The 57,145-nt window shown below is 34.0% G+C and overlaps 2 protein-coding genes, 1 long non-coding RNA gene and 1 pseudogene across 11 annotated transcripts; 3 read left to right on the top strand and 1 right to left on the bottom strand.

The window, feature by feature from the left end:
- The first annotated feature begins 832 nt into the window (after window positions 1-832).
- On the top strand, window positions 833-8,164 carry LOC148253036 (uncharacterized). The gene is made up of 3 exons (XR_015813670.1): window positions 833-994; window positions 1,115-1,219; window positions 7,950-8,164. It is a non-coding gene; the product is annotated as an uncharacterized LOC148253036 (long non-coding RNA).
- A 4,326-nt stretch (window positions 8,165-12,490) lies between these two features.
- On the bottom strand, window positions 12,491-25,899 carry LOC110816275 (Protein kinase superfamily protein). 5 transcript variants are annotated; one of them, XM_022044400.2, is made up of 14 exons: window positions 25,633-25,899; window positions 24,959-25,085; window positions 24,220-24,466; window positions 23,721-23,762; window positions 18,370-18,441; window positions 18,125-18,260; window positions 17,841-17,998; window positions 17,403-17,475; window positions 16,800-16,987; window positions 16,530-16,691; window positions 15,522-15,671; window positions 14,605-14,865; window positions 13,200-13,475; window positions 12,491-12,839 (listed from the first exon to the last, which is right to left on the bottom strand). In XM_022044400.2, exons 1-14 carry the CDS (start codon window positions 25,688-25,690, stop codon window positions 12,594-12,596), a joined length of 2,196 nt encoding a protein of 731 aa, XP_021900092.2. In that variant the 5' UTR covers window positions 25,691-25,899; the 3' UTR covers window positions 12,491-12,593. The 5 variants fall into 5 exon arrangements, with proteins under 5 accessions (XP_021900092.2, XP_088064578.1, XP_021900091.2 ...); XM_088208452.1 differs by having other exon boundaries at window positions 16,800-17,002; window positions 17,403-17,470; window positions 17,836-17,998; window positions 24,959-25,031; window positions 25,633-25,898; XM_022044399.2 differs by having other exon boundaries at window positions 16,800-17,002; window positions 25,633-25,898.
- Window positions 25,900-31,892: 5,993 nt separating this feature from the next.
- LOC110816294 (uncharacterized) lies at window positions 31,893-36,866 on the top strand. Of its 5 annotated transcripts, none has more exons than XM_088208454.1 (3): window positions 31,893-32,228; window positions 32,318-32,392; window positions 36,570-36,866. In XM_088208454.1, the coding sequence occupies exons 1-2, from the start codon at window positions 32,133-32,135 to the stop codon at window positions 32,375-32,377; spliced, it is 156 nt and encodes a 51-aa protein (XP_088064580.1). In that variant the 5' UTR covers window positions 31,893-32,132; the 3' UTR covers window positions 32,378-32,392; window positions 36,570-36,866. The 5 variants fall into 5 exon arrangements, with proteins under 5 accessions (XP_088064580.1, XP_088064582.1, XP_088064583.1 ...); XM_088208456.1 differs by having other exon boundaries at window positions 36,623-36,866; XM_088208457.1 differs by having other exon boundaries at window positions 36,641-36,866.
- A 2,275-nt stretch (window positions 36,867-39,141) lies between these two features.
- On the top strand, window positions 39,142-40,387 carry LOC110816303 (protein ENHANCED DISEASE RESISTANCE 2-like pseudogene; annotated as a pseudogene).
- Window positions 40,388-57,145: the final 16,758 nt, after the last annotated feature.

Consider the following 57,145-nt stretch of genomic DNA (forward strand, 5'->3'; position numbering starts at 1 on the left):
AAAGAAGATTTTTTTCTAATATTGTTGAGATTTTGATGTCTCTGAAAAGATTCTTGAATTAAACATGATATGAACTTAAAATATAAAGAGATCTCTTGAAAATTTCTTAATTTAAACAAAATTTCTTACAGATCTTTTGAAGATATCTCAATTTAAAAAAAAAATTTCTTGAAGATCTCTTAATTTATAGAAGATATCTTGATTTTAAGTAAATTCGTACATAATCTTATGATAAATGCTTAGAATTCATTTATGATCTCCATTGATTTTTTTTCTATATATGAATATACTTTTTTAAAAAGATATGCTCTTGGCTTGGAAACTTATAAATATATGATTTTAATTCTGCCTTAATAGATTTCTAAAATTTCTTGATCTTTGTTTCTTTTTTGCCATTTGAGAAAAATACGGAGAGGAAAAGAAAATTGTAATACCCCTTAACCTATATGGATGACTGTGCTAAATTTTCATTTTAATTTAGCATTTTATTTTCGAATGAGTTTTGTATGTAAAATATGTTTTTAAATTTTATTTCGATTTATGAGATCTTTAAAAATGTGAAGAAAAACGGAATAGAACAAAAAAAAAGGAGGGGGGTTAACACTCGCTGGCAACCTGCGGAACTGCCTCGTGGGCAAAAAAGTCCCACTTGCGTGATAAGCCAGGACGCCTACGCATGGGGGAACAGTGACAGACGGGACTGCGAGCAGTCCAGCTCGACATGTGGCAGCTGGGCAGAAGCTGCCCACCAAACCGGTTGACCATAAGGTCGATCAATAATTGAAAGGGCTTGTGTGTGTGTGATCCAATCACACACACTGCTCTTCTCCTATAAAAAAGCAATCAACTCCACCTCTCTCTCATTTTCTTCTCATTCCTTTGTCTTCTTCATTCGACAGAGAGAGAGACCCAAGAAGGAAACCGAGAGACCACCGCTCTCTATTCTTCTCCACCCCAACAAAACCAATCATACTTTGTTTTCCACGTTTACACGGTGAGTTTTCTTCTTCCCTCTCGGTTCTTATTCTTTCCTTTAGGTGTCAAGCAACTCACTTGTGAAACTTCATTTTCTTCTCCTTTTTTCTTGTCTGCAAAACCTCCTTTTGTAACCCAGACAACTTCTGCAACACTGTCGCACTTGCTGCTGGAGCGAGCTTTTCCCTTTGAACAACCGCAAACAACTTCTTCTTTTCTTGGACTCGAGGACTCTTCAAGTAGAGTAAGGGGTTTAATATATCTCTTCATGCTTCAAATGTATGTTTTTATGATTTTAAAAACTTTAAAATGTTTAAATCAACTTTACATGTCGCTTCTGAAATGTATGATATTTCATTGATGTTTGCTTCTGATTTTGTGAATGTATGATATGAAATTTTGAATGCATGTTGATAATTTGAGTTAAAATAAAGGGAAACCCACGAGTGAAATGGCAGAAGTAGATTGGGTTGGTGAAGGCACCACTGTGCCGAGGTGCTGTGTGCAGGTGCTTGTGCGCAGAGGCACATGCACGAGGGGCTGCGCGCGCATGCAGTCTTGTTAGGCATGCTAGGATGCCGAGAGGCTTGCAGGTATGTGTCTGTGTCGCGTGACTGAGTGTCCGCACGCATGGTGGGCATGAAAGACCTATCCCAACGGGCTAAACTGTCAGGATAGCTTGCCTGTGGCACGCTACATGTGCAGTTTGCCATGCGACTAGGCCTATTTGGCATGCTCGAGTGCGGGGCATGCCATACGAGCATGGGTTTAGGCCTTCAATCTAACCCTTGAGCCGAAGATCGAGAGAGTTTTTTTCCAAATCGAGCGTCGACCCAAAGGAAAACCCGATTGCCTAGTTTAGTTTAATAAATCTTAACTGGTCTAGATAAATTTAGTGGGCCCTTATGGGCTAGATTTGTTTACTGGACCTTAACTGGTCTGGGTAAATTTAGTGGGCTCTCGATGGGGTCGGGTTTCAGTTAATGGTCTCAATCAGAGAATGGATCCTTTTTGGATCCGAGTTCAGGTCAAAAAGTCCTCATTGGACTCGATTTAGATCAATGGATCCCTCTTGGGTCTGAGTTTTGGTCAAATGGGTCCTTTTCTGATCTGGATTGATTTAAGAACTCTTATTTGGGCTAGGATAGTTTGAAGGATCATCTCCGTGTCCGATTAGATTAAAGAGGCCCTCAGTGGGTTGGGATTGTCTAAAATACCATTTTTGGGGTCTGGGTTAGGTAAAAGGTTTTACGAAACCCGAGTTGGTCGAAAATCTGATTTTTTAAAAATTGTTATTGAGCTGATGTCATATGTTCTATCGGAAAACGAAATAAACGATTGAAATCAACTAAGTAATATCACTAAGGGGTTATCTGATATGACCATTACAGAGTGTTGGTAAACCACTCTTTGTGAATGGCACTGACATTCTTTTTGATGAGAGTGGATAACAACTGATTATAGGGGCACAATGGCACCGTAATGTCATGGTCATAAAATATGGATCGACTGATCGTAATGTATTGCACTATTTTTCATTCACAGTGGTAGTCGGGAATCCCATCTGCCCTCAATTGATATAGACCCTAATGGCTTCGCTTGAAAATCTATGAAATTGAACTGAAATAAACGATTGATATATTTGGTTTAGGATGATTATCGATGTTTACTTCTTAATTACAGTATTACTTCTTAATAATATTTGTTTCTCACTGTTTTGACATTACGCATGTGAGTTTTGATATGTATTTTAAATGATCTTCATAACTAAACCAAAAAAATTTATAAAATTCTTAAACTCGTGATGTCCGATGATCTCTGAAGGTAAGGTTAATTTGATTATGGTGGTACTAGATAGCTTACTTTAAAATTAAAATACAACTCTTGAAACTTTGATAGTATGATTTAAAATATTGTCTCATTTACTGAGTTTTATGAAATTCACCCCTAATCTATCCTCCCAAATAAGGTTGATAGTGAAAATCCATCTCTCAATCTACTTTTGGATGTTTGCTTAGATCCCTTTGTGGACTAGTAGATGACGAGTGCTTCTTATTTTGTTGTACTCTAATGGACTCCTTTTTATATTTTGTAGAATTAGTTGAACCCTATTTTGTATAGTGTGTAGCTAATTCATTAACCTCAGTGATATATATTTGGTATATGTAAGGAATGATTTACTTTCGCTTGTGTATATAATTTTTCTTGCACTCGTATTTATTCATGTAATACCCTTAATTTATTTTAATGTAATTAAAATTAATTATATAAATATAATTTTTTAATTTTTTATTTAATGTAAAAATGAATAAAAATAGGTGGATGATGAAATTAAAAATAATTTTGAAAAAAAATAGGTGAAAATTTGGGTTCTTGAAAGAAAAATCAGAAATTGGGGGTCAAAAAATAATTTTAAAAAATTATGCCACATAGGATGCCCAGTCAGCAGTCTCGACGAACCGGAGCGCGCTGCATTGCAAGGCACGCTAACACGGTCCCATGCAGGATGCCATATTAGCGATCTGCGTGCCTGAGATCGGATGGTCCGAATTTATTCCTACACGCACGGACGGTTCGTATCCGTTCTCCTTTAAAATGCGATCGGACAGCCCATATCAAATTGCGATGAATGATCCAGATCTACTTCCTATTTAAACGCGATCAGACAGTCCAGATCAAACGCGATGGACGGTTCAAATTAAAAGAAGACGAATATAAATAACCATTTTCACACCAAACCCTAACCCTAACCGCCAAACCCCCCGTCGGAGAAGAAGAGCCAGTCGCCAAAAAGGGAGTCGACCGCTGCCAGCCGCCATGCTGGAGCCATTTCCAACTGCCAAAAGAGGTAAACAAATTTCATTCGCTCAAAATTCAATTTTGAACACCCCTATGCCCAAATCGGAGCAAAAAGAAGGGCGGATGAGCTGAAAATCGCGGGCAAAACTCGGTGGCGCTGCTATCACCTCCGATGAGGCCTTTCTTGATTTTCGTTTCGTGTAATTTTTCTACCATTGTAATCACCATTCATTTCTCTACAAGTTGACAGAAGAAAAATACCCAATCGTGAAGGTGAGTAAGCAGAGCCGCTGCACTGAAAAATTGCGCCGCCGGTAACTTCAGTTTTTTAACTTTTTTCGGCCAATCGAGACCCCTTAACTTGTTTTATCACAAGGATTGGTACAAAACCAGCTGAAAACGGCCAACCCGAGGCAAAATGCTGCTGCGGGCGGCGGTGCCGTCGCTGGAGCACTGCGGAGCCGCCGTGCTGAAATTTCAGAATTGGCAAAAAAAGGTTTCTAACACTAATTTTGGGCTTTTTAGAGTATTTTTAGGTACTTGAATCGTGTTTTAATCACCAAAGAAAAATTCAGGGAACTTGAGGACCGCCAATAGGCGCAGCCAAAAGTTTAAAGTTCGGATATCAATTCAAGTAAGAATTCATCGTCTTATTCCCTGTTATAGAATTGAAGTTTAATTAATAATAATACGATATTTTATGTAGTTTAGAAAATATTCATAATTAATTACAGGTCACTAATGGAGGCAGAACTGATTATTTATTGCTGTTTGTCGTGTTTAGTTGATTGATTGATTTTACAATTTTCGAATGCATGATAATACACTGGAATTAGTGTGATGATGTGATTGTGTTTCCTTGATGCATGTATTACTTGTTTTATATAATTACAACTAAACTGGAAAACTAAAAATTAAAGATAAACAGAAAATTATTTGACTAAGTAAATAGATGAACAGTAGCCTTACTGGATATCCTAGGAGATGGTGGATGGATCGGGTACATAGAGAACCCTACTGTGAATGTTGTCTCATACCGGACAGGGTATCGAGGATTTATACTTTGGTGCTCATACCGGACGGGGTATTAAGGGATTGTATTTTAACACTCATACCGAATAAGGTATGAGGACGACCCTTTAATTAGAAAAAAGAAAGAGTTCACGCGTAGTGGGGACATTCTTGTGGATCCCCATGGATACCAATTGGCTGATAAAACAGAAAGTTGTTATTGCCAACTAATTGTATATGAGTTTATGATATTGTTTATGTTATTGAATCTATTGGTTGATTTTGGAAATCTCGCTACGGTAAGTATGCGGTAAATGATTTTATTTATGATAAACGAATTTACTTAAATTAAGAGTTCCATTTGTTGTTTTCATGATTTTTACCAACCTTTATATCTGTATCGGTGAGTAACGTGATATTCTTATTGGACTAGTATAGCTCACTCTTTCATTAACCATTTTAGATCAAGATGACCAAGATCCACAGCCTGATCCACAAGGGGGTTGCAAGAAGGATTCCCAGTTGTTTATTTTTTATTTATTTCTTTAATTTTCGTTATTTCACTTAAAAAGGTCATTTTCATATCCCTATTGGGTAATTTGAATTATTGTGTAAGGAGTATAAACCCTAACTATTTATTTCGCTTCCGCATTCAATTCATAATTTATTTTCTTTCAAGTTCACGGGCCGTTACAATTTTGTTATCAGACTCTAATTTGTTACCGGGTACTTGGACATAACAAAAACTTTCCATCTTGAGAGAAAAATTTATCTTGAGTGGGCAAAAGTCTTTCATGGTTCTCCCATAGACTTAATTTCTTTAGGGTTATTTCTTTTCTTGACTTAGTGGACTTGACCTCCCCTTTCCAAAGCCCTCAAAGTTTAGGCCAATACTTCTTCTCTTATGGATCAATCCTTTAATATGAATAAGAAAGTCTTTGTTAGGTTTCTTGGCCCATGTTCTTATGTTTGGCCCACTTTTCATTATAATACTTTTTTCATGTCTTCCATGTCCATCATATGATGTGTCCAATGTAACACCCAACATTTATTTTTATTTTTATTTTTTTAATATAATTATTATTTATTTAATTTATTTTAATTTAATGAAAAAATGGGTAAAAATTTATTAAAGATTAAATTGAAAATAATTTTGAAAAAAAAGGGTGAAATTTGGGTTTTGGGGGTATTTTTGAAAGAAAAATCAAAAACTGGGGGGTCAAAATGTAATTTAGAAAAATTACTTTACGTCAGACGCCCGGTTAGCAGCCCCGACCAACCAGTACCCGTCAAGTAGCAGAGGCGCTGACGCGGGAGGCCACGCAGGGGAGAGCCACGTGCGCGATCCGCGTGCGTGCGATCGAACGGCTGAGATCCGTTCCCGCACGCATGGACAGCATAGATTCATTTTCTATTTAATCGCGATCGGACGATCCAGATCAAAAGCAGATCGGTATAAATAACTCCATTCGCACCCAAACCCAAACCCTAACCGCTAGAACCCCTCACTAGAGAAGACGACCCAGCTGCCGGGGAGCCGAACGTCGCCACCCCCCCGCCGCACCGGAACATTTTTCGACCGCCAAAAAAGGTAAAAATTTCTCCTTTTGTACGAAATTCAATTTTAAACTCACCCATGGCCAAATCAGAGTGAAAGAACCGGCCAATTAGCCGGAAAACACCGTTGAAGTCCAGCGGCACCGTCGCGGACAATTTCACAAACCGTCCCCGATGAGGTCCTTTCTGATTTTCGTTTTGTGTAATTTTTCTACCATTGCGATTATTGTTTTTCTCTCTACAGGTTGACCGAAACGAAACACCCAACCGCAACGTGAACCAAAGGAGTCACCACACCGCAGAGCCCTGCTGCCGGTGAGTTTTAGTTTTTCATATTTTTTCGGCCCACCAAGGCCCTTTAGCATGTGTGCTCGCAGGAATCGATGTAAAATTGACCGAATTCGGCCGAAAACGGTCGACACGAGGTGAACTGCCGCTGCGGGTGGCGATGCAGTCGCTGGAGCACGGTGGAGCCATCGTACTGAATTTTTGAAATTGGTCGAGTAGGCCCTGGAACTGATTTTTGGGTTTATTTGGGGCATTTATAGGTACCGTAAGTGCGTTTCAGTTCTCGAAGAAAAATTTAGGGAACTTAGGGACCGCTCGTGAGCACAGTAAACCATTTAGCTTTTCGGTATCAAATCAATTAAGAACCCCTCACCCTATTTCCTATCATGGATTTGAAGTTTGAATAGATGATAATACGGTATTTTGTACAAATTGAATAGATGTACATAATTAATTACGGATTACTAATGGAGCTCGAATCAGACATTATTCTCTGTTGATTTATTTTATAGTTTAAAAGCATGATGATATCTGGTTTATCTATTTTATGGTTTTAAATGCATGTATCACTGTCTTACTTGATCACTGTGTGATTTTGGGATTTAAGATATGATTGCATTACCGGGTGCATGTTCATTGTTTATGTGATTATGTTTGATTTGGTAACGGGGACTTAAGAAAAAACAGGAAAGGGATATGATCAAATAAACAGATAAAACGATAGCCCCACTAGATATCCTGGGAGATGGTGGACGGATCGGGTTTATAAGAAACTCTACCGTGAACGTTGTCCCATACCGGACGGGGTATGAAGACTTGGTCATTTGGCGCTCATACTGGACGGGGTATGGGAATAGCTCGCTTCACCTTCATACCGGATGGGGTATTGAGGTTTAATGTTTTAGTGCTTATATCGGACGAGGTATGGGGATGACTCTGTAATTAAGATTGTTAAGGGAAAGAGTTCACGTATAGTAGAGACACCCCTATGGATCCCCATGGATACTAGTAGGCTAGTAAAACGAGAAACGGTTATGATTTAGTTTATTATTAATGAATGTGAATTTATGATATGTTCCATGTTACTGATCGTGCATGAAGTTATAATCTGTGTGATATTATTGCTTATATAGTTTGTTTTCATAAATTCCACAATGGTAAGTAAAGGGTAAATGATTTTATGATTCATAAAAGAATTTGCTAAATTTAGTGCTCCATTAGTTGTTTTGATTTTCTACCAATCTTTACTTCTGTACCGGTGATATAGTGTGATGTCTTTACTGGGTTAGTGTAGCTCATCCTTTATTTAACCATTTCAGATCAAGAGGACCTGGTTCCAGAGCCCGATCCACAAGAAGATTGCGAGTAGATGCTATATACTTTATATTTTCCTTTACTTTTCTCATTTCTCGTGTTTCCTTCAAAGAATTCATTTTGTAATGTTTAGTACTTTTAAGTTTTTGTGTAAGGGATATTAACATTAACCTTTTATTTCGCTTCCACACTTAAATTATTATATATATTTTCTTTTGGATTTCCTGGGTCGTTACATCAAATCTTTGCTTTCCTCCGTGTTGGTGTTGTTCATTATCCAAACTACTTTTGCCTTTAATAAACAACCTAAGTTGTGACTTTTTAAACTTGATTAGTTTCTTGAATATTCCAAGTTATCCATGTTTATATCATTCGGTCCTTATTGGAAAACGATTCATCTTTGAATCGAAAACTTCTTATGTAGCAGTTTAATCATCTCTACCTTCTTGAAATCTTGCAAGAAAGATAATACACCCCTAGACAAAGTTGGGTTGGGATCAGATAGACATTCCCTTTTTTTTCTCCCACAAAGGGATCATCATCAACTTTCTGATGTGATGATGAACATAGACAATAAAGAGAATACCCAATCCAAAGGAAGAAGAAAACAATCACAATAATTCAAGGACATAATGATACTTATATATCAATATAAGTGGAATAGTGAATCAAACAAGAAAATGGAAGACTTTTAAAGAACCAAATCCCAGCTAAAAATGAAAAATTTGGGTGACCATAATATGGCTAGCCCTAAACTTCCATTTATTTCTCCTTAGTTTTTTTACAATCAATTAAAATCTTCCTTATTAAAAAATTTTTAAAAAAGGAAGATCTTATCTAACATAATTAGTCAAACTCTTCTTAATTTTTATTAATTTTTCAAGTAATGCAAGATTTAATTTCTACAATTAATTTAAGAGATTTATTTCCTTGTATTGCCTATGACCTTACTTTATAAATAAGCTTTCAATTTTTAATTATAACTATTCAAGTTTCAATCAAAAAAATTTTAAAATTTATTTCAACTAGTGAGTTGTCTTCAACTTTCTTATTGAGTAAAGAGTTAGATCAACTTATCGAGGTATCCTTTGCAACATTTTTTCCTATTTCTATTCTTTTACTTTTCAATGATCTTAGTTCCTATAACTTTATTGATAACAGGTTAAGTAGAGAAGATTTTCATAGGATTTAAGTCTTTGGTGCCTTAATAAGCATTGTGTGAGTTTTGGATTACAACATTAATCTTGGGTTCCGCATCACTTTCTTTTTTCCCACGACATCAATTTTTTTTTTCTTCCACGATATTATTTTCCTCTTCTCCCACGACATCACTTTCCTCTTCTCTCGTGGGATTTTTCTCATTCTTTCCTGCGACATTAGTCTCTTTTTCCTTTGCGACATTTTTCTCTTTATTTCTCGTGACTTTTTTTTTTCTCTCTTTAATGATTTTTTTATCCTTAGTCGATCTTCTAGTGTTTTTTCATATGATAATGAGACAAATGTATGCTTTCAACCATTCAAGCTAAAGCAATAGTGGTTCCTCAAGCCATCATGAATTGTCTGCCTCTCCTTTTGCCATGGTCACCCAAATAGGTGACTAGCTGCATGGGTACAACATCACAAATAACTTCGTCAGTGTATCACCCAATAGTAAAAGAAAATTCATATTAACTTGGATACCTTCACCTCTCAACATTTATGCGACAAATATAACTTGTAGGGATGACGATGTGTTGTGTATATCAGACTCAACTTGTCAACCACTATTGGACTAATAGCATTGGCGTAGCTACCTTCATCAATCTGTAGGTTATACACTTCCCCGCTCACAAAACAACAAGTACGTAAGCTATCTTACTTATCTTTTTTTAAATCGAATTATCTTTTCTCCATGCTATCACATGAATTGGTCTCCTTACCCTAGATTTGGCATTTGCCTCTTGATGAAGTAGAAGATCTTTTTGTTACTTTTGCCCAATTAAGCTCTTTAAGTGTTCTTTGAAACTTTTCCATATAGAGCTTCATATCAGTTAATTCATTAGGCAAATATATTGTAACATGCAAGAAAGGTATAAAAAAATAACACTTCCTTATGTGTTTCACTCTTGTGTTTCATTCACTCTCTCATTCTTCTCCCCTCAAATTGAATAGCAGAATTGAATTCTCTTGAATAAAGGTAATTAAGCTTTATTTTGAGACACTAAAGAATCTTAGAAAAAGAAAATTGCAGACAAACAACTCTAGAAGTAATGAAATTTAAACACACAAATGAAGATGACATGTGTTTTATGTATGACATGAATAACTAGGATGCAATTACCTACTTAGAGATGCAATGAAACAAAAACACAATGAAAGAAAGAATCATATAGTGCAAGAAGGACAGTATGGATATGATTGTTTTTTGTTTTTAATGTATATGAACTGATAAAAAGTATGTTCTTTTTATTGTGAAGAACAACAAATATGCTAGAATAAAATACGCAAGATTGTAAGATTTATCTCGAATCTAAGTTTTGATACCAAATTATACAGAATCCAAGATCAATGATCTGATTAAAAACTCACGTAATACTCATAAAGTATCAAAGACTTAAATCCTGATAAACCCTCCCTACATGATACCACAAGTTACCTTGATAAATAAACACTAATTTCCTACTCAACAAGAAGGTTGAAGAAATCTCTCAAGTTATCAAGCTAAAATCTTTGTATTTTATTGATTTGATATTTGAATTTTGGATACAATTCTTTAGACCTATTTGCAGTTGAAGGCTAAATGAAATATAAGGAAAAAAAATCTTTTAACTAATTACAATTGTTTTTCTAAAAAAATAAGAATTACTAAGAAAATAATACTAATTAATATAGATATAGTTGTATATCTTGAATTAAAGAAATTTTTTTTCAATATTATTGAGATGTTGCTGTCCATAGAAAGATTTTTGAATTAAATATGATATGAACTTAAAATATGAGAATTTTTTTTTGAAAATCTCTTAATTTAAAGAAGATTTTTTAAAGATTTCTTAATTTAAAAAAAATCTCTTGATTCTTTAGGAAAGTAAATCCGTTCATGATCTTCATTGATTTTTTTTCTCATATGTGAATATACTCTTTTAGGAAAATATGTCCTTTTATCTTGAAAACTTAGCAAGATATAATTTTGATTATCTCTTGATAGATTTTCAAAATTCCGTGATCTTGGTTTCTTTTTTGCCATTTGAGAAAGCTATGTAGAGAAAAATGAAACTTTCATTCTTAAGGGAAAAATTGATCTTGAGTGAGGAAAAGTCTCTCATGCCGAGGGAGAGATTTCCCATGAACTTTTAACTTCTTTTAAGGATTGCTTCCTTTCTTGACTTGGTGGACTCTACTTCCCATTTCCAAGGCCTTCAAAGTTTGGTATAATACTTTTTCTCTCATGGATCCATTCTTTAATATGAATAAGAAAGTCTTCCTTAAGTTTCTTGGCCCATTTTTCATGATGATACTTTTTCCATGTGTTTTAAGTCCATCATATTATGTGTCCAAACTTTGCTTTCCTCCGCGTGGGCATTGTTCATGGCCCAAACCACTTTGATCTTCAACAAAACAGCCTAAGCTGTAACTTACCTAAGATTGATTGGTTTCTCAGATACTCCAAGCCGTTCATGCTAACATCATTATGTGGCCTAAAACTTTATTGATGGAGCTCAGAGTTGAATTTTTTTAGGGTGAGTTAAATATTTTGAATATATAATAATAATGGTTAGAACTTCAAAAACTAAAAACATTGAATGACTAATACTAAGTGATGAATGAGGTTAAAAGGATGAGTCGTATTGAATCAATGACCCATTAAGAGAAGAGATTTGGATTAAAATCTAATTTTGTTCATTTTGGATTAAAATTTGATAATTTTATTTGTGAATTCAACTTCTAATTTTTTTATACTATTTTTTTATTAGTTCTGTTTTAGAAAACTGGATCGAAATTACAAGAATTTTCAATATTCTTATTTTTGAACTAAAAACCGGACAAAAACAATATCCAGTCTCAAAGCAGACTGGAATAAAAACACTTCTATTTTGAAGAAAATAAAGGATTAAATATATTGAATTTTAATATTAATATAATATTGTCATCTTTCTATACATAAACAATAGCTCAATGTTATCTGAGCATTACTTCTTTTTTTTAAAAAAAAAAAAAAAAAAATTTAAACCCAAAACTAGGGCCATGAAGTCCTTAGATATTACACGAACTTCCAACTCCAATCTATTATCGAATTAATTTAAATTAGTCTCAAACTTCAAATCTTAATGAAACACTGAGTTTGTGCAAGAACCACACAAGCTTAAATATCATAGAAAATTATTTACGTTTCGGCCCAAGATGTTTTTTCTTCTGCTTTTCCTTGATAGCACCAAAAATGAAAATACAGCGGTTTTGGTGATTTCCTCTTTGTGGGATCGTGAAGAAAGTTAAAAACAATGATCTTAGACCAGCCAATAAATTATATATGTATTAACGACTAGGTGCTGATTCAAGATTCTAGGTTAGATTTTCTAAAAGAAATATCCTCTTTTCTATAGTAAATGATTACCTCCAATAAAAAAGTACATTTTTGGATGAAAAATCAAAAGAATATTTTTGGATTCCCCGGATTATGTAACATCAGATCTATTTCTTTTTGTCAATTTGTGTAGCTGTCTAGAAATACAAATCCAGAAAGTCTCGGGAAACTTGTGGCTAAAATGCACGTGCAAGGCAGAAATTATGTCTAAAGTAAATCTATGAACCTCAGGCTTCAATGCCATGCGAATAAACATTGCTGTCCACATCTCAGGACCCAACTTCATCGCTTGACATAGGTACTGGAACCCTTTGATTACCCTTGCTGATGTTCGTTCCTGCCAAAATGAAAGGACAATAAGCACCAGTAATTATCAGAATCTTTTCATTTTGGCTTTGTTTTTCTCCTGTTCTTGTCATGTTCCTATTTGTGATTAGATTTTACAGTCATGAATGAAAATATTAGGATTCTATAGTATCAAATAAATATCGGACAACTTGATGCTAGTTTAGGAGGTGTTTTGGCCTTTCCACAGGAGACGTTCAATGCAATCTATCATTGCTTACTTAGACAACCATTAACCAGACATTGACTAAGTAATAGGATAGTTAATTAGCCAGTATATGTTTCTTTTAGTGGCTTCAACTAATGCATATAAACCATAGAATATTAGTTGGTAAGATAGAATGAGAGAAACCTGTGAGTTCAATGTCTCCTTTGCATCAACTTCCTCAGTTAAAGAGCAACCAAAGACTTCATCCTGTAGAAAAATATCAGCTGCTCTAATTATATCCCGAAGGAGGAAAACCTGTACTCTCTGACCCTTTTCAGAAAGAATGAATAATAAAAGATCCTCTGTGGCAGAAACAACAGTGCGCACATCAAATGATTTCCATCCTCCAACTTTTGAAGAACAATCAGCATCAGGTAGCTCTCCAGATGATTCAGAAGCCTGCTCAGATATTGCTGCTACCTGCAGAAGATAAGAAGTACGGTCTGATTATGATTTGCAGAAGGATCTGAAGATTTGTTCAAATTTTTAGATAACCATCAGGAATGACTATTGAAAGGGTAGAAGTACATAAGATTCAAAAATCACACAGGAGATATGGCAGGGAGGCTTCCAGAAACTTTCTCAACATACTAGGCTAGGATAAAAACAATCGTAGCACCAACACATCAATATTGAAATTCAAGAACAAAAAAGAAGAAAATGGTAACACACCGAGACATTGCAAACTACTTGATTTCTGTTATAATTGGAGATAACCATGTACATTTAAAACTTCTTTGAATGAAATGAAAAAGACCTACTAAAACTGCATCAGATACTCATGCATTCACTCAAGTTGAAGACCTATCAACGGGTGAAAAGAAGGGGCTTCATTTGCTTAATTTGCCTGAGCTTCTCAAACGGACTTCTGGTTTAATTACTTAGTCAAACAAACACTAACTTCGCCACTAAATCTAACCAACAATTATACTATTTTACCCAAGCAAATTTCCTAAGAGTCCTTGATATTGGAGATAATGACAAATAAATTTATTATAATTTTTTAAAATAAAAACTTACTCCTGTCATCTCACTGTAGGAGAATGTCAAAAAAAAATTTCTTAATTACCTATTTACACAATAGGTTCTCGTGCGCACATGTTATTCATATTATACTCATTTTTCTTGTTTCTTACCATCTGAACTGAAATCTTAATCCACTTTTGTCATTTTTTAGATAAAACGAATTGTTATGTAATAGTACCTACTATTGCAAGTAATGCTATAAAAAACAGGTCATAGCTATAATAAACATCACAGCTATTGTTATGTAATAATACCTACTATTATAAGTAATGCTATAAAGCACGTTATAGCTATTAATAGCAAAAGACTGTCTAAATTCAGTAAAAATTGGTATCCAAATTATACATACAATAAATTTATAATTAACATGTTTAAAACAAAAATAGATAAATTGGAAATAAACAGTAAGTAAATATAAGTAATATTTTTATCAAAAAAATTTAAGTGTTCTCCAAAGATAGCACAAATTTTAACAAGAAAAAGAACTAGTGTACAAGACAAAACAGCACCAAGAGAGACTTACAAGGCGCTCTAGCCGACTCCACCTTATGGATCCATTATTGTGGATGAGAAGCTCCCTCAAAATTTTTCTCATATCAGGGCTCGGGTCTGCTAAGAGCCTTCCAACGACAAATGGATATGCACTTTCAACTACCTTGAAATCAGGATCTAGAACTTTGGCTGTGCCTTCCAATGAACCAAGTGCCCTTATGACCAGGGCATAATCAGGGGGCAGAGACAAGTTAAATCTATACATAACATCATATAATTGGTTCATGATTCCCTGAAATTCAAAATAGTTGTGCTCAAGCTTCCAGAATTTAAGAGAAAGAACTGTTATACAAAGGAAATTTTAAAACAGAAGACACACCTGAAAATGGTAGGGCAATTAGACCTAACTACATAGATTTCAATCCAGTGCGACTCAATAGTTGAATGAATTAATAGTTCAAAGTAGATCACTATATGACAAAATGAATAACTACTAATAAATTTTCACTTGAATTATCAACTTATTTCATGCATAAACCTAACCAATCTGAATTTTGCCATGTCTATGGAGAAGTAACATTCGCCACAAATCTCTCTCAAAATGTTTTTATGTTGAGAAAATCTCAATATGGCAGATTTCTAAAAAAAAGGCCAAGTTACCCCTAAGCATAAAGCAGGGATCAAAGTTTTTGCAGTCCCATTCTACAATGGCATTCTCAAAACTTCATTACAGATCAACCATTGTTGAGTAAAACAAAAAACTCAGGCTTTCTATCTTGATCTGGAAAGAGCCAAGTTTATTATGCATTGTAGATAACAGAAGTAGACAGTTTTGACAAGATCAAATGCCTACTAGGATTTTGGTTTTAGAAAAAGGAAACCAACAGAACTATGCTAACTATGAGGCTGGCAAACAATTTTCACTGAAACGAGATCACAAGCACAAACCTGGAAATCTTGAGATTGTCTGCTCCTATCACCAAAGGATGCTTGCAGTGCATCTGAAACTGATTGTATATCAGCCCCTTCAGGAATAAATCCCAAAGAAAGAAAGTCATTTGCCAAACCCAGAGAATCACGATTAACAAAGTGCACTAGCTGAAAGAAACAAGAATTTATTAACATATACACAACGGAAGGTCAAAACAAAGCAACAGTAAGCACCATGTCGTCTGCCAAAAAGTGTAATAACTAAGCATGTTGAGAGTCGGCCAAAGATTTTTCAAATGGAAAACTAGAAAAAGTATATACTGACTTGAACATTATAATCACACATAGACATATTATATGGGCATAAGGGGATTGTTTAAAAGAACTCTCAGTAAAGGGGATTGACATGCAGACATGCAAGAACAAGAATTCCGTCTTCTGGTGTTAAGAGTCTCAACACCATCTCACAACCAATCTTCACTAAACAAAAAGGGTCAGCAATAGTCAAAACAAAAAGCGATCACCCTGCAAACTGGTGTTTTCTTTGACTTGCATAATGCATTTTATCCAAGACAAAAATGGCATCTCCGGTCGTAAATTAAATGTTAAGCATCAAGAGTACTCGCATGTGCATAGCAAGTTTCATCTGGTTTTAGTGCAACTACAAATTCATCTTGATTTCCTTTCTCTCTCTCTCTTCCCCCTTTCCCCAATCCATACTATGATTGGGTCATCTTTTGACTTTGAATGTTATTGTCTATAGGTAACTGCACAGTCAATTGATTGCTGGGGCAGTGACAAGCTTTATAGAATAAGGTTATCAACAGATGGTTGGTGAGGCTTATTTTAAATACAAAATAGAATGAAAAAGAAAGTCAGTTTTAGAAGCATAAAAGCATAAACAGCATGCCACCTAAGATTGATAAAATTGCATGATATTAATTGACATCACAAAATATGCAGAAGCCAACTTGAGTCGAACTCTAAAAAAAAGACGAAGTTGGATTAAATTCATACAACTCCTACCATTTGAATAAGTCCAACGCGATAATGACGAGGAATGTCTCCCATCATTCCAAAGTCAAAATAAGCAAGACAACCACGGCAAGTAGCAACAAGATTTCCTGGATGCGGGTCTGCATGGAAAAATCCCACCTCCAGCAGCTGTCTCAAAGAGCAGTATAAACCCTATGAAGAACATGAATGAGAATTATGAGCTTAGGATAGGTTAGACAAATTTCACCAAATCAATGAGGAACTTGCAACCAACTGGTGTAGAGGAAGTCTGCCTATTACCTGATCAATCAATTTCCTTTGGTCCAAAGAAGCCTTCTTCAGGCCCATTTCATCAGTGAGTTTGATTCCATCAACCCACTCCATTGTAAGCACAGTTTCACATGTAAGATTCCAATATATTTTTGGCACCTTAATGATGTTTGCTCTCTGATATTTGAGGTTAGGACCAGCTGCAGCTTGTTGATTATCTGTTTGATCAGTAGCTGTCAACAAAAGGGAACTTTCATTGATTTATGCTTGAAGCACAAGCACATAGATCCTTACAGAGAGACTGAGGAAAGAAAAGATAATACAGGTTTTTTAAATGCCAATACATACTTGAAGAATTTCACCGTTTTAACGAAAATCATGGGAAGAAAAAGGATCCTTAAATGTTACCCTAATAAGTAGGTATTATGCAATTCATCATTTGACATGATTTGTACGGACATAAGTTTGGCATATCCAGACTAGACATTAAAGTTCCAGTATTATAATAAAGAAGAAGGCTCCTCGACTTAGATTAACCAGCATCACCCGGGATTGATATATGATGTTTACTACAAAATATATCAATGAACTGACGAAGTAAAAGTACAGTAACTACAAATTCGGATAACTTACCATACAGAGAAGCAAATCGCTCAGCATTTTTTGCCTCTAAGATGTAATCAATTTCATCAAACATGTGCCTTATCTTTTCATCAAGAAAGATAAAAAGATGTTCATAAGCATGTATAATCTCACAGAAAGAAGATTAGATTGAAGAGAAAAACTAAATCAAAATAAAAGTAAAGGACATGGTTGCACTATATAACAATGATGGTAAAATGAAACTCATAAAGAATGTTTCTATGAGCATAACACCAATAATTTCCATACTCTGTAACACATTCCAAAAAATAAATGCATACGCTTTGAGAACCATCCACAAGATTATACTGACAGATTATATTTTTGAAGCATGTCCAAATTTCTAATTTTCTTCAAAAAGAAACAAATAGAAAATAGTAATTGAGATTAGTAATAGCATTGACAGGAACCTTGAGGCAGAAACCTCACCATCTCATTTACAGCCACCAAGAGGTCCTTATGGGCATTGGCAAATCGCTTCAATTGGCCGCTGATCATATGGAATAACATGGCATCAAGAGTCAACGTAAGCGACATACCTGGTCTCTGGACTTTAACAGCTACAAGCTCCCCAGAATGCAAATGAGCTGCAGGACTTGAAGGAACAAAAAGTAACATTTAGCTTGAGTTTTCCAATCCGGTGATCCTCTACCCACCTGGTGACTGGAAGCAAATAAAAGGGTGAAGAGATATACAGGGGACGATTCTCTAACCTTTATACACTTGGCCTAAAGACGCTGCTGCAGTTGGCTCTGGGCTGATGTCAGCAAAAATTTGTGAGACTGGAATACCCAACTGGCTTTCAATAGAATCTATTGCAACAGAAGTCGGAAATGGTGGCATTTGATCCTACAATTAACAGAAGTGTTTGAGCATAAGAATGAAAAAGAAGGGAATTACTGTTTAAGACAACTCTGATAAAGGTTAGGAAACTTTTGACAGAATAATCTAACAAAACCTGTAACTTTGCAAGCTCCTGACAATATACAGTCGGCAATATATCTGGTCTAGTGCTCAGGGCCTGTCCAAGCTGCAAATCAATAAATGTTAAGTCAAAAGGACATGTGAACTTAAAAGAATTTTCAGGAGAAATTAAGGGAAAAAAAGAATACGGGATGAATTTAGTAATTTCTGGGAGATTTAAATTAATTGATTTTGTGAGAATTTTAGGTGAAAAATTGAGTAAAAATACATTTTGGAATTAAATGTGTGAACTTGGGACATTTTTGGAAATTAAGAAAATCTAGTAATAACCTTGAAAATAACTTAAAATATTAATTTTGCACTAAATTGAAAACAAATTTGGAATTTCAGGCCTTTCTGTAATTAAGCAGGGGCCCAAATGAAAAGATTTTAGGCGCCTAGGGGTCACTCTGCAAATTTGAAGAAACATGCCACATAGACTGCTGATTCAGCAGCACAACCAATCAAATTGTGCCGCGTTGCAACCGCGTTAGTAGAGTTCAGCGCAGAGTCAACACACTGGAGGCATGCGTGTATGATGATCAAGCGGTCTGTGTTTAGGATGCCGATCCATCAGTGAAAGTGCAGATGCCGATCCAACGGCTCCTAGACACGGGAAAATGATGGTGATCATAAGGCTGACAGGTGAGACGCCGATCAAACGGATGATGCGCATGATGCGGATCGAACAGCTGATGTGCGTTAATCACACGGTCTGCTTGTGATCCAGGGATCAACGGCCACTATCAATGTAACACTCCAAAAACCTTCTTGCTTAATTTGTATTGTAAACCCCTATTTATTCAGGCTCTAAAGGTATTTAAACTCCTTAAAATTCTGTGCTTTAATTTCTGGATAAAATTTAATATTTGAATTTCGTATTTATTTAGTTTAAATAATTATTCAAATTTATTTTTATTGGTTAATTGTTAAAAATTTATTTTTGAAATCTTCTTAAAAAGGTTTTTAGGGAAAACGGAGGAGAAAACGGCAGAAAAATCTTGCGGGAAAGACCCCGCACGCGTGGGCCCCGCACACCGCACGAGCGCACAGCAGGCTGGGGCAGTGAGCGCCGCCCTCTTGGACGTCGTGGCCGCCGGTTGGGCAGAGTGCCGCCATCGTTTGGGTGGCGTGCTTCCGATTCTCGTATCACCATTACGTTGCCATCATTACATTGTCCACCCGCCAGTCACATGCGTCAGTCATCATGTCGCATCAAGTCATTTTGACTTCCTCTCTTTTCATAAAATTTTGCCACTTAGCACAAATCTAACGGTTCCCATTTTATATAAATAAGGACCTTCTCTTCACCATTTCTTCACCACTCCCACTTTATTCTTCCATCCACCAAAGAGTTTTAGAGAGAGAGAGAGAGAAAGAGTGACCTAGAGAGAGACGAAGAAGAAATAGAGGGAAGAAAGACATAGGAAAACTCCAAGATTTCGAATAAAAAATTTAGTATTTACTTTTAACATATTAAGAAGTATTTTTAGATCAAATTAACAAAGTTTTAATTAAATGGTTGCATGTTTAATTTTATATACTTAAATAGAATTATTACATGTTAATGCATGTTTATATGAATGCATATAAATCGATTATTTGCATGATTAACTAAATGCTTAATTTACATATGATAACTGTTTATGCATGATATATTGAACGATGATATAGTAACAAACATGATGTTGTACTTTAAGCATGAGAAAATGTATCAGTATTGGCATGCATGATTCATGAAATATTTTTATTAGCCTTTTTATCTCTATGGGGTTTTTTTCTTCTCCCCCATCTGGTCTGAAAAGACATGAGAGGACCACTCCTTATGGATAACAGTGTACCTTTTAACGAGAGTGATGACGCAATATGATTGTAGGGGTCACTTTTGGCGAAGTATGGCCGTGACCATAGTTTACATGTAGGACCATTGTGGTTGGCATGGCCGTAGTCATAGATTATGTCATAATTTGACAATCTGTAAATGTGTTGTTAATTTGGCAAACTGTAAATGTGTTGTTGGTTTAACAAACCGCAAATTGTTGATATGAAATGAATTGGTTATTCCATATGAATAGTCGGAAATCCGTATTACCCTTAATAGATGGAAGTCAGAACAATACGTGAAAAATAAAATGAAATAAAGAGCATGTCATGACTTGTTTGATTTTCTTTTTTTTCAGCATGATTGATCTAATTGACATAATATGACTATGATATGACGGATTTGATATTTTTTTTAATAAAGTAAATTATTTTCATAATTTATAAAGGGACTCCTGACATAACTCCTGATGGTAAGTAATGATGGTACTTTATTTCAATTTTTAATTACCTTTAAAATTTTAGTAATGTTATTTAAATATTGTTTTCCTTACTGAACATATGAAACTTATCTTTTTTCATGCCCCCTCAAGATGAGGAAAATAGTGAAGAATCGATCGTTAATCTACTCCTTGAAGCCTTTGAGGATCCCGTAGATTCGTGAACCGTTATGAGTACATAGTAGTCTTACACCCTGATAAGTCCATCTTTCATAGAGATTTGTAATTAATTTTGTTTTTACCTCAATGTTGTATGAAACTCTACTATTATTTTGTAAGGAATTGTAATTATTTATTCCATTGTATACATTTATCTTATATGCACTCGTATCTATCTCTATATCTAACACCTTTATATTTTAATTAGCATTTGGGATGTCATAATCTATCTTAAACGATCCAACCGTCGGGGAAACCGATGACCTAGATAAGCAGAAGATTTGAATTCAACGGTGGGGATTAGCTCATCAAGCAAAAAAAAACCGGATTGCCTTAATGAAAGGCAATCGGATGGTTCTCAGGAAGCCATGCCAGATCTAATCCAATGGCCAAGAAAAATTTGAGGATGAGTATAGAGGGTCTAATCCAACGTTGTGTGTATGATTTTCTGTACATGTATGTGCATTTGTATTTTACATAATTATGTATTCTGTATGTGTGTTAATATAGATATATATTTATAGAGGTAATAGGTTTATAAACTGTGTATGCCAGAACATAGATAGATGTTGATGTGTGTGAAAGCATGAGCTTAACTGTATAAGGGGTGTATATGTATTATTTATAAGCTGGGTGTGCAAAACTATATATAGATAATGTAAATAGGTATGTAAACCTGTTATCTCAAAAAAAAAAAATAGTTATGTAAACTTATGATTATTATGAGCTGTATGTATTTGCATCTGGGTATGTACGATTAGGTGCATGAATAATATATATATGTATGCTGTAAATACATACAGTGGGTACATATACGAAAAATTTATATGCATGTGTGACATAGGTTTATATATGCAGTATATATATAATATGAATGCATATGTGCATCTGCAAAATAATAGATACATGTAACAGATTGTATATGTATATCTAAACGTACACTGTGAATATGTATATATATAAAACTGTGTATGTGCGTCTGCATGTGTGTATATATTTGTGCAAGAATGAGTGTAGAGCTTGCTGCGTGGTGTATGTTACCTGACATGCATGTAATAAATTGCTGAGAGTGTGTTGTAGGTATTGTGTGTGTTGCATGTGTTGTGTGAGTGTACTGTGTGTGTGTTGAGTGTGTTGCTGCGTCTGTTGCATTGTGGGTGTAATGGTGTGTGTTATATGTATAAAAACATTTCATCGCATTTGAATAAATGTATAGAGGTGTGTGAGTGTTTTGTGATATTACATAAGGTATAAATATATGTTAACTTATATGAATATGTATATGTAGGTATATAAAAGTGTAAATATATGTATGTAATGCAACTTTGAATGTTTAATATACTTATATATGTGTGTAGTAATGAATTTGAATTGCAAAAATAATAGGATACATAAAAACCCTTAAAAGACGAAGAAATCTGTTTAGCAAGTATTAGAGAGGAAGGGTATGTGTGTAAATATGGTGTTCATTGTGAACCTTATTGAGGATACGGCCTTAGTCAGACATGACTGCAAAGTCCCATACCAAATGGGGTTGGAAATTTGTTATTGGTACCGATAGCCCTTCGGGGAATAGGGGTTTGATTGTGCCTATAGCCCTTCAAAGAATAGGGTTTTGATTGTGCCTATAACCCTTCAGAGAATAAGAGTTTGATTGTATCTATAGCCCTGCAGGAATGAGGGTCTGTTATTATTTGAACATTCACATGCAGAGAGAATCTTTATTGTCCTCGATAATAACAGTAAAAACGGCATAGCGCGATGAAACACCAAACAAAGTAAAAAGAAGAATGTTTAAATAACAAAAAATTTTGCATATTAGAAATTGTTTATGATTTTGACAAGTGTTATGTAATTGTGTTTGTGTTTCTGAAAAGTAATATGTGATTTTGACTTGGATTATTGTAATGTTTGGAAAATTATGTATGAATGTGAAGTTCAATGATGTGAAATCGAAATTCGGATATGGAATATGGAATATGGAATCCGGGATCGGTATCTATAAGAAGGAAAAAGATATTTGGAATGACTAGTGAAAAGGATGGTTGTTATGATCGTTTAGGATTTTCTTCAATAAAATTTGCATTCTGTTTTATCAAACCTGTGTGAATGTTGCTTTGCATATCTCTATTATGGACATTATTGAGATAGTCGAATTCTCACCCCAAATTTCCTCAGCTGCTTTAGATTAGGGCAGGTTCGAAGCAATTTCAAGATCAAGTAGAAGATTCTGAAGAAGTTTTCCTGTGTTTCTTTTTGTTAAGTTGCAAAAATCGATGTTCATAAGATAGTTTTGTAATTAAAGTCTTATAGGGCTTCATGTATTTGATTTTGAACAAGAGATGTAAAAATTTTAGTTATTATTTTTTACACTGTTGCACAATTGTAAAATTTATACGTGTGGTAGCATCTCTTCTCAATAGAGAAAGCAGGATGTTACAAGGGTAACTTCACAGTATACTGAAAATAGAACCCAACAACTAGAAAACAAGGCTGATAAAATTCATTAGAAATTAGACACTGACCCCAACATTTTCCAATCACTTGGAGTTAATCAGTTGATTATTTCAAAACATCAAAACTTCAATCAAATTTTCTAAAGACAAGCATCTAACATGACATTTAGAAAACCAGTCATCAATGTCTTGAAGAAGCTAAAATCACTTAATCTTCAAATTGAGTTTCATTGGCCAACATGAAAATGTGAAGGTTGATAGGTGCCCACAGTTTTATCAAATTGCCCCCAAACCCCAACCCCCCCCCCACCACAAAAAAAAAAAGCAGAGCAATGAAGAATACCATAACAGTAACATATGAAAGGCAGAGAAGAAGAGCCTAAATAATAGTAGTACAAGATAAAACTTGCCTTGACAAAGAAAGGACCCAAGCGGATAAGAGTTTCGCGGAACTGTAGTGGAATATATATATAAACATTAGAGAGTACACATTGGAAAATAGGTAAACACTAGGAAATATAGTTAGGCAGACAGAAGCAAATAATTTTATGAGCATGAAAAACAATGAGTAAAGAAACCTAAAATTGCAGCCAAAAGAAGTTAAGAGTTTATTCACAATGGAGAATCAAGTTTTTGCAGAGCTGAGGGAGCTGGATTCTATGAGGATGATTGTATGAAAAAAATAATTACAGTAGCACCACATTAGTTTCAATCAATCAGCAGTTTCTTGGTTTTGATAGTTTACGTATATACTTGAGTAGCATCACCAGTTCTGTTGCGAGAGATATGCAACCAGAGAACAATACCCATATAAGCAGTAAGTGTGAATCCAATAAATTATATTGGACCATAAAATTATATGCAAGCAATTACCTACTACAAGATGAAACTAAAGCATGAAAATGGTACCTTGATTGCTCGCTTTCTTATGTCCTGAAGAAACAATTGCCAGACAGTGAGCTTCAACACGTGGAACGAAATAATTGCCGCTCTATACAATGCCAAAAAGGGACCAAAACGATAGACAACTGATATACTCTTGGAAGTATTAACTCCAAGAGCATGCCCAAATTCATTTTCCAGGGATTCCCTTCTCAATTTTGCGTAGTCTGCAGTAGGCCTTTCGCCATGAACACTGCTGAAACCTGTTGAATATCTGCATCAAAATGGCAATCTAATGAATATAGAGAACTCAAAAGAATAAAAATAAGAAAAATCGCAGGTCCCCATCCTGTGATTTGGTTTTTATTGCAATTCAGTCATTTCAATTTTTTTTCACAATTTATTTTTAGTCATTTTAAATAAAACCATTATTTTCTTAAAACTATTATCTTTTACATTTTTTTTATTATTTTTAAAACTGTGATTTATTTAGTTTTAAAATTGTTCATAGTTATAAGTGCATATATGTGCATATGTACATATGTACTCTAAAAACTAATAATTTTGTATAAAAATGATAAATTAACCAATCTAAAATTTTCACGAAAAAATCACAAGCTTTAAATTGCAATTGGTCAAAGCACGGGTGAAACTATACTTTTTCCCTCCTTAAAAATAAGGAAATGGACACAAGCAAAATGAATCATCTAAAAATGCCAAAAAGGAAGCAACTGTTAAATATTTCATCTGCCCAGCATTCACTTACAAATTTTTCTGCAACGAGGACAAAGGAAACCAAGTATCATTTCTCCTTGCAACCTCGCCAGCCTTTGGGCACCCTGGTGATTTACATTTGCACAAGATAGAGTCAATGGGATTGCCATGGCGTAGAGCTGCAAGAAGAATGCGACACTAACTTATAACTGCTCATAGCATCCAGTAGACAGGCATAATAAACTGGGAAAATTTACCAGTCTTAATTCTATTAATTCAACACCATCAAATAACAAATTATTTGAATAACCCTAAATAAATTCCTTGTGAAGTGCTGAAATAACAGTCAGTTCGAATTTAAAGTTATCAGGAATAACATTTATAAAATGTAAATTAAGCACAATGAAGCAATGGCAAATCAAGTTAAATAAAACAATTAAGTTCTCCTACTTTCAAACCATAATTTGATTATACTACAGAGTTTCAGAAGAAGAGAGAGGGAGAGAGAGATGAGAGAAGCTTTTCCATCACGACTAAAGAATCGCTTCCTATATTTCGGATCTTTTTCACTGAGATTTTATTTTTCATTAGGACGTTAAAAGAAAGCGTATAGTTACCGGTTGAAACTATTTCGATTCTTTTTTTTCGCTTCTCATGATAATCAAATTGAATAATAAAAAAATCACAAGAAAAATATATGAAATTGGAAGTGATGAAGAACAATACGTATGAAGAGCAGACTTAGATGGCGGTGACGATTGAGAATTACAAAGACATTCCTCATTGGCTAAAAGAAGAGCTCATCTATCTGACTGCGTAGGGCAGCTCAATCAACCCCATAGAAAGGTCTATAGCTTATGCACAGAAACTGTCTGAAAAAATGCCGGTATGAAAGAGAGGAAGGGAAAGGTGCGCAGAGATTTGAGAAAATTTGCCACGTTTTGAGTAGCAGATGGCGATTGAATAGGCAGTTCAAGCCATGAGCAAATTTATTAATTTACTAAAATATAAATTATGGTGCAACTTATATTTAATACTGCATAATCCGTTTAAAGCTACTTCGATTATATATAATAAATTTTTTAAATTTTAATTGGGCAATATGTAATATATTTTAATTTGATGTATATATATAATATATCTTTTTTATTTAATGTATGTATTACTATTATATTATACAATCAATATTCAATTAGGTCAGAGTAGTTCTAAGTAAAAATTTATATTTAACTAAAAATATTAATTTGTAAAAACTCAGGAGAAGATTCAGATTTTAAAAATTTAAAATCAAATGAAGTTGAGATTTTGTAAAAATCACTATGTATTCCATTTGTAATTATCTCTGTAAATGATATATAAATTTATAAAATTATTATAAAATGTAATTTTTTTAAAAAATAATAAAATTTATTCCGTATTACTTGAATAATATAAAAAAGTATTTTTAAAATACAGTTTTTCTTGATAATTAATTTTTTTAAAAAAAATGAAAAGATACTAACAAAATATTTATTATAACTTCTTTTTTCCTCTGATATATGTTTATTATTATCTTTTTTATCTCAAATAAAATAAATTATTTTTTACATTTTTAAAAAAATTAATAATTAATTATTATGTAACATTACATATAAATTTTAAATGTTAATTTACGGATTTAAATTTAATTAATTAGTTTATATATAAATTCAATCATATGAAAAATAAATAAAATTAAAATTTACTCCTAAATATGCTAAAAATAAAATTAGAAACTAAATTGAACAAAATTAAATTTATTTAGGGGTCTTTTAAATTTAAAAATTGATTTAAGGGCCAAAATAAAAAAAAAAAACTCAAAATTTAAGTCATTTTATAATTTTTGAAAAATGAGTCATCTGGGCTAGTGACGTGGCAGTCGCTCAATCAAAGAGAAGCACGTGATGTTTGACCCACACATGTGGTCATCCATGTAGACACCCACGGTAAGCAGATCGGATGGTCCTGGGTGTTTTGGGCAAATCCAACGGTGAGATTGCAGCAGTCAGATCCAATGGTGTGCAGATATATAGAGAGAATGATGGCGATCCAACAGTCTACATGCGAGATGCTGATCGGATGGTCTGCATGCGTTTTGATGTGATCCAACAGTCACACGATTGAACGGTTTAGATCTAAAGGAGAACTGTGATATAACGGTTGAGAGAACAAGATGACAAAATCGTAAAGAACAGGATAACAAAATTACGATTTTGCCATTAATGAAGGCCCATCCAACGGATCGTATGCAGCCACATGGGTGATGTTTATGCTGTAACGCCCAAACAATTGGGCATTTTCGTAATTTTCTTATTAAGTATATTTATTAATTAAAAAAAAAAAGGCAAACGTCAGCAGCCACGTCAGCAGACCCAGTCAGCAGTCCTGACCAACCAGGACCTGCCATGTGGCAAGACCACGTCGACCCGGGGACGGGCTACGTTGGCAATCCGCGTACGCGCGATTGAACGGTCCAGATCAAGCGTGCGCACGGACGGCCCAGATGCAATCGCACGGACGGCCCAGATTCAATCAAAAATGGACGGCCCAGATTAAATCAAATGGGACGGCTGAGATCAAAAGGCAAAAGGGTATAAATAGAACCCCCACACCTGACCACAAAAACCCTAGCCGCCTGCCCTCGCCGGAGAAGACGAACCAGACGCCGGAGGAGCCGGCCGCCGCCACCCGCCGCCGCACCGGGGAGATTTCTGACTGTCGATCGAGGTAAATTTGATACCCCCGACTCATTTTTCCATCCCGGCCTCCGTTTGATGCAATTTTTATATCACCGTGATCACCATTCTTTTCTCTACAGGTTGATCAGAGCCGAATTACCAAAACACGAACCTCACCGAAGAGCCGCTGCACCCGAGAGCACCGCCGCCGGTAAGCTTTGGTTTTCCGCAATTTTTTGGCCCCCCGAGGGCCCTAGGGTTGTTTTATTGCAGGGACCGATGCAAGTGTGGCCGAATTCGGCCGGAAACGGCCGAAAACGGCCAACCCGAGGTGAATTGCCGCCGCCGTGCCGGAATTGCGATATTGGCCAAAAAGGGGCCCTGGGCCTAATTTGGGATTTTTTGGAACACGTGCAGGTACCAGTAGTGCGTTTCAGTTCCCCGGAAAAAATTCAGGAAAAATTAGGGACAGCCTGTAGGCGCACTGTGAAGCTGTGTTCGGACCCCGAAACGAGTAAGGACCCCTCACCCTATTTTCTATCACGGTATTAAAGTTCAATAATGATAAAACGGTATTTCTTAAATCAACGAATGTGTGAAATTGCTTAAGGTCGCTAATGGAGCCCGAGTCTAGTGTGTTTGTCGGTTAACTGTTATTTGGCCTATTTTACAGTTTTAAATGCAGTATGAGGTTTGATATTTTCATTTCATAGTTTCGTGTGCATATTTTACTGTTTTATTGATTATGGGTTGAATGACTGAGAAACCGATGCTGTATGTTGTCTTGTTTGGCATAAATTACTGTTTTGCTTATTTGTACGTGAATTGATGATGCTGACTGAGGAAAAGGAGAATGAAAGATTATGTAGATTGATAATTGTATAATGTGGTCAGCCTGACTAGATATCCTATGAGATGGTGGACGGACCGGGTCCGTAGGGAACCCTACCGGGATTGTGGTCTCTCATACCGGACGGGGTATGGAGACCTTATGTGTTTTAGTGCCCATACCGGACGGGGTATGGGGACGGCCCTGGAATCTGATTACAAGTATTAAGGGTTAACGGGTAGCGGGACCCCTATGGATCCCCATGGATACTAGTAGGCTGGTAAATGAGGAAAAATATGTTGTGTAATGATTGAATTACAAAAGGCGTAATAAGTATTATGTTATACAGTTTATATGATTTCATGATGATGATAATGTTATTGCTTTCGTATATTGTTTTATGAATTTCACCGAGGTAAGTGGATGGTAAAGGTTTTATTATTAATAAAAGGATTTGTTGTAAATCATGTTCCATTGGTCTTTTTGTGTTTTCTACCCACCTTTACCTCCGTGACGGTGAGATATCGTGATGTCTTTACTGGGCTAGTGTAGCTCATTCCTTATTTAATCATTTCAGATCAGGAAGACATTGTTCCCGAGCCCGTTCCGCAGGAAGACGACGAAGGGGACGCCTAAAGACTCCATAGTCATATTCATAGCTTTTACTTTCGAATTTCTCTTTTAGTTAGTTTGATCTTTTATATTTTGAGCACGTTTTTGGTTTTAGTGTAAGGGATGCTAATCGAAATTTTGACTTCGCTTCCGCATTTGACATTTTGAATACACATATTTCATTTTAAATTTCCGGGACCGTTACATATGCGGTCCAGATTTGTTGAGTGTTAGGTTTAAAAACCCATATAGGCCACTCAACCCAGCCCGATATGGAAAGAAATAGAAAAAAACAAATAAAAGAAGAAAAGAAGAAGAAAGGAAGAAGAAGAGAAAAGGGGCTAAAGTTCATCATTCCTGGCGGACGAAAGGAGAAAAAAGGGGAAAGAGAGGCAGAGATCATAGATGAAGGGCCTATCGATAAGGGAAGGGTATTTCGCAGCTAACCAATGCCCAAAATTGCAAAAACCTATTGGATTTTCCAGGGACCTGTGACCCCAACGTGTGATCAAACTGACACTCTAGTGAACAATTTTTTAGAGCTTCGTTTATTATTTTAATTAAACAAAATGCTCTAGAGATAGTCTGCATGTAATCGAACATGTTTAAAGTTCAAATTAAATCAAAGTCAAGCCATGCATGCACGAAAACTCGTATGCAAATTGCAGGTTTATAATTGACCCGAGAATGAACTTTTCCTTGCAGATTTTTTTTCAACTTTTGGGGACATTTTTGGAACTCAAATCACTTCCTAACAACTTTCAAATTATAACTATAATTAATAGGTAACTCGAAACCTACATAGGATAAATTTATATTGAATTTCGTTTACCAGATAAGAAGCTACAAGTTTATAAAGAGGAGTTGGTGAATTAGGTTTAAAACTCATATCAGAACCTATCAAAACAGTTTAAACTGTCAGGAAAGGTCCCCAAACCATCTGTTTAGACATTTTGATGTTTTTTATCATATTTTTAAATTCTCATTTGCTTAATTGAATTAATTGAATGCATGTATGATGTTTATATAGTGTATATATGTATAAATTTTCGAAAGAAAAAGTTTGAAAAAAAATGAAAAATGGGTTGTTAAAACTAAGAAATTAAGTAGATGAAAAAAAGGAAGGAAATAAATTAGAAATAAAGGAAAATTATATTTCAGTTACTAAATGAGAAAATAAGTAAGTTAGAAATAAAAAGAATTAAAATAAAGATAAGATTTCAAAATATAAAAAATATTAATCATACATAATAAGAATTGAAAAACATATATCTAAAATAAAAAGAATATATAAATAATAAATTAAATAATGATAATAATAATAATAATAATATAAGTAATAATAATAAAATAAAATAACAATAATAATAATAATCGTAAATACTAGCAAATACATATATATAATATATTAACAAATCACAAAAAATTACATAAAGTAAACGAATGTTAACAAAAAAATAAACTCAAATAATTAAATAAAAATTCTAAATTAAATTAAGAGGGAATTAGTTAGAAAATGGAAGAGAATAGTGATAAGTGAAACTTTAATTGTGAAATAAAATAAAATATCAATTTTAACTAGAATATGAAGAAAAGAAAATAATAAAACATTGAAAGAAACAAAAATTTAGAGATAACTCGTTTAAGATTGGTGTGTTTGAAATTCAGCGGTATGGTGAACCATATCAGAGGTGGTTGGGATGCATGTTATATTCTGAGTCACCTCGCGACGAATTGTTGTGACTAATGTACATGTGTTGTTTGTATGTGCATCCCATTATAATAGTAGAAATCCTGATCCCATAATAGTATCAATTTGATAACATATACATCTGTTCAATATCAAATAAAATTCTAAAACTTTAATAACTTTAATATGGTGATTGTGTTGCAGCAAATCGAGTATTGGAGATACTCATTGAGGAGTTACAGATGTCTCGATTTGATCGAAAACTTATGAGAAATTCTAGCAGTGATTCTGAAGGATAAAAGATGGCTTGAGGGAAAACTATGTAATAAAATGGATTTAGAGGAATTTTGAGAAAAAAAATATTCCGAGAGAATTTGGAAGAATAATATCTAAACTTAAGGGGATTTTGAGAGATAAAAGAAATTTATGGGGAATAATAAGAGATGAGATAAGAAATGAAATACCTTTACATTTCATAGTTTTCAAATAAAAAGAGAAAGAAACGTTTTACATCTTTGATTGATTTTTTAACTATATGTCGCATGTTTAGAGTGTAGTATATTTCTTATACTTATTGAGCACGTTGAAATTGCTCATCTCATTAAATTATTATCTTTTCATATCAAGAGGATCCAACTGTGGATAAGGAGGATCTCACCCCTGAACTAGATTAAGAAGAAACTGTATGAGCACCCTGAACTAGATTAAAAAGAAATTGTATGAGTACCCATTACGGAAATTATATTTTGTAAATGAATGAGTATCTATTTTTATTTTAATTCTATAATACGAACTTTATATATTGTAAACAATGTTACAATGTGGTCAAACGATAGATGATGAATATTTTAAATCTATAAATATTTTATTAATTATATTTTTATTGTATATTTAGTGTTTGATGACTGTAATCACTTTAAGCGAGAGTAGGAACATCAAATATTATAATTTATAAATTTTTTTAGAAAATAGAATATATATAAAATAAAAATTATAACTGAAATAATTTAATGAATGTAAAGGAAAAATTTGTAAGAAAAAAATTTCTAGAATCTAAGATTATAAAAATTTAGGGACTAAAACAATATTGTATTTTTTTCTAATGTACTAAAAAATGCTATAAATTTTTTAAGAGAATTTAGGTTAAGGTCTTCCCATAAGAAGGTACTGTTTGGTTACTGGTACCTTTTGAATCGTGGAAGGGCTGCGGCAATATCCGTCGCCAAACGCTCCCCTTCCGCACCAGAGTCGGATCATTGGTTGACCCGAACCGATTCATAGCAGCAATCTGCAATCCCGGCCTTCACGGTCATTGCTTCGGTCCCAAGTCGCAAGTGTTTCAAACCCAAAGTTTCTTTAGGGCTCTTACAGACAGTTTGCGTCATTACATTTATGTAAAATGGCGATCGAGCCACCATCTCCTCTCCGGCCATGGTTCCTCGATTTAGTACCACTCTTTGTGGTTCTCCTTATAGCAGCTCATGTACTTGCTTTGGTGAGATCTTGAAGTCTTGTCTGGTCATTAAGCCTTTTACATTCCATTTCTTTTCGCTGTATATATAATCTCTTTTTTACGGGTCGTAGGTTTACTGGATTTACAGACTAGCGACTGATAAGCAACCCCAGAGAAGAAAGGCACACTAAAATACAGTATAATAGGTTCGGTCGTACGCTTTATCTCTCTTTCTTTAGGATAAACTTGGTGCTTAGGATTGTAGATGAATTGCTTATTCGGTATATTTATGCTTTAAGCTTTTTGTAATATAGTTGGAATAAATGTGAAATACGCAGTTCAACCTGAAGTGAATAATTATGTAGACCAATTACGTTTTGAGTGTTGTTCTCGTCATGTTTTACCCATTTCTCAATTTATGGCATATTTGGTTGATTGTGGTTGTAGTGTTTAATCACTTCATAGAAAGAACAGTTCTCTTTTATGTTCTTCGGGCTGTTGTAGTTTGTTATTGTCATCAAGTGGAGATTATGCCGGTTTTCGTAGAAGTTACTCCTCAGACAAAAATCAGTTTATATTTACATTTTCTAGATCAAAATTTTGTATGTGAAATGATTTTAAAGGTGGGTGCAATTTCTTCTCAGGGTATAATGAAGTAAAATTCCTAAATGAAAAGATTCGTCAACATCCAGTGGTTTCAGCAGTAGAAAAATGTCTAGAAGACAAGTCTACGGATGACTCAATAAATGTCAGACACATTGTTACTGCCTTCCAATGTTTTCATTTTGAGTGCTTGTCAGTAACCTAATGTCCTAGGATCAGCTTATTATATTATAGAATAAGGTTTTATCATGTAATTCATAATCTGATGCTATGCTTTAGAACATTGATTATGACCTTTACATTTTTGCTGATGTAGTGATGCAGAAAAGGAACAAGCTGAAACAGAATGATTTTAATAGTAGGAATATTTATATAATAATTATGCATTTTTTATCAATATTTTATGTTGTCCATATTATTTATGATGTTTTAGAAATATTTGCTAGACTTTTGGAGATTTATTATTAATTATGATTGAGATGCTTTTAGTTTTTTGAACCAAGCAAATGAGTTGTGCAATGGAAGAGTAGGGATTTCAAGTGATGTACCAATTGAGTGTGATGAATTTAGGTTCAGTGGCTAGTGATGTTGGAAAGGACAAAATAGCTAGTGATGGAAACTAGAAGCGTGTGGGAGTAAGGAGGAGGAAAATATAAGATCAAGAAGCACGAACAAGCAGTTTAGAGAGATAAAACACAGAAATAGAATGGATGACAGGAATATGATAGATAAGAGAAGATTGAACACTAGGATAAAAGCACTGAACAAGGGGAAGCAAAAAACCCTACAAAAACTTTACTAAATGAAGGTACTTCAAATTAAATCGTTCTTCTATTCCCTTGGTTAAGTCCTTTTACATTCGCAATAATTACAATTTAATACAAACTTTGAACCTGACATTTCAGCAAAAAAAAAAAACAAAAGAAGAAATATTGAAATAACCATAGTAACAAATTCAATATTTTCTTACTTCTAATAAAAAAAATAAAAAATATTGATCACATTTTCCTAAATGCATAAATAACAGATAAAATTACTAAAGTTACATTTATGGAAAATTTTCTTAGTATTCAAAAACTTATTTTTAACTTACATTTAGCATCAATTTAGAGTGAGTATATTGGTATTTTAGGGGTGGAACAAACTGAGTTGAGCCTAATATTTGAGTACTTGAACTTGGTCTAATCAAATATAATAGAGCTTGAGTTTGACTTGTGGTTCAATTTGAGTAGGCTTTGACAATCGGGCAATTTCTTGGTTTGATATTCACTGGGATCGACATTTGGATCACAAGTGTAGTTTAGAGTTCAAAGGTATATTGATTCAAGAGAATTTCTGCTTTCTTATCATACTTTATAATCAAATAATAGATACTATATTGGACATGATAAGCGAAGTTGTTAAATTAATAAGAAAAATAGTAACCTAAATCTTGAAACAAACAATTCAAACCAAAAAACCATGAGTTGCAAGTAAAAAGAAAACATAAGACATCACCTTCTCTTCCCTTTATTTGTTGTCACTTCCTAGTCATTAACTTTTGGAATGTCAACATAATCCCCGGCCAAAGAAATCCATCTCACGTCTTCCAATCGAATGATGGAATCCTCTACGTTTATATCGTCTGCATCAATATCCCATTTCCTATAACGCCCAACCTTATAACTTTTTGAGAAGCATGATTGAAAATGGATATTTGAGTGGATAAAAAACTAACTTGTCAAACCTTGTATCTATTTCTTTTTACATTATGGATGTTGGAATATGTCCTCCATTTCCTATCAGCTAAAGAACTACGTAATGGTTGAGATCAACATTTTTTTCACCTCAGCCAATTATGGAGTTTGTGACCCATATGTTGCCCACCAATTTATAAGCTCCATACATGATGTTGGGCAGCTGCAAGTCCGCAAATCACTATTTTCTTGTGAAGATCTGCAAATTACTTACGCAATTATTTCTCCTCTTCCTTATTTTCAGCTATTTCTGCAAAAGCCTCTAGGACACTTGTAATAACCACCATGTCAAAGTTTGGAGCTCTTCTAGCATATCCACTTGTCTATAACATAACAAGGATCATAAAATTACGGGTTAAGTGTAAAGACAATACATAGATATATTCATCTTTTTCCATATGTCTAGGACAGTCTTCTCCTTCTGTGAATACTCATCTGCATATTTGTTGTTCCTGATAATGTCTCTAATTTTTTCAAGCATGCAGTCCATTCTTTCATAAATCATCCCATCTCTTCTCCATCTCCATGAACAAATCTAATCAATGGGTAAATGAGCTCTGTGATAGAGATAGTCTTCTCCAAATCATCCCAGAATTGTTCACTGCATATAGTTTTAGAAGCTAAACGACCAATCTTCTCCCTTTTTTTTTAATCTATTCTCTCGATTTGCAAATAGCAAGTGGCAAAAGCTTCTCTAAAATCAATAACCTTTCAATTAAATATGGTTTGATGCAAACTTGGTCTTTGCTATTTTTAGCAACTCTAGCCTTGATTGAGATCTGAAAATTGCTGGATCTTGTGAATTGTTGTTAATGTATTTGACAATGGTTTCCCCTTTCTCTAAGTGTTTTTCAACTATTCCAGTCCAGAAACTGAATGTCTAAAGACCAAGTTAAGAGAATGAACAACCCAAGAAGACCAATGTGTTTTGTGCACCTTTTCACTGTTTAGCTGCTGTTTACAGTTGTTAGCATTATCGCTCACAAGTTGAAGGACACTTGATGGTCAACCTCTTCAATCGCTTTAAGCAAATATTCTGCTAGCATGTCTGCTTTTCTCAATTCCAGAAAAATCTTTAGCATACATGAATTTTTCCCAGGTGCCTACTGGCACCATGTACTATGAGCCTAATTGTGCGGTTCAAATAATGCAGTAATGACATACATAGATATTAGTTTCTGAATTTCTTTTATGACCTGATTCTGATGGAACTATTGATGTACTTCATTGTATTCCATGCATGAGCTATTTCCTGTTATCTCTTCTCCCCCTTCCGCCATCCCCATCTGAACACCCAAAAAATGTTTGTACTATTGTTAAAATTTTAGCTTGCTGATATCTCACCTCATAAACTCCTAATTTTAAATAACTTTGGAGTCCAAATTCCTTGAAAGATTGGCCTATTTTTAGGAACGGTTCAGTGTAATATTTTTATGTTATCTAAAATTGTCAAGATGATTAGTAACATCATTATTTCATTAGCTGTTAGTTTACAGTTTATAAGAAGTTTCTGGAAACTGTTTCCTTCCTGTTTAACTATAAATTCCTGAAAATGAAAGCAACCGTATTTTTATTTAACCACATTTGTTTCCTTCTCTGTTTTTATGTTTAGATAAGGTGTAAGATGAGTGTATTATTCTTCAAAGAAAAGTTATAAGGTGACTGTATTAGCTTAAATTTTGCAAATGAAACTTGGGCCTCGTTTAGGGGGCTGCAAGAAGTTATATGAAAGTACATATATGATCTGGAACTTTCTTCAATATATATATTATATATGTATGTATATATATAAATCATATATATATATGGTGTGGAAATGTGGGATTTTCATTCCATATTTATTATGTATTATAGACCAAATAAATGCATATGCATGCATGTTGCTGTCTCTCTGTTGCTTTTAAATTCAAATCATTACCTGATACAACATTTTTAGATTTTAATTGTTTCCAGTGTATGTGGTTTGTTGGATTTGGATTGGAACACTAATATGAATTCAATTAGTTGAATCTTGTGTTATTGTCCGTTCGTTGCAATATAACAGATTTGAGATGATATATTTGTTCATGCCTGTAAGTTTGCACTGACGCTCAGCAGACAACTTTTATTTTGAAGAACCAGCAGACTCGATGATCGAGAGGGTGTTTGGCTCTGTTTTTTTTTTTCTTTTTGTCAAAGGGAGCTTATAGGGATGCAACAGCATATTTTACGCTTATGGGTGTTAGTTATCTAAGGACATACAGGATTGTTATACTAAACTAACATTAACCAAGTGAACGAGAGATTTAATTCTCAAACAGGAATATTTTAAGTTTCAAAATATGAGTGCATTTGTTTCAAATAGTCTTAGAACATATTTGTCAAAGAAGCTTATAAAACTTAGGTACTATCTTTTTCAGCGGAACTCATGTATATCTTTGCTATATACTACTGTTACTAGTGTGTTTTACTGCAGGTTGACTTGTGATAATTCTAGTTAGAATAAAGATATTTTACTTATTTGATTGAGTAGAGCAAGGAAGTTAGTTCTGTTTTTTGGATCTAAAACTGAAAGCAAAGAAGCAATATAGAGAAATTAAAACACACAAGACAAGATTAGTGAGGAGTTTTTATACTCAGCTTGTCTAATTTAAAGCTTTTTTCTTCAGTGGGTTAAGTAGCATGGAAATTGTTTGGCTACCTCTTGAACTTTAAGACAGTGACTTTCTAGTCCGATAAAAGGTGGGTTTATTCATACTGGAATTAGAAGATTTGCAAAGAAAACAAGAAGAAATTCTTAGATTTAATAGGAAAAACTTAAATTGTGTACTTGATTTGCAAGTTAAGCTTGTTTACTAGCTGACTGATCTCTTCCTTAGATGGGGAATGAAAAGGCAATTTAAGCGGTTGGTTTACGGCCATTAAACAGGGGATGAAAGGGCAGTAGTTAAGCCAGCTTTAGGAATTGAGGGGAATGTGGATTGCATTGGCAGTTGGGGTGGACTTAGTCCTTGGGTGTGAGGTAAGTAAAGCAAAGCCAGAAACGTGAGTCTTGAAGCATGTCCGGGTGGACTCCATGGAGGTTGCGGAGCACATGGGCTAAAGTTAAACTGCCCGGGTGGACTCCATCCTGGTGTTAAAACAACGATTAGACGTCAAATGGTTGGGTCAATGATTGAGTTGAATTGACACTTGTTCAACTCGCGTGTGTGGGTACATGTATTTTTTCCTTGTTGAAACTTAAAGTTGATACTTTATTATGTTGTTTGCATTTGCAGACAATAGCGGGCATGTTGATTTGGAAGTCTAATGAGGACAAAAATGATATTTTTGTCTTAGAATCTGCACTCCTTTTTTGTACTGGGTGGTGAGTGATTCGGGATGGGCTGGACAAGTTTCGTGTTAACTCGTGTTTTCTGAGAAGTTATTTCGAAATTACTGTTTTCATAAAATAAATTTTAATAAAAAGAAAAGCCGTTATTCGTTGGTAGGGTTGAGGTCTCCTCCGAGTGACAGCCCCACGTGTTGGGCCGGTCCAGTGACTTCTCTTTTAAGTCATTGTAGGAATGTATTTATTAGCTTTCGGCTTATTATTCCACGTGTCACTATCTTGACCGTGGATGATGATGAAGTCAACACGAACATCGAATCAACTTTCCATCCCATTCATGTCTTGTACGTGTCTCTGTTTTTTAGTTTGTGGTGCAAGCTTCTTCTGTATGTAGTTTTAACTCTCACATCTCTTTCTATTTATTAGCAATGATTACCGATTATATTTGGTTTGTGCCAACCACCTCTTTAAGTGAAATTAATAATTAAAAAGAAAATGATATTCTCGCCCAACTCATACCAGTTGGGTTGGCCGGCCTCCATACAACTCACATATATCATGATTCTCATTATAATTAATATTCATATTTACCATTGTGTTGATTCACTGAACTCAGCCGCCAGATTACCCCAAAGAAACAGAATCCACGTCATCCATTGACTTTCCTTACTATTACCGTAATTAGTGTATGTGAATAAAGTAAATCCTATTTATTTTCATCGAGTAACACATGGTGAAATGGAAAAACTATAGAATATAAAAAGATCTGACCGAATGGACTCTTTTTATTTAATGTTTGATTAACAATAAAATATATAGTGTAAATTACTAAGGTGTCTTTAATGTTACCTTACATTTTAGTTTTTTCTAGACTGAATATTATTATTATATTAATATTATTTCTAATAATTTTAAATTTCCTTAAACAAAATAGTATATGAATTTCTGTAAATTCATTCAGACTAAATATATATAAAAAAAAAAAAGTTTAATTAATATGTACTCATACTGTCTTATATTTTATAATTTTTTTCTTATAAAAAAACTTTAGATAAATATAGAAAGGTGAAAAAATCTCTTAATAATTAAAAAGAATCCTACACAAGAAAAATCAAAGAATTAATTATTTCTTAAAATCACTTTTTGATTCTGTTGCAGAGTAAATATTTTTGTCACTATTTTGATAGAGGGCGGTGAGTTTGAATTTTGGAAAATAAGGAGACGTGGCTGGGTGGGTGGAGTGAATGCTGGTCTGTCCTTGAAAGGATTGGGACAATCTTGTAGTTTCGTGGAACTCAAAGGACACGGGGCACCAATTTTTGTACTAACGGGGCACTCCTTCGTCTGTTGCTTTACTCTTCACTCGATACGGGAGACTCGTATAAGATAACAAACTATCGTCTGAAAACACTGATTAAGATTTCAGAGTGCGTGTCTCTTGTAGAGAGAGAGAGAGAGAGAGAGAGAGAGGAGAGAGGATCTTTGATTCTCGCCATGTGCCCAACGAAACACAAATACCGGACCTCCGCCGATGAATCCGTCACTAAATGCTCCAGATCCGCCTCCCCCTCCACGCTACCTGATTGGCTTTCCCAGGCCGTCCACGGTGGTTCTTTGCGCCACGTCGATCTACACACCGGAATCAATGGCTGGGCTTCTCCTCCTGGAGAACTCTTTCATCTCCGCTCCACCAACTACTTTACCAAAAGACAAAAATCCCCCTCCGGCGACTACTTACTCTCCCCCGCTGGCATGGACTGGCTTAAGTCCACCACCAAGCTCGACAACGTACTAGCTCGTCCAGATAATCGTGTAGCCAATGCGCTCAAGGAGGCGCAGTCTCAAGGCAAGTCCCTCAAGAGCTTCATCATCGCCGTTAATCTCCAAGTCCCCGGTAAAGACCAGCACAGCGCGGTATTCTATTTCGCCACGGAAGATCCTATTCCCTCCTGTTCTCTCCTCTACCGGTTCATCAACGGAGACGACTCGTTCAGGAACCAGCGGTTCAAGATCGTCAACCGGATCGTCAAGGGACCATGGATCGTGAAAAAGACGGTCGGAAACTACAGCGCCTGCCTTCTAGGTAAGGCCTTGACATGTAATTATCACAGAGGATCCAATTACTTGGAGATTGACGTTGATATAGGGAGCTCCGCCATCGCCAGCGCAATTCTGCATCTGGCATTGGGATACGTGACGAGCGTGACCATAGACATGGGGTTCCTGGTGGAGTCGCAGACAGAGGAGGAACTACCGGAGAGATTGATTGGTGCCGTTAGGGTTTGCCAGATGGAGATGTCGTCGGCGACGGTGGTGGAGGCGCGGCCGGCGGTGGGTCGTGGTATGGGATTATCTAGGGTTAATCACGACGACGAGGAGGAAATCAAGGAGGGTAAAAATCGTTAACAGGAAAGTTGGATTTGATTTTAATTACATTGCATTTTTAAGCTGTTTTTTTCTCTTGTGAATTATGAAACGCCCTCTTTTTAGGGGTATGGATGGCTGTAGATAATAATTGGATAACAAAATAACAATATTGGGATTTTCCAGTCTCCAGAACTCTGAATATTTTATTTATTTACTGATTGAATTCTTTTTGGCATTTATTATGAACTGATGAAAATTGTAAGGCTGGGTAGTACAGTGAGTTATAGGTGGATTGACTGTAGACTTTGGTAGTGGGTTCAGTTGTTTTAGTGTATTTTTTAATGGGTTTGGCAAAGAAAGGATGATTTACAGTTCTTTTAGAGTTAAAATGTTTAGCTGAAGACTGAAGTTGTTCGCGTAAACAAATACAAATTGGTCATATCTCCAAAATTTTTACTCACCGCATTGATGTCTGTTTCAATTATAATGTTAATTTCTCTTACCATTTTACCTTCACCTTGTAGCCTTCTGCTTCAGCATCTTCTATCTGTTGCATATCTCTTCAGGTCCACTAAATTAATTCTCATTTTTTTAGAGCCCATAAAATGATTTGTTTTCAATATTTGGACCTAATAGTTTTGGTAGTATATGGACGTCGTGATGTCTAGCATAATTGATTCAAATAATTAATGCTTTTATATAAAATAACAAATGCCAAAACATAGAGAATGTATTGCTATGAAACACAACAAAAACCAGCAATTGGGTTACAACAGCCAAAGATATTATTTGTTGTGTAATTTGTTTTATAATTTTCTGATAAAAGGATGAAAACCAAATTAAACTTGAACATTAATTTTTCATTCACTTTTTTAGATTTTAATTGTTCAATATATAAAATTTACCCTTCATTACAATTATATTTTAACTTATTAAAAAAATAAAGAAGAGAAATAATTGATTTTAATTATATATCTTAAATTATGAGTACCATTCTTATTCAATTTTTTGTTCTATGAATCTAAACTTGATCTATATATCTTAAATGTTTTAGATTTAATACTACTTAATTGAAATTTAAGTGGTAAACAAGTTAAGAGTATCATTCTTACACTTGTTCTATGATCATAAAATTTTTAATTTGACAACCATTTGAGCTATAATATGTTAATTAGCAGTTTTTTTTTTTTTTTTGTGGTTAAAATGTCTGTTAAACATTAAACATTTAAGAGTTATTTATGGAAAAATATCAACAAAAAAGGGAGCAAAATCTTTAAACATTTAATTTTAATATTTTATTGTTTCAAAATAAATCGATGCCTTTTCTAAATTATTTTGTTGAAAGAAGATGATGATAATAAAATGTAAAACAACCAAAAAAAAAAAAAACAACACGAATTGATCAAGATCCAAGGTAGAAGAGGATGGAAATTTGAGAGAATGAAACCTTAATCGGTCATCTTTATGTTCTCTCTTGACACTTCTTATTTGGAAACTAGAAAAAAAAAATACATATATATATGTAGTGAGAAAGAGGGACAAAAACAAGCGTACCGATGCCTCACGCACACAAAAACATATCCATCATCTAACCCTAATCATAGATGACACTATTTACATAAATACATACATATATATATATACACACATTATATACATGAATACACGTGGGTCTCTTCTCGGGTACCATCACCCACTGCTGGCATTCCGGAGCTCCAGGGGCTAACTTCTTTTAACACCCTCCCCTGCAAGATAGAGAGTAAATGTTTCTCACGCCTATCCTGAATATGTGTAAATGTCGCAGTGACACTAGGAAGCCTTTAGTCAAAGCATCAACAATTTGTTGGTTATGTTTTCAAATCCTTCCACGAGTCAAATGACAATACAATTTTATATGTTTCGCGCTTCCATAATAGACTGAAATGGGTGCAATTTGTAATATAGCTTTATTGTCACAGTATAGAATTTATAATATGTAGGTGGTTAATCTCAAATATGATAACAGACATCTTTTCCACATCACTTTACAGCTCGTTACTACCATCACTCGGTACTCTGCCTATGCAGATGATCATACCACCATCAGTTGCTTTTTTGATCTCTAGGAAATTAGTGACTCACCAAGGAAGATGTAATAATATGTGACCAATCTATGTATATTAGGGGATGTATCACAATCACTACCACAATATGCCTTGATTTGTAACTCTAAAAAGGATGAGTAAAATAGTTCCTATCGAGTTGTTCCTTTGACATACCTGAGTATCTTATAGACAACATTTTAGGTACTGAGCACGAGATTTGTGTAATTGGAGTAAAAATGACAAATTTAGTCTTGCTAGAGTTAGATACATTAGTATGCCTACAAGCCTTATTTACATGACAGTCTTAGGAATCAATTCACTAGCCTTTTTTTATTAGTTTCACATTTTGGTTAGGTGATAGCATTTAAGGTTTTGCACCCACTACACCCATTTCAATTAAGGGATATAGAGCTTATTTTCTTTGGTATATATGAATAACATTCTTGGATCATGTAACTTTTATATCCAAGAAATATTTGAGGTTTCCTCGGTATTTGGTCTTGAACTTTTCAAAGCTTCTATTGATTTCAAGTTATTCTTCACTAAGATTATATCATCCATATAAACTAACACAGTAGCGAAATACTCTATGTCATTTCTCACAAATAGGCTGTAGTTAGCCTTTGATTGTTTAAAGCCATGTTGGAGAATGAACATTGATTATTTTGTATACCATTGACGTGGAGCCTACTTCAACTCATGTATGCTTTTCATCAATCTATATACTTTTAACCTTCCTCTGTTGGCTAGTTAGGTGACAATTCAACATACAATTCTTCATCTAATTCTCCTCGTAGAAATTCAATGTTATAATCAAATTGTCGAATATGTCATCCCTTAATAACTATTGATGAAAGCTTTAATCTCATAATGGTTATGACATCGCTGGTGCCAATTAAGGCAATTGGGTGCTAAATACATATTCAGAATAACGAGTGCATGATAATATTTATGCAGCGGAATCAAACCTTAACAAATTTCTTACAGACATATATATAATATTCTAATTACATACATCATTGAGACCAGAAGTAGCTACAAAATATAAAACATAAGGGCCACTTCTTTCACTATGCTACTGGAATTTATCAGAGTGTGGAAACAGACATGCACTCAGACTTGTGGATCCACGGGATCCTCATAGGCTTCCAAGGGTAGGTCTGCCTGCGGTTCCTCATTTTCTTTCTCATATAGGGGAGGGGAGATGAAAAGAGTGAGTTTCATATGTTCAGTAAGGAAAACAGTATTAAATTAACATCGTAAGATTTCAAAAGTTAAATTATTTTATCTTACCGTTTAACTTTTTCGTTTACCTAACTCATCATTAGGGAAAAAAATTTATTTGAATATCAAAATAGTACGTTAGCACAGAAAATCAAATATACAGATATCATACCAAATAATAGAGAAAATAAAATAAATCGTGCAATGCTAAGATTTTTCATGTCATACTTCACAAAGTCGTTACAAACTTTCATCTCTGAGTGCATATACAGATACAGATTTTCAGCTACTTAAGTGGAATGACCAGATCAGATATAGATACGAAAATCTGCTCAGGCCCACTTCTAACTAGCCAAATCATGGTACGATCTATGACCACGATCGTACCAACTATGGTGGTCCTATCAGATAGTATATAGTCATGACATTACTTAACCATGGGTGATCCCTACAGATAGTGCGATACCGCTCTCGTCAGAGGGCACACCATCATCCACTGAAAGCGGTCCTTTTACGTTTTTACAGACCAGATATGGGATGGGAAAACAGATACCCTGAATGGTAAGGGGAACAGATACCCCTCAGAGACAAAAAGTATAACGAAACACTTGATGCAAAATTCATGTCAATACAAATACACTTCGGACCATATAGGCTTCATTCTACTTTTATCTTTTTCTTTATATTTTTCATTTTAGTGATTACATATTTTATTCATTACATGCAAATTCATCAAGTGTTAGTAAATCACACAAAATGCTTGTAAATCAAAATAATTCGACCCATTTGAATATAGAGACACGAAAAATCGACAAAACAACTATCATATTAAATTTACTTATCTAAAAATATTTCTTAAAACGTCGAAAGTAATACTAGATTCCTTGCCGAGACCTCGATATTTTTTTCTTCACAATTTTAGTTTTCTTTCTCTTCTTCTTTCATTAATTTACTATCTCTCTCTCTTTCTCTTTCTCTTTCTCTCTCTAAACCTTTGAAAAATGGAAGAAATAGAAGTGTGGAGAGGAAGGGAAGGGAGAGGGCAATTTATAAAATTTCAAAATCGCTGGATTCGCACTAAGTGATGAAATCCGGTGAAGAGAGAGGAGAAAAAAGATTTTTAGTACGAAAAACGAGAGAGAAAATATTCCTTCACCGGTGGCGGTGTCGGCGCACCACCCAAGACAGCAGTGGAGCTTTCCCCGAGGTGGCAGGGCAATACTGGCGTGCTACAGGCTAGCCTGTAGGCGCACAGGCCCAAGGTGCACAAGGCTTGTTCGCGTGGGCGTGCTGCGCGGACAGTGTGCGGCGCCAGTTAGTTTGCGAAGTGACGCGTGGATGACCTGCCTGCACATGACAGGACGTGCACGCAAGTTCTGACCCTGGGCCGTGCACGTGGATGGGTCGTGCGCATTGTGTGCACGCCCCCGCAGCCACTGTGCGTGCCTGTGTGCGCACACAGTGCCTAATACCCGTGCGAGTAAACCTGTTTTCCCTGCGGGATTTTTTTCCTAACGAGCCGGTTTTCTCCTTTTTCGCCGTCTTCCAAATATTTTTTTCTAAATTTTTCATTTAATATAAAATAATAATAAAATTAATAAAAATTAAATAAAAAATAAATTAAAGTCATGGATAGCGTAAATTAATTAAAATTTAAGGCGGCCGAATGCTCAAATAAATAAGATTTTCAAATCATATTAGCACAGTGATGACGGGGTGTTACAGTAGTTATCTTGGTTACTAGTGAAAAGGTCTCGTGATAATCCAAGCGTTTCTTCTGTTGGGTCTACCAAAATATTCTAACTTCTATGCAAACTAAAGTAGTCACAAAATTAATTCATTGGATCCAATTCACAATTCCAATTCAATCAATAATGTAAATCAAAATCAATGTAAACAAAAAACCAATAACGAAAGTAACAAGACACAAAATTTATGTGGAAAACCTTCCAATGTAGAGGGAGAGACCAAGGGCCAATTCAAAGTCAAATCCATTATCAAAGAACCAAGTACAAGATATTCTCAACTTGAGATCACCAATAATGGAGAAAATACATCAATGCTTCCTTAGACAAGTTTAATTCCTCTTGAATGATCACACCGAGAATTCTAGAGAATAAATCTATAAAACTGTTCCAAAATCTACTTGCAATATTTAAGAATCCACAAAATATAGCAAAATATGATTTCCCAAACTTTGTAGCCCTTTTTCTTTCCTTGGTCCCGTGTAAGAGAGAGAGAGGAAAAACTAAAACAAAACCCTCTGTTTTCTTTTGTTTTCTTGGTTTTCGTGAGAGTGTGAGAGAAAAAAACTGAAGAGAAAAAATACAGCCCACTTTTTTCTTTTTATTTCAATTTATGCATATATATATATATATACATATACATGGGAAAGAGAAAACCATTCCCCCTAAATCTGACAGCTTTTCATTTTTTTCCCCTATTTTCTTTATTAATATCCTCGTGGGTTAAAAATCCAATAATCTCCCCCTCCAGCCCATAGGGAGGTATCCTTACATCCATTGCTCAATTGTCACTCAGTCTCACCATTTTAGTGCAAGACTGATGCTTGTCACGAGTCATCACTTTGCTCAACATGTCAACAGGATCGGTGTGAATCTTCTTTAAAAAATTCATCTTTTGCTACATTGCATTCATCAACTGAGCTTTTCCGTTATGATTCTATATTTCTTGGAAGCTCTCTGGCTCCTCCTCTTTAGTAACTGTGAAATACTCTGAACTAAGATATCTGGTAGATGGATGATGTATTCTAGTTAACCTTCTAACATGAGGTTCTTCTGTAATCTAAGGTGTAAGAGGCTGCTCCCCCTACTCAATATCATCTCGTGTCGGCATATCATCAGTGCTTTGTTTATCATGTAACGCTCCCTATCTGTGACATCTCTGATTGAAGGAGAAACTAATACAAGAAAAGAAATATATTCACCTGTAATCTTCTCTAATGTCTCAAAGTATCCTCATTAAAAATCACATCTCTAGACCTGATGACTTTTTTCTTCAATGGATCCCATAGTCTGTACCTACACTCTGTATCTCCATAACCCAAAAGAATACATGGAATAGTCCTATCATCAAGTTTTTGTCTTTGCTCCTTAGATACATGCACAAATGACTTATACCCAAATACCTTCGGGTGAGAATAAGTTACATCCTTCCCATACTATATTCTCTAAGTAATATCAAAATATAAAGGAGTTGATGAGGATCAATTCATTAAATAACATGCAGTGTAGGTTGCTTCACCCCAAAATCACTTTGATGATTAGCCATTTTCAACATGCATCTACCTTTTCAAGAAGGGTTCTGTTTATTCTTTCAGCAACACCATTATTCTAAGGAGTACCTAGAATAGTCTTCTCGTGTCTGATTCCATATTGTACACAATAATTCTCAAAATCCTTTGAAGTGTATTCACCACCATTGTCACTGCGAAGACACTTTAATTATATTTTTTTTCTCTTTCTACCCTAGCATGAAGCTGCTTGAAGTACTGTAGAACCTTATATTTTCTTTTCAAAATAAACACTCTAACCTTTTGTGAAGTATCATCAATAAAAGTAATAAAATATTTATTATCTCCTACAGATTCCTTATCAATAGGACCATATATATAAGAGTGAACCAATTCAATAACATTCTTTTTTTTATAGATGAACTACTAAAGAAATTCTATGTTGTTTACTAAACAAATAATTATCACAAGAGTTTAAACTCATACATTTGGCAAAAGGAATAAGAGATTTCTTTTCCAGAGTTTGCAACCCTTTCTCACTCATATGAGCTAGTCGCTTATGCCATGAGTTTGACGAATCATCATCTTTAACTGCATTCAGTGCATCTCTAATCAACTTCACTTGAGTCTTGTAGAATATGTGACACAGACTACCCCTAACAACCACAATTTAACCTTTAGTGAGTTTCTATTTTCTACCATCAAAGGAGTTGCAATAACCATCTAGATCCAACACATGAGTAGAAATCAGATTTATATATAAATCTAACACATGTCGCATGTTCTTCAGAGTCAACGTGCAACCAACATCTGTTTGCATAATAATATTACCAATACCCATAATATCTGCATAGCTGGTATTATCCATCTTCATTCTGCTAAAATTCTCTGCTTTGTACATAGTAAAGATATCTCTCTTGGGTGTAGCATGATAGAATGCTACATAATTAATAACCTACTCAGTATTAGAATCAATGACATGACTATGATCCTCAACAAATGAAAGTACAACCAGTTATTCCCTGTCATTAGCTACAATTGCAGTAGTGTTATGATTATTTGTCTTTTTCTGATTTTTCTCACTATTCTATTCATTTTTCCAAACCCTGCAGTTTTTTTTTCATATGCCCCTTACGCAGTATAACAACTAAATTTTCTTTTATTGCATCCTTTAAGATCTCTATTTTTACTTCTACCCCTGTTTTATGTGACAAGGAATTGTAAGGTATCAATGTCTATATCGTTTTTTCTAGTCTCTTCATTGTATATACTATCTATTACCACAGATAAAGACAAAATACCACTTGGGCTAGAATTGCTAAGAGACACCACCAAGGTCTCCCAACTGTATGGCAAAGAACTCAAGAGTAATAACATCTATAGTTCATTATCTATAGTTATTTTCATTATGTTTAATTTATTTACCAACTTTTAAAAGTTACCCAAGTGTTTTACAATTGATTGACCATTTCTCAACTTCATATTGACAAGCTTTCTAACAAAAAAGCTTTATTATGAGCACTTTTTTTTTCATACATATTCTTTAATTTATTCCACAAAACCCTTGCATTCACTTATTTATTTATATAATGATAAAAACTATCATCACCCCGTTGTCGGATAGTTCCTATAGTCTTTCTATACATTTTTTTCCAATCATCATATGATTTTTCCATTGGCTTAGTAGTTCCTAACTTAATAAGATCATATCAATCCTTACAATAAAGAAGGTCCTCCATCTTTTACTTCCAAACTGAATAACTTGAAGAAGAAAATTTTATCATTGTACCAACAAATTCTTCAATCTTAATTCACACAATTAATCCTAGACCATAAATCAATCAATAAACCAATCAACCTTGCTCTGATACCACTTGTTGGTTATACCAAAATATTCTAATCTTTAGTGCAAACTAAGGTAGTCACAAAATTAATTCATCGGATCCAATTTACAATTCCAAGTCAATCAATAATGTAATCAAAATCAATGTAAAAAAAGAATCAATCACAAAAGTAACAAGACATAAAATTTATGTGAAAAACCCTCTAGTGTAGGAAAAAAATCACGGACCAATTCTGAGTCAAATCCACTATCAAAGGACTAAGTACAAGATATTCTCAAATAATTTACACTTGAGATTACCAATAATGGAGAAAATATATCAATGCTTCCCTAGGGAAATTCAATTTCTCTTGAATGATCACATCAAGAATTCTGGAGAATAAATCTGCAAAACAATTCTAAAATCTACTTGCAATATTTGATAATCAATAAAAATAAAGTAAAATAGAAATTACCAAACTTTGTAGCCCTTTTCTTTTCCTCGGTCCTGTGCGTGAGAGAAAGGAGAAACCAAAACAAAAGCCCTCTATTTTTTTGTTTTCTCGATTTTCACGAGAGTGTGAGAAAAAAATAAAGAAAAATAATGTTGCACACTTCTTTCTTTTTATTTCGATTTCTGCACATATATATATATACACACAGATACATGGGAGAGAGAAAATCGTTCCCCCTTAAAGCCTTTTTTTTTCTTTTTTTCTTTTCTTTATTAATTTCCACGTGGGTTGGACAAAACCCAACACTTTTTGTGTGAAGCTTTTAACCACTAACCTTGTTTGTATCTCTCCATTGTGCCATCGACATTGAGTTTTACACCCATTTACACCACATTGCCTTCTTGTTGGATGATAAAGGTTTTATTACTCTATGATGCATCAATTTCATTCTTCATGACATTGACCCAATTCACATCCTTACAGGCCTCCTGCTAGGAATTTGCTCTTATTGGGAACTGACAACAAACACAAAATTGTTGTGCTCATGATTGAGATTGTCATATGTGATATGTTGATGAAATAGGGACCAATTTACGTACAACATCCTTCCACTCGTATAATGGCCTTGAATGATTACTTAAACCCACAGTTTATTGAGATATGTCGTCTTTCAAATAGGGCGGTTGTTCTTTGATTTTATTGGACCTCTTTATACCCTTTGGTGAGGTAGCTTCATCCTCATGAAATCTTGTTGTCTCATCTATTCCCTCTTCATCCAAGGAGGCAAATGAAGGTCATGATATCTCCTTATATACATGATCTCTATTTGTTTCCATCTCAATATTTTTGGAATTCAGTTTACCGTTTACGTTATCAATCAGGCTAGCCTCCTCTAAGACTTGCAGTTCATTACTTTATGGATTTATGTATTCTAGATTTTTATCTTCACTCATTTTAGACCTGCACGACATAACATTATCATTAAACACCACACTCCTTGATACAAATACCCTTTCTTTCTCCATATCCATAAGCTTGTATCTTTTCATATCAAAAGGATAACTAAGAAATACACATCTACTTACTCTTATATCAAATTTGTGTCTATTACTTATTAGTGTTGAAGCAAAGGCCAAACACCTAAAGATTTTCATATGAGTGTATATTGGCTCAGTTTTGTTTAATAATAATTCAAATGTTTTATGTTGAATTATAGATAAAGGGATTCTATACAGCGAATATACTACAAAAAGATGAAATCACTTTAATATCTCAACTCACGTCTACTTTGAAACTTTAATGTCTTGACAACACTCAAAATATGTTGATCCTTTCTTTCAACCTCACCATCTTGTTTAGGAGTCTCAATACAGCTTCTTTAATGTATAATCCTCTTCCTCAAGTAAAACTCTTAGCATATCAAATTCCTTCTTATTATCACTTTAAATGACTTTGATTTTAGTACCAAATTGTGTTTCCACCTAGGCGCATAAGTTTTACAAAGCAGGATCTGCCTCAAATTTGTTTTTGAGTAGAAAAATTCAAATAAATTAGGGTGTTTAAGAAGGAAATAAATTAGGGTATTAGAAATAAAGTAAATCAAATTAAATGATAAAATTAATTATTTGTAATTAATTACAATTAATTGTTTATTTCATTTTTCGTCCTAGAAGACTTATATATATATAGCTGTAATGTTCAATGGACTACACATCAATCAAAACTATTTTTAATATATCTTAAATTGCACATGAGGGGATTTAAAAATAATAGTGAAATACCAGTAAAGGGATTGAGTGATGAAGTTCTTTATGGGACTGAATGAATCCTATAAGACCATTAAAATCCAGATTTTACTGATAAAGTCTATCTCCAATTTAAATGAAGTATATTCCATTGTTCAACAGGAAGAGAAATATAGATAAATATCATTAGATGTCATGACTGAGAAAACCCTAGCTTTCAGTATCAGAGATGCATACAAAATAGTAAAAAGATCCACTTCCAATGGAGAAAAATACTACGGTACTCACTGCAAAATAATGGGTCATTCTATAGAGAGATGTTTCAATGCTAACTAAAATAAGTCAACTTGTTCCTATTATGATATGCCTCGACATACTACAGAGACTTGCTTCAGATTAATCTAGTGTTAATCAATTTTATTCACCTGACATGTGAATCAAAAATTAGTTAAAGACAAGCAATGATCACTTAGGATTAATACTCAAAACTGATGGCTCAACTTGAGCCAAAGCTCTCCTCGAAGAAACCTATACAATCATCATCTTCCTAGCCTCAAGACAAAAATATGTTAGGCTTCTCTAGTGTATGTCCTTGTCTCTTTGCTCACTCAATAAACCCAAATAAATATAACTTGCAATCGAATCATAGATACTGGAGCCTCAGATCATATTACATACAGACCATCCTTTTACATTGAGGATGTAAAAAGAGTTTTTTTGTAGTTGCTTTGCTAAATGGAGACTAGGTGAGAGTCTCCCATTTTAGAACATTGAAGATAAGAGATGCACTAACACTTCAGAATGTCCTTTGTCTATCATGTTTTAAATTTTATTTGATTTTGGCAAGAAGAGTAATTAGAGATTCAAAATGTTGTCTTATTTTCTCACCATAAAATTTGTGTGATACAGGACTTGTTTACAACACTTCAATTTGACCTTAATCAAGGATAATGTTTTAGTGTCTAGAATTATTGATTGGAACATACCTCACTGTCCATTTTAGACTTTGTTCCAGGTACCTTGAAAGGTAGGAAGTAAGGACCTTGTCATATATGTTCATTAGCTAAAATGCATAAGCCTATATTCCATATTAGTCACTAAAAATAAAAAATATGTTTTGATATAATACAATGTAATATTTGAGGCATTATAATGAAATTTCCTATGCTTGATATAATTATTTTCTTTCTATTGTGGATGATTTTAATAAATGTCTATGGATATATTTGCTTAAATCAAAATTAGAAACATATCATAATCTGGAAAGCTTTTGCGGTCCAATGCTAAAATCAAATTTGTATGCATTGATAATGGGAGAGAGTTTGAGATGGAAGAATGAAAATGGATCATTCATCAGAGGAGCTGTGTAGAAATACTAGAGCAAAATGGAAGAGTATAAAGAAAACACAAGCATAAACTAAATGTTGTTAGGACATTGAAGTTACGAAGTGGCTTAGAATTGAAGAATTTGAGTGATTTTGCACTCACAATAATCTATCTGATCAATAGAACTCTCTCATCTGCTATAGATCACAAAACTCCCTTTGAGAGGCTTTTTCAAATACCACTAAAATATTCCGATATAGAAATATTTGTATGTTTGGCTTTTGCTTCAATTCTCACTACCAATATATAAAAATTCAAACCTAGAGTAAGAAAGTGTGTGCTCTTGGGTCATCCCTTTGGTGTTAAAGGCCAGTTCCAAAGGCCCTTCCTTTTAATCATTTACAAACACATCCAGATTATTATTAGTTTCTATAAATCAAGATCTATTTCTTTTTTTAAAAAAATTAAAGTACATTTCAGAAATTATAAATTATGTATTGATAGTGAGAAATATATATAATTATTACTTTTAACATGCAGCCGTTTTCTTCATATGTTTTTTCAGAAAAAAATATAATACACATTATTTAGAGCTGATATATAAAATTATCCAAGCTTACACAAGATCTTAACATTATGGAAAATAATCCAACTAAAAAGGAAACAAAATCTTTAAAAATATAATTTTAAGGTTTAATTGTTTCAAAATGAATGGATTTCTTTTCCACTCACGTCACAATGCAAAATTACCATTGATTTGTGAGTAATGGAGTTGGAAATTTTCTTTTGCATACACATATAAAAACGCTTATAAGAGAGTGCACTATTTATATTATCTACATATGTATTTTGCAGTTGATATATACATATATACACACATATCCAGACACAAAATTATTCTTCTATTTATTTTTTAATTTGGGAAGAATTTTTTTTAATGTTTAGCGTTAGATTCATTGAGACATACATGATATACATGCATAAATATAAGGTATTATTATTAGTTAAATGATCAAATAATAAAGAGTAGTTTTTTCTTTTAAAAAAATAAAATAAAATTATTTTTAAACAGCAATATTATGCTTATACACAATATGTAAAACATGTCTCGTTTTACCCATCCAAATCATGTTTCTTTCACATAATTAATTATATGATTATATTTTTATTGTAATGCATGATCTGAACATGCATGTTGGACTATCTAATATATGTTTTACATGTATTGGCAAATTAATTAATTAGTGTGCACACGAAATGAGCATTTTACAAACGCATATACATATATAATTTCTAAAATCTCCGAGGAGTGAATGTTTACATATGTAAATCTTCGAGGAGCGAAGAGACTGAAATTAGCTATTAATGTATGTAATGTACATGTGTGTGTGTGTGTGTGTGTGTGTGTGTGTGTGTATATATATATATATATATGTTGAGGACATGAATTAAAAAGATTTATTATTAATAATTTTTACAAAAGGACTTAATATTAATAATTTAATGAGTTCAGTTGAGTTAATATTTTCTAACTTTGTTTTCCCCTTTTATTTTTCTTGGAGTTTGGAAGGAGTTAATAATTAATTTCATAAGTCTTGTTTGGTGGGCTTGAGATTGAATAAACAAATTGTACTTTTTCTTGAGCATGAATCTTAGTTTCCTTCCTACAGTAATTTATTCCAAAAAGAAATTTTTAAAAGTTGCTTTGTGTGGCAAAGTTCAAAAGGCAAACATGTGGGGATGAACTGTCTGTTAGTCTGTTTCTAAATCTAAAAGCTGATTTCGTCCAAGCAAGGAATTAAATTCAGCATATACACACCATTTACAGATAATTTTCTCCTTTATACCTAACAATATATGAAATTCGATCAGTTTCAAGTTATTGTGGGATAATAAAATAATTAACTTAATCCATTAAATTAATAAACAAATAATTATAGGATTACTATCCTGCTTACATTTTTAACTTTGAATATTCACCGGAAATTTGCATGCATATAGGTAGTTTTAGTGTAGAGCCTTGGCTGAGGGAAACCATCTCTCACCGTGAGGAACGGCAAACACCAAGGAGCCCAAATCCCTCTTTTTGTTGTAAATCAAGGTAATCAGTTTAAGAAATCAACTATAAATACTAACAAAATTGGTTTCCTTTAATCAAATATGTTCATGTAGTTTCATTATGTTATAAATCCTTTTCTCTCTTTTAAATTTCAAGTCCTACAGTATTGCATACGTTATTTGATTCTGTTTATGTAAGTTTTAGTGTGGTTTGAATCTATTTTAAGCATGAAATCCAAGAGGGCAGTGAGGGTGCGATATGGGAGACAAAAATCAATTTTGAAATGGTTATAAGCACATTATTTAAGTATATATATGTGTATATGAATTGTATGTAAATCTATTGCATTATGTGTGTGCATGTTGGATATGCATTTTAGATTGTAGAAAAACTAAAAGAATGTATGATGTTAGTGTGTGTGTGAAGTGAATAATTATATATGTATACTGGGATATATATACATATAGAGATTGTGCATGTGAGTGTGCAAGCTTATAAATATATGCTACATGTGTTATTTATATATACAAATATATAAGGGTGTGTACTGAATGTATAATATGAATGTAAAATAAGTATGTTGTGTATGTTGGTTGTATATGTAATTATGTATATAAATATATGTATATATATATATATATATATATATAAGTATATAAGTGTGTGTACTTAATGTATAATATGAATGGAAAATATGTGTGTTGTCTATATTGGCTGTGTATTAATATGTAAGTATATATGAATATATGTATGGGTGTGTAACAAAAATATAAGTTATTAATGAAGACTAGCATGATAAGACTACATACCAGATTGTGTAGGGGTATTTATGCAAGTGTATATACAAATATGTATACTTAAAAAGCCTATTCATATGTATGAAGATGTAAAAATAAGTAAATTACAAATGAGGTTATAAAAAGTGTTGAAAAAAAAAATTAAAAACATGAAAAAGGAAAGGCATCTATTATTCAAGAAAATAAATGTTTTTGGGCCTGTGAGGGCCCACGCGTCCAAGCCTAGACTCGTGGGTAGGCCAGGATCCCAAAACTCGTGTTTCATTAAACGCACGTGGGCATGCTATCGTGTGCCTGAGGCGCACATACATCTGTCTGTCTAGGGTTCAAATTTCCCTCCCTTTTCGAAACCGTAGTTGTGTTGTCTCCTTCTTCCTTTCTTCTACCTTTTTTTTTTTAATTCTTTTTCTACTTTTCTTGCAATAGAAATGTGAAAAAGGATTTGAACGGCTAATTATTTGATGCTCTGCAACGGCTTGATGCAATGGTGAAGTTGGAGATATATCTTTGTTCTTTTTTTCCTTTCCATATCATTTCAATGTAAAGTTTTGAATTATTTCATGGTATTAGAGCGGAATTAAAAGAAAGGAAGAACATTTCAACGTTGTTTGATGTGAAGAGCAATTTAAACACAAAAAAGAGAAAAAAAAATGAAATCACGCTGTTTGACCAGCAGCTACCCATTGTAGCCATCAAATTCGTGAATCACAATGACGTCTTTTATTGGATAGGATCTGACAGCGACCGTTGATCCTTGAGAGTAAACAAAACAAAGAGTCAAAAAAAAGAAAAAATAAAAGCAAGAACTCTCATAGAGCCACCACAGATCAAACCCTTCGAACTTTAGAACAAATGAATTTGGATCTGTAATTTAACAACCCATATTACGTTGATAGATCCATAAACTCAACTGCTATCTTCGTCCCATAATTGCTTGATGGAAACAATTATAACACTTGAGCAAGATCCATGCAACGAGCTTTGAGTATAGGAAAAAAAGGTAGGGTTTATATATAGAACTCTAACCAAACCATAAGATCCAACGGATCCACAAAACAAACGTTGGGAACAGTGTAATAACATCATAATCACTTGGATACAAAATATTGTTGTCCCTAACATCAGGGCTAATACATTTTATGCTGAAACAAAGAATAACTTATGAGTTGATTTGGAGAAAAGATTCTCTCAACGAAATGCACTAAGAGTTTATCAGATCCAACAATCCATAGCAAGAATTACACAAAATCAAAAACTAGTAAGAATGTATTTCTCAAGGCTGAAGAGCCTAATTAAAGAGTTTGTAAACTATCAGTCCATCCATAATAGCACTTGTGGAGGTGTGAAACCCATCATTGAGGGCTAGGAAAGTGATTACAAAATAAAGTTCTTGATGGGTCTTGATGAATCCTACAAAGATATCACTACACATATTCTAATGAAGAGTAACTTCCCCAGCCTGGATGATGCCTTTTGTGTTGTGCAACAAGAGAACAAGATGAGAGAAATTTTTGTGGATTATGTGGCTAATAGGGCTATTGCTTTTAGGATGAGGGAAACGAGCAAACAAATGAGACTTCAAGCCCTTATAAGAAAAAATATTATTGCGCACACTGCAAGAAGAATGGACATTCTTTAGAAAGATGTTTTAAAGTAAATCCAAACACAATGGTGGAAATGCTATAGAATTAAAACTCAAGTGAAGGGTTACAAACCACAAGGCAAAGACAGACAGCCCAATGTGAATCAGGTATCTTCTTGTAGCACAAGTGAGAAGTCCATAGGAGAAGAGCATCACATCCTAACCAAGGAACAGTATAATGAATTGATGGCAATTATTCAACAAAATAGAGCCTTAGTCAACATGGTGCAGTCACCTTCAAAACATTCATAGGAGTCGAGCTTAACTGGCTTCACAGGTATGTTTTCTTATTTTAATGTTTCCATGTTGAAAGTAGATGAAAATATACATGTATCTTGGATTATAGCTACTAGTGCATCTGATCATATTGTGTATACCTCACATTTATACACTGAAATTGCATCAAATGTTGCCTCTAATGTACTCTTACTAAATGGATAAAAGGTAGACTTATCTCATGCTAGAGTAGTTAAACTCAATGATAAACTCACACTTAATAATGTGTTATGTGTTATCATATTCAATTTTAATTTTAT

Source organism: Carica papaya, chromosome 7 (genome assembly GCF_054855325.1).
Source record: "Carica papaya isolate Zhongbai chromosome 7, ASM5485532v1, whole genome shotgun sequence".
Taxonomy (NCBI): Eukaryota; Viridiplantae; Streptophyta; class Magnoliopsida; order Brassicales; family Caricaceae; genus Carica; species Carica papaya.

Excerpts from the sequence above, each read along its gene's own strand:
- LOC110816294 (XM_088208454.1), top strand. The coding sequence starts at position 32,133 with ATGGCGATCGAGCCACCATCTCCTCTCCGGCCATGGTTCCTCGATTTA. Across the intron at positions 32,229-32,317 it reads CAGCTCATGTACTTGCTTTG|GTTTACTGGATTTACAGACT; the intron begins GTGAGATCTTGA and ends TACGGGTCGTAG.
- LOC110816275 (XM_022044399.2), bottom strand. The coding sequence starts at position 25,690 with ATGAGGAATGTCTTTGTAATTCTCAATCGTCACCGCCATCTAAGTCTG. Across the intron at positions 18,261-18,369 it reads AGGAGCTTGCAAAGTTACAG|GATCAAATGCCACCATTTCC; the intron begins GTTTTGTTAGAT and ends TGTTAATTGTAG. Across the intron at positions 17,476-17,840 it reads TGGTGGCTGTAAATGAGATG|ATAAGGCACATGTTTGATGA; the intron begins GTGAGGTTTCTG and ends CTTGATGAAAAG.